This window comes from Oncorhynchus kisutch, linkage group LG17 (genome assembly GCF_002021735.2).
Source record: "Oncorhynchus kisutch isolate 150728-3 linkage group LG17, Okis_V2, whole genome shotgun sequence".
Lineage (NCBI taxonomy): Eukaryota > Metazoa > Chordata > Actinopteri > Salmoniformes > Salmonidae > Oncorhynchus > Oncorhynchus kisutch.
Window position 1 is genome coordinate 439,821 of NC_034190.2, and position 57,669 is coordinate 497,489.

A 57,669-nucleotide genomic window follows, 5' to 3' on the forward strand; every position below is an offset into this window, starting at 1 on the left:
AAAGAGAGAGAGAAGAGTCAGAGAGAGAATGGAGAGTCCAGAAGAGAGAGAGAGTCAGAGAGGACTGGAGAGTCCAGAAAGAGAGAGAGAGTCAGAGAGAGACTGGAGAGTCCAGAGAGAGTCAGAGAGAGAGTACCAGAGAAAGAGAGAGAGAGTCAGAGAGAGAGACTGGAGAGTCCAGAAAGAGAGAGAGAGTCAGAGAGAGACTGGAGAGTCAAGAAAGAGAGAGAGTCAGAGAGAGAATGGAGAGTCCAGAAAGAGAGAGTGAGAGAGGCAGAGAGAGCCTGAAGAGTCCAGAGAGAGACAGTCAGAGAGAGACTGGAGAGTCCAGAAAGAGAGAGAGTTAGACAGAGGACTGGAGAGTCCAGAGAGAAAGAGAAAGGCAGGGAGAGAGTACCAGAGAAAGAGAGTCACAGAGAGACTGGAGAGTCCAGAAAGAGAGAGAGAGGCAGAAAGAGACTGGAGAGTCCAGAAAGAGAGAGTGAGAGAGGCAGAGAGAGCCTGAAGAGTCCAAAGAGAGACAGTCAGAGAGAGACTGGAGAGTCCAGAAAGAGAGAGAGTTAGAGAGAGACTGGAGAGTCCAGAGAGAAAGAGAGAGGCAGGGAGAGAGTACCAGAGAAAGAGAGAGAGTCACAGAGAGACTGGAGAGTCCAGAAAGAGAGAGAGAGAGGCAGAGAGAGACTGGAGAGTCCAGAAAGAGAGAGAGAGTCAGAGAGAGACTGGAGAGTCCAGAAAGAGAGAGAAGAGTCACAGAGAGACTGGAGAGTCAAGAAAGAGAGAGAGTCAGAGAGAGACTGGAGAGTCCAGAAAGAGAGAGTGAGAGAGGCAGAGAGAGCCTGAAGAGTCCAGAGAGAGACAGTCAGAGAGAGACTGGAGAGTCCAGAAAGAGAGAGTTAGAGAGAGACTGGAGAGTCCAGAAAGAGAGAGAGAGTAAGAGAGAGACTGGAGAGTCCCAGAAAGAGAGAAGAGTCAGAGAGAGACTGGAGAGTCAAGAAAGAGAGAGAGTCAGAGAGAGAATGGAGAGTCCAGAAAGAGAGAGTGAGAGAGGCAGAGAGAGCCTGAAGAGTCCAGAGAGAGACAGTCAGAGAGAGACTGGAGAGTCCAGAAAGAGAGAGAGTTAGAGAGAGACTGGAGAGTCCAGAGAGAAAGAGAAAGGCAGGGAGAGAGTACCAGAGAAAGAGAGTCACAGAGAGACTGGAGAGTCCAGAAAGAGAGAGAGAGAGTCAGAGAGAGACTGGAGAGTCCAGAAAGAGAGAGAGAGGCAGAAAGAGACTGGAGAGTCCAGAAAGAGAGAGTGAGAGAGGCAGAGAGAGCCTGAAGAGTCCAAAGAGAGACAGTCAGAGAGAGACTGGAGAGTCCAGAAAGAGAGAGAGTTAGAGAGAGACTGGAGAGTCCAGAGAGAAAGAGAGAGGCAGGGAGAGAGTACCAGAGAAAGAGAGAGAGTCACAGAGAGAGAATGGAGAGTCCAGAAAGAGAGAGGCAGAGAGTCAGAGAGAGACTGGAGAGTCCAGAAAGAGAGAGAGAGTCAGAGAGAGACTGGAGAGTCCAGAAAGAGAGAGAGAGAGTCAGAGAGAGACTGGAGAGTCCAGAAAGAGAGAGAGAGTACCAGAGAAAGAGAGAGAGAGTCAGAGAGAGAGAATGGAGAGTCCATAAAGAGAGAGAGAAAGAGAGAGAGTGGAGAGTCCAGAAAGAGAGAGAGTCAGAGAGAGACTGGAGAGTCCAGAAAGAGAGAGAGAGTAAGAGAGAGACTGGAGAGTCCAGAAAGAGAGAAGAGTCAGAGAGAGACTGGAGAGTCAAGAAAGAGAGAGAGAGTCAGAGAGAGACTGGAGAGTCCAGAAAGAGAGAGTGAGAGAGGCAGAGAGAGCCTGAAGAGTCCAGAGAGAGACAGTCAGAGAGAGACTGGAGAGTCCAGAAAGAGAGAGAGTTAGAGAGAGACTGGAGAGTCCAGAGAGAAAGAGAGAGGCAGGGAGAGAGTACCAGAGAAAGAGAGTCACAGAGAGACTGGAGAGTCCAGAAAGAGAGAGAGAGAGAGTCAGAGAGAGAATGGAGAGTCCAGAAAGAGAGAGAGAGGCAGAGAGACTGGAGAGTCCAGAAAGAGAGAGAGAGTCAGAGAGAGACTGGAGAGTCCAGAGAGAGTCAGAGAGAGAGTACCAGAGAAAGAGAGAGAGAGTCAGAGAGAGAGACTGGAGAGTCCAGAAAGAGAGAGAGAGTCAGAGAGAGACTGGAGAGTCCAGAAAGAGAGAGAGTTAGAGAGAGACTGGAGAGTCCAGAGAGAAAGAGAGAGGCAGGGAGAGAGTACCAGAGAAAGAGAGAGAGTCACAGAGAGACTGGAGAGTCCAGAAAGAGAGAGAGAGTCAGAGAGAGACTGGAGAGTCCAGAAAGAGAGAGAGAGAGGCAGAGAGAGACTGGAGAGTCCAGAAAGAGAGAGAGAGTCAGAGAGAGACTGGAGAGTCCAGAGAGAGAGTACCAGAGAAAGAGAGAGAGAGTCAGAGAGAGACTGGAGAGTCCAGAAAGAGAGAGAGTCAGAGAGAGACTGGAGAGTCCAGAAAGAGAGAGAGAGAGTAAGAAAGAGACTGGAGAATCCAGAAAGAGAGAGAGAGAGTCAGAGAGAGTCTGGAGAGTCCAGAAAGAGAGAGAGTATCAGAGAGAGACTGGAGAGTCCATAAAGAATGAGAGAGTCAGAGAGAGACTGGAGAGTCCATAAAGAGAGAGAGTCAGAGAGAGACTGGAGAGTCCAGAGAGAAAGAGAGAGTCAGAAAGAGAGTATCAGAGAAAGAGAGTCAGAGAGAGAGAATGGAGAGTCCAGAAAGAGAGAGAGAGTAAGAAAGAGACTGGAGAGTCCAGAAAGAGAGAGAGAGAGTCAGAGAGACTGGAGAGTTCAGAAAAAAGAGAGAGAGTGTCAGAGAGAGACTGGAGAGTCCAGAAAGAGAGAGAGAGAGAATCAGAGAGAGACTGGAGAGTCCATAAAGAGAGAGAGAGTCAGAGAGAGACTGGAGAGTCCATAAACAGAGAGTACCAGAGAGAGACTGGAGAGTCCAGAAAGAAAGAGAGAGAGAATCAGAGAGAGACTGGAGAGTCCAGAAAGAAAGAGAGAGTCAGAGAAAGAGTCAGAGAGAGACTGGAGAGTCCAGAGAGAGTACCAGAGGAAGAGAGAGAGAGAGTCAGAGAGAGAGACTGGAGAGCCCAGAAAGAGAGAGAGAGTCAGAAAGAGAGTACCAGAGAAAGAGAGAGAGAGTCAGAGAGAGAGAATGGAGAGTCCAGAAAGAGAGAGAGTCAGAGAGAGACTAGAGAGTACAGAAAGAGAGAGAGAGAAACAGAGAGACTGGAGAGTCCAGAAAGAGAGAGAGAGTCAGAGAGAGACTGGAGAGTCCAGAAAGAGAGAGGCAGAGAGTCAGAGAGAGACTGGAGAGTCCAGAAAAAGAGAGAGAGTCAGAGAGAGACTGGAGAGTCCAGAAAGAGAGAGAGATAGTCAGAGAGAGACTGGAGAGTCCAGAAAGAGAGAGAGAGAGAATCAGAGAGACTGGAGAGTCCATAAAGAAAGAGAGAGTCAGAGAGAGACTGGAGAGTCCATAAACAGAGAGAGTCAGAGAGAGACTGGAGAATCCAGAGAGAAAGAGAGAGTCAGAGAGAGAGTACCAGAGAAAGAGAGAGAGAGTCAGAGAGAATGGAGAGTCCAGAAAGAGAGAGTCCGAGAGAGACTGGAGAGTCCAGAAAGAGAGAGAGAGTCAGAGAGAGAGCACCAGAGAAAGAGAGAGTCAGAGAGAGAGACTGGAGAGTCCAGAAAGACAGAGAGAGTCAGAGAGAGATTGGAGAGTCCAGAAAGAGAGAGAGAGTCAGAGAGAGACAGGAGAGTCCATAAAGAGAGAGAGTACGAGAGAGACTGGAGAGTCCAGAAAGAGAGAGAGAGTAAGAGAGAGACTGGAGAGTCCAGAAAGAGAGAGAGAGTCAGAGAGAGACTGGAGAGTCCAGAAAGAGAGAGGCAGAGGGTCAGAGAGGGACTGGAGAGTACCAGAGAAAGAGAGAGAGTCAGAGAGAGAGAATGGAGAGTCCAGAAAGAGAGAGGCAGAGAGTCAGAGAGAGACTGGAGAGTCCAGAAAGAGAGAGAGAGTCAGAGAGAGACTGGAGAGTCCAGAAAGAGAGAGAGAGAGTCAGAGAGAGACTGGAGAGTCCAGAAAGAGAGAGGGTCAGAGTGAGACTGGAGAGTCCAGAGAGAAAGAGAGAGTACCAGAGAAAGAGAGAGAGAGTCAGAGAGAGAGAATGGAGAGTCCATAAAGAGAGAGAGAAAGAGAGACTGGAGAGTCCAGAAAGAGAGAGAGAGTCAGAGAGAGACTGGAGAGTCCAGAAAGAGAGAGAGAGTAAGAGAGAGACTGGAGAGTCCAGAAAGAGAGAGAGTCAGAGAGAGACTGGAGAGTCCAGAAAGAGAGAGTGAGAGAGGCAGAGAGAGCCTGAAGAGTCCAGAGAGAGACAGTCAGAGAGAGACTGGAGAGTCCAGAAAGAGAGAGAAGAGTCAGAGAGAGACTGGAGAGTCCAGAAAGAGAGAGAGTTAGAGAGAGACTGGAGAGTCCAGAAAGAGAGAGAGAGTAAGAGAGAGACTGGAGAGTCCAGAAAGAGAGAAGAGTCAGAGAGAGACTGGAGAGTCAAGAAAGAGAGAGAGTCAGAGAGAGAATGGAGAGTCCAGAAAGAGAGAGTGAGAGAGGCAGAGAGAGCCTGAAGAGTCCAGAGAGAGACAGTCAGAGAGAGACTGGAGAGTCCAGAAAGAGAGAGAGTTAGAGAGAGACTGGAGAGTCCAGAGAGAAAGAGAAAGGCAGGGAGAGAGTACCAGAGAAAGAGAGTCACAGAGAGACTGGAGAGTCCAGAAAGAGAGAGAGAGAGTCAGAGAGAGACTGGAGAGTCCAGAAAGAGAGAGAGAGGCAGAAAGAGACTGGAGAGTCCAGAAAGAGAGAGTGAGAGAGGCAGAGAGAGCCTGAAGAGTCCAAAGAGAGACAGTCAGAGAGAGACTGGAGAGTCCAGAAAGAGAGAGAGTTAGAGAGAGACTGGAGAGTCCAGAGAGAAAGAGAGAGGCAGGGAGAGAGTACCAGAGAAAGAGAGAGAGTCACAGAGAGACTGGAGAGTCCAGAAAGAGAGAGAGGCAGAGAGAGACTGGAGAGTCCAGAAAGAGAGAGAGAGCCAGAGAGAGACTGGAGAGTCCAGAGAGAGAGTACCAGAGAAAGAGAGAGAGAGTCAGAGAGAGAGACTGGAGAGTCCAGAAAGAGAGAGAGAGTCAGAGAGAGACTGGAGAGTCCAGAAAGAGAGAGGCAGAGAGGCAGAGAGAGACTGGAGAGTCCAGAAAGAGAGAGAGAGAGAGTCAGAGAGAGACTGGAGAGTCCAGAAAGAGAGAGAGAGTCAGAGAGAGACTGGAGAGTCCAGAAAGAGAGAGAGAGTCAGAGAGAGAGACTGGAGAGTCCAGAAAGAAAGAGAGAGAGTCAGAGAGAGACTGGAGAGTCCAGAAAGAGAGAGAGTCAGAGAGAGACTGGAGAGTCCAGAGAGAGTACCAGAGGAAGAGAGAGAGAGAGAGTCAGAGAGAGAGACTGGAGAGCCCAGAAAGAGAGAGAGAGTCAGAGAGAGAGTACCAGAGAAAGAGAGAGAGAGAGTCAGAGAGAGAGAATGGAGAGTCCAGAAAGAGAGAGAGTCAGAGAGAGACTAGAGAGTCCAGAAAGAGAGAGAGAGAAACAGAGAGACTGGAGAGTCCAGAAAGAGAGAGAGAGAGTCAGAGAGAGACGGGAGAGTCCAGAAAGAGAGAGGCAGAGAGTCAGAGAGAGACTGGAGAGTCCAGAAAGAGAGAGAGAGTCAGAGAGAGACTGGAGAGTCCAGAAAGAGAGAGAGATAGTCAGAGAGAGACTGGAGAGTCCATAAAGAAAGAGAGAGTCAGAGAGAGACTGGAGAGTCCATAAACAGAGAGAGTCAGAGAGAGACTGGAGAGTCCAGAGAGAAAGAGAGAGTCAGAGAGAGAGTACCAGAGAAAGAGAGAGAGAGTCAGAGAGAGAGAATGGAGAGTCCAGAAAGAGAGAGTCAGAGAGAGACTGGAGAGTCCAGAAAGAGAGAGAGAGTCAGAGAGAGAGCACCAGAGAAAGAGAGAGTCCGAGAGAGAGACTGGAGAGTCCAGAAAGAGAGAGAGAGTCAGAGAGAGATTGGAGAGTCCAGAAAGAGAGAGAGTCAGAGAGAGACAGGAGAGTCCATAAAGAGAGAGAGTACGAGAGAGACTGGAGTGTCCAGAAAGAGAGAGAGAGTCAGAGAGAGACTGGAGAGTCCAGAAAGAGAGAGGCAGAGGGTCAGAGAGGGACTGGAGAGTACCAGAGAAAGAGAGAGAGTCAGAGAGAGAGAATGGAGAGTCCAGAAAGAGAGAGGAAGAGAGTCAGAGAGAGACTGGAGAGTCCAGAAAGAGAGAGAGAGTCAGAGAGAGACTGGAGAGTCCAGAAAGAGAGAGAGAGAGTCAGAGAGAGACTGGAGAGTCCAGAAAGAGAGAGGGTCAGAGTGAGACTGGAGAGTCCAGAGAGAAAGAGAGAGTACCAGAGAAAGAGAGAGAGAGTCAGAGAGAGAGAATGGAGAGTCCATAAAGAGAGAGAGAGTCAGAGAGAGACTGGAGAGTCCAGAATGAGAGAGAGTAAGAGAGAGACTGGAGAGTCCAGAAAGAGAGAAGAGTCAGAGAGAGACTGGAGAGTCAAGAAAGAGAGAGAGAGTCAGAGAGAGACTGGAGAGTCCAGAAAGAGAGAGTGAGAGAGGCAGAGAGAGCCTGAAGAGTCCAGAGAGAGACAGTCAGAGAGAGACTGGAGAGTCCAGAAAGAGAGAGAGTTAGAGAGAGACTGGAGAGTCCAGAGAGAAAGAGAGAGGCAGGGAGAGAGTACCAGAGAAAGAGAGTCACAGAGAGACTGGAGAGTCCAGAAAGAGAGAGAGAGTCAGAGAGAGAATGGAGAGTCCAGAAAGAGAGAGAGAGGCAGAGAGAGACTGGAGAGTCCAGAAAGAGAGAGAGAGTCAGAGAGAGACTGGAGAGTCCAGAGAGAGTCAGAGAGAGAGTACCAGAGAAAGAGAGAGAGTCAGAGAGAGAGACTGGAGAGTCCAGAAAGAGAGAGTGAGAGAGGCAGAGAGAGCCTGAAGAGTCCAGAGAGAGACAGTCAGAGAGAGACTGGAGAGTCCAGAAAGAGAGAGAGTTAGAGAGAGACTGGAGAGTCCAGAGAGAAAGAGAGAGGCAGGGAGAGAGTACCAGAGAAAGAGAGTCACAGAGAGACTGGAGAGTCCAGAAAGAGAGAGAGAGTCAGAGAGAGACTGGAGAGTCCAGAAAAAGAGAGGCAGAGAGTCAGAGAGAGACTGGAGAGTCCAGAAAGAGAGAGAGAGTCAGAGAGAGACTGGAGAGTCCAGAAAGAGAGAGAGAGTCGGAGAGAGACTGGAGAGTCCAGAAAGAGAGAGAGAGAGAATCAGAGAGAGAATGGAGAGTCCAGAAAGAGAGAGAGAGAGAGTAAGAAAGAGACTGGAGAGTCCAGAAAGAGAGAGAGAGAGTCAGAGAGACTGGATAGTTCAGAAAAAGAGAGAGAGTGTCAGAGAGAGACTGGAGAGTCCAGAAAGAGAGAGAGAGAGTATCAGAGAGAGACTGGAGAGTCCATAAAGAATGAGAGAGTCAGAGAGAGACTGGAGAGTCCATAAAGAGAGAGAGTTCGAGAGAGACTGGAGAGTCCAGAGAGAAAGAGAGAGTCAGAAAGAGAGTACCAGAGAAAGAGAGAGAGAGTCAGAGAGAGAGAATGGAGAGTCCAGAAAGAGAGAGAGTCAGAGAGAGACTGGAAAGTCCAGAAAGAGAGAGAGAGAGTCAGAGAGACTGGATAGTTCAGAAAAAGAGAGAGTGTCAGAGAGAGACTGGAGAGTCCAGAAAGAGAGAGAGAGAGAATCAGAGAGAGACTGGAGAGTCCATAAAGAGAGAGAGAGTCAGAGAGAGACTGGAGAGTCCATAAAGAGAGAGAGTCAGAGAGAGACTGGAGAGTCCAGAGAGAAAGAGAGAGTCAGAAAGAGAGTACCAGAGAAAGAGAGAGAGAGTCAGAGAGAGAGAATGGAGAGTCCAGAAAGAGAGAGAGAGTCAGAGAGAGACTGGAAAGTCCAGAAAGAGAGAGAGAGTCAGAGAGAGACTGGAGAGTCCAGAAAGAGAGAGAGAGAGAGAATCAGAGAGAGAATGGAGAGTCCAGAAAGAGAGAGAGAGAGTAAGAAAGAGACTGGAGAGTCCAGAAAGAGAGAGAGAGAGTCAGAGAGACTGGAGAGTTCAGAAAAAGAGAGAGAGAGATAATCAGAGAGAGACTGGAGAGTCCATAAAGAGAGAGAGTCAGAGAGAGACTGGAGAGTCCAGAGAGAAAGAGAGAGTCAGAAAGAGAGAATGGAGAGTCCAGAAAGAGAGAGAGTCAGAGAGACTGGAGAGTCCAGAAAGAGAGAGAGAGTCAGAGAGAGACTGGAGAGTCCATAAAGAGAGAAGAGAGTCAGAGAGAGACTGGAGAGTCCAGAAAGAGAAACTACCTGCCCTCCAGGACACCTACACCACCCAATGTCACAGGAAGGCCATAAAGATCATCAAGGACAACAACCACCCGAGCCACTGCCTGTTCACCCCGCTATCATCCAGAAGGCGAGGTCAGTACAGGTGCATCAAAGCTGGGACCGAGAGACTGAAAAACAGCTTCTATCTCAAGGCCATGAGACTGTTAAACAGCCACCACTAACATTGAGTGGCTGCTGCCAACACACTGACTCAACTCCAGCCACTTTAATAATGGGTTATTGATGTAAAATATATCACTAGCCACTTTAAACAATGCTACTTAATATAATGTTTACATACCCTACATTATTCATCTCATATGTATACGTATATACTGTACTCTATATCATCTACTGCATCCTTATGTAATACATGTATCACTAGCCACTTTAACTATGCCACTTTGTTTACATACTCATCTCATATGTATATACTGTACTCAATACCATCTACTGTATCTTGCCTATGCCGCTCTGTACCATCACTCACTCATATATCTTTATGCACATATTCTTTATCCCCTTACACTTGTGTGTATAAGGTAGTAGTTTTGTAATTGTTAGTTAGATTACTCGTTGGTTATTACTGCATTGTCGGAACTAGAAGCACAAGCATTTTGCTACACTCGCATTAACATCTGCTAACCATGTGTATGTGACAAATAAAATTTGATTTGATTTGATTTGATGTAGGTCAGTCCAGAGCTGTATAATGATGTTTTGAAACAGACTGGCATACTGTAGGATACAGTATCACAATGTTTTGTAATTGAATCAGACATAAAAACGACATTATGTTAGTAATAAGTAGTCTGTTTGAAATATCCTTCCCAGGAGAGACAGACAATGAGCATAATTACAAATTCAAACAAATGTATGGCAAATGTTTACACTGTAGCATTCCTTATACTGTATACTCTATTCAGTGTCCACATCACTAAGGACTTAATATGCTCCACCCATGTTAGTGTCCACATAACTAAGGACTTAACATGGTCCACACACCAACACAGTTGTGAAGAGGACACAGCAGCACCTCTTCCCCCTCAGGAGGCTGAAAGGTTCAAACGGGCCCTCAGATTCTCAAAAAGTTCTACAGTTGCACCATTGAGAGCATCTTGACTGGCTGCATCACCGCAAGGCACTACAGATGGTAATGCGTACAGCCCAGTACATCACTGGGGCCGAGCTCCCTGCCATCCAGAACCAACCTCTACGTCTTGTGGTGTCAGAGGAAGGCCCTAAATATTGTGAAAGACTCCAGCCACCTAAGCCATAGACTATTCTCCCTGCTACCGCACGAAATGCAGTACCAACACTGGTACTGGAACCAACACGATCCTGAACAGCTTCTACCCCCAAGCCATAAGATCACCAAATAGTGGACTATCTGCATTGGCCCTTTTTGCATCAACTCTTTTGACTCATAACATACACTGCTGCTACTGTTTATTATCTATCTACTGGTACTCCCTGTATATGGCCAAGTTATTACCTCGTACCCCTGCACATCGACTCAGCACTGGTACTCCTTGTATTAGAGGTCGACCGATTATGATTTTTCAACGCCGATACCGATACTGATTATTGGAGGACCAAAAAAGCTGATACCGATTAATAGGCCGATTTAAAAAAATGTATTTGTAATGGTGACAATTACAACAATACTGAATTAACACTTATTTTAACTTAAGTTAAGGATAGGGGGCAGTATTTCCCCTTTGGATGAATTGCGTGCCCATAGTGAACTGCATCAAAATCTGTCCTAAATTGCTAATATATGCATATTATAATTAATATTGGATAGAAAACACTCTGAAGTTTCTAAACCCGTTTGAATTATGTCTGTGAGTATAACAGAACTCACAGGGCAGGCAATCTTGCAAACTAGTTTTGAAATCCTGAAAGTTGGGGCAACTTTGACGTCATCGCCCCCTCCCTTCCCAACAAGTTATGGATCTGGAAACACTTCCTATGTCTTCCACTAGATGTCCTCATTCAGTAGAAAGTGTAATGGAGCATTTGCTGTGAACTTTGACCTAATGGGAAGGAAAGTGCTAAAGTGTCGCAAAAGATTCATGTGATTGAAAGCGCATATGCGTTGGAGTGCTTCGTCTGTTCCAATCAGCCCCAGATGAACTAGGATGTCCCGGTTGGAATGCCATTCGATGTGTATGATTATAACATCCTGAAGATTGATTCTGCACTTAGTTTGACCAGTTTCGTCGACCTGTAATATGTAATTTGGAAGTTTTGATGCAAAATTATCCTGGACCAGAAGTAATTTTTTGGGCATTTGAGCTGAAAGTGGTAGCAGATGCTGCTACATGGACACTAGAATTGAACATTATGAAACAAAATGATTTATTGTTGAACTAGGACTACTTGCACTACATTCTGATCGAAGATGATCAAAGGTAAGGGAATATTTATGTTGTAATTCTGTATTTCTGTTGACTCCAACATAGCGGAGAAATATTGTTACGTCTGAGCGCTGTCTCAGATTATTGCAATGTTAGGCTTTTTCTGTAATGTAAAAAAAAATGTGACACAGCGGTTGCATTAAGAACCAGTGTATCTTTTTAATTATATGTAGAACATGTATCTTTAGTCAAAGTTTATGATGAGTATTTCTGTTATCTGGCGTAGCTTTCTATAATTCCTCCGGACATTTTGGATAATTTTCTGAACATGGCGTCAATGTAAACCGAGATTTATGGATATAAAATGCATATTATCGAACAAAACATAAATGTACTGTGTAACATGTCATATGACTGTCATCTGATGAACATTTTCAAGAGGTTAGTGAATTATTTATTTTTTCATCCTGCTTTTGTCATTTAATATTTTGTGGTTACAAAATGGCTACGTTTTCTCTTTGTTTTGGTGGTGGTCTAACATCAATATATGCTGTGTTTTCGCCGTAAAACATTTTTAAAATCTGACACGCTGGGTAGATGAACAAGGTGTTTATCTTTCATTTGAGGTATTGGAGGTATTGGACTTAATGTGTGGAGGTTAAATATTTCTAAGAATATGTTTGCATTCCCTGCGCCACCGTTTCAGCTGAACGGGGGGGTGTAGTTCCTGTAGAGGAACCCATAGCCTTAACCAGTTTAATATAATACATCAATAAAATCAATTTAGCCTCAAGTAGATAATGAAACATGTTCAATTTGGTTTAAATAATGCAAAAACAAAGTGTTGGAGAAGAACGTAAAAGTGCAATATGTGCTATGTAAGAAAGCTAACGTTTCAGTTCCTTGCTCAGAACATGAGAACATATGAAATCTGGTGGTCCCTTTTAACATGAGTCTTCAATATTCCCAGGTAAGAAGTTTTAGGTTGTAGTTATTATAGGACTATTTCCCTCTATACCATTTGTATTTCATTAACCGTTGACTATTGGATGTTCTTATAGGCACTTTAGTATTGCCAGTGTAACAGTATAGCTTCCGTCCCTCTCCTCGCTCCTCCCTGGGCTCGAACCAGCAACACAACGACAACAGCCACCACATCGAAGCAACGTTACCCATGCAGAGCAAGGGGAACAACTACTAGAAGGCTCAGAGCGAGTGAAGTTTGAAACACTATTAGCGCGCGCTAACTAGCCAGCCATTTCACTTCGGACACACCAGCGTCATCTCGGGAGTTGATAGGTTTGAAGTAATAAACAGCGCAATGCTTGACGCACAACGAAGAGCTGCTGGCAAAATGCACTAAAGTGCTGTTTGAATGAATGTTTACGCGCCTGCTTCTGCCTACCACCGCTCAGTCAGATGCTTAGATACTTGTATGCTTGTATGCTCAGTCAGATTATATGCAACACAGGACACGCTAGATAATATCTAGTAATATCATCAACCATGTGTAGTTAACTAGTGATTATGATTGATTGTTTTTTATAAGATAAGTTTAATGCTAGCTAGCAACTTACCTTGGCTTACTGCATTCGCGTAACAGGCAGTCTCCTTGTGGAGTGCAACGAGAGAGAGGCAGGTCGTTATTGCGTTGGACTAGCTAACTGTAAGGTTGCAAGATTGGATCCCCCGAGCTGAGTCTTTCTGCCCCTGAACGAGGCTGTTCACCCACCGTTCCTAGGCCGTCCTAGGCCGTCAGTTAAGAATGTGTTTTTAACTGACTTGCCTAGTTAAATAAAGATGGTTATGGTACTTCCTGTATATACCCATGTTATTACATCGTACCCCCGCACATTGACTCAGTACTGGTACTTCCTGTATATACCCATGTTATTACATCGTACCCCCGCACATAGACTCAGTACTGGTACTTCCTGTATATAGCCATGTTATTACATCGTACCCCCGCACATTGACTCAGTACTGGTACTTCCTGTATATAGCCATGTTATTACATCGTACCCCCGCACATTGACTCAGTACTGGTACTTCCTGTATATAGCCATGTTATTACATCGTACCCCCGCACATTGACTCAGTACTGGTACTTCCTGTATATACCCATGTTATTACATCGTACCCCCGCACATTGACTCAGTACTGGTACCCGGTGTATAGTGCTTTCGGAAAGTATTCAGAACCCTGACTTTTTCAACAACAAGACATACATTACAGGCTTATTCTAGAATGGATGATATATTTTGTTCATCAATCTACACACAGTACCCTTATAATGACATCACAATACACGGCAGGGTAGCCTAGTGGTTAGAGCGTTGGACTAGTAACCGGAAGGTTTCTAGTTCAAACCCCTGAGCTGACAAGGTACAAATCTGTCCAAGCAGGCTGTCATGTGCCTTTTACTGAGGAGTGGTTTCCGTCTGGACACTCTACCATAAAGGCCTGACTGGTGGAGGGCTGCAGAGATGGTTGTACTTCTGGAAGGTTCTCCCATCTCCACAGATGATCTCTTGAGCTCTGTCAAAGTGACCATTGAGTCCTTGGTCACCTCCCTGACCAAGGCCCTTCTCTCCCGATTGCTCAGTTTGGTCAGGCAGCCAGCTCTAGGAAGAGTCTTGGTGGTTCCAAACTTCTTCCATTTAAGAATGATGGAGGCCACTGTGTTCTTGGACCTTCAATGCTGCAGACATTTTTTAGTACCCTTCCCCAGATCTGTGCCTCGATGCACCTGAGCTCAATTTTGAGTCTCATAGTAAAGCGTCTGAATACTTATGTAAATAAGATATTTCTGTTATTTATTTTTAATACATTTGTCTACATTTCTAAAATCCTGTTTTTGTTTTGTCATTATGGGGTATTGTGATGTCATTATGGGGTATTGTGATGTCATTATGGGGTATTGTGTGTAGTTTGATGAGGAAAAAATAAATGTCATACAGTTTTGAATAAGGCTGTAACGTAACAAAATGTGGAAAAGGGGAAGGGGGTCTGAATACTTTGTGAATGCACAAGTTAACATTCATTTGTGTATTTATTCTTGGTGTTATTATTTTCTATTATTTTTCTATCTTTCTCTCTGCTTTTTGGGAAGCCCTCATTATTAAGCATTGCACTTTTAGTCCACAACTACAAAGCATGTGACAAATAACATTTTAGTTATTTGTAAGACATATTGGAGTAAACATTTTCCCTACATAAGGTTGATCTATAATCAATCTAAGGACATGTCACAGTCTTCCTCTAGCTCCACTAGACAGCTGGGACAAGAGTCTCTTCTACACCTCATTTACATGTTAGAATATATTTGGGCCATGTGTTACAACCATGGGCTGCACTAACACACACCAGGCAGAGTCCCGGTGAGAGCCTTAGTTCCCATGCTCATTATTGCAAGGCCTTTGTCCACTGTGTGTTTCAGACAGCCCTAACCCACAGCCCTGTCTGGATGTTTAGGCAAGACGGTCTGCTCTACACTGCACGGGGGAAGGTGGGGGTAGGGTGAACCCACCGCCTGCCTGTCTGCCTGCCTGCCAACCAGTCTGCCTGCCTGTCTGCTGTGAATTACTGTCTCTGTCTGACAATATCACATATTCCACCACTATAACGGGATGTAGGCTAGGCCACAGATGACAAAGAAATAGCTATTTCCAGTCTGAGCCGTTAGCTGTAGCGTGCCTATCCCCTACTGTAGTCTACTGTATGTAGGCCTACGTCTACCAAACTATGAGACATGTTTGAATGTGGGAGTAGGCCAAGTTAGCCGAGACTGCAGGAGTTTTGGGGAATGTCTGCGCAGCCCCTCTGGAGCTGAAGACGTAATGTGACATGGACGCATAGTTTCGAGTTAGGTTTCACTGAGAAACAGGCATACATGTGGAAATGTGCACCCAACATAACCATCGACAATATCATTATTAACTTAATTATTATTGCTTTTTAAATACAATCGAAGTCCAGAGTCATTGTGACCTCAATTAAATAATATCCTAATGCAATGCACCACACATCACATCTGCGTTTTCTAAAACTCTGATGGACAGAATGATCGAAAATAGCCTGCCACCAACCATCCAGTGAATAAATACAACACCGTTTATCTAAAACACACACGAAATTCAGCAAAAACCTATATTGCGGTTACGCTCGGTCGAGAGACTGCTGTCACAATTTAACGGTTACAGGTTAAACCAACTGTCCTGTCGCTTTTTCGGTCGGTTTATTGTAACAATAAATGCGCAAATCGGTTTCATTTTAAAACAGCAACGTAGTGTCATAAATGCGTAGTTACTTACATATATCCATCCCCTGTGACTGGGATCCAGTGCAGTTGCAGGAGCAAATGACATTGGAGTTAGAGTTGATGGAGCTGCCCGGTACCGTTGTGTTTTGCATGGGGCTCGGGAGTAGCGGGACGCCGGGGAAGAGCCGCCGACAGTGGCCCTACACAGGGCTGACAACTTGTACAGCAGCTCCCGCTGTCAGAGTCGGCCTCTATGGTTCCACATTTCTCACGTCATTCCAACCTAGTCACGATATAGCGATGTTACCTATGGTGAATAGACACCCCACATCTTGAAATGTTTTCCAGCGTCCCTCTCGCATTCATTCAAAAGAATGGCTGTGTTCCGTGCTCCTGGTGTGGGCAGGCTTACACCCCACCCCTCCTCCCTCCGCTTTCCAAAAGGGGAGCGGTTCCAGACAGGCTGCCAGACATGGGGGGGGGGGGGGGGGGGGGGGAGCTAGACTCGGGAGCAGTGGGGTGGTGGAGGAGGGAGACTGCTGCTGGTGACAATGACAGTGAGAGAAAGAGGGGGAGAGGGGCTGGCCTAGCCATTGGGAGCTGTGAGAGAGAGAGACAACCTCCCTGACCTGCTAGTCCGACTCCCGAAGGACCTACACAGAGCGAACCCAGGCCAAGAAGACCACCGCATCACCAGCCACACCCCAACCAGCTGAGACCCCCCCCCCCAAAAAAAACTAGACACACCCCATACAGTGCTTTCGGAAAGTATTCAGACCCCTTGACTTTTACCACATTAGGTTACAGACTAAAATTATTCTTTTTTTAAATAATTCTCATCAATCTACACACAATATCCCATAATGACAAAGTCAGTGTCACGCCCTGGTCGAAGTATTTTGTGTTTATCTTCATTTATTTGGTCAGGCCAGGGTGTGGCATGGGTTTTTGTATGTGGTGTGTATGTATTGGGATTGTAGCTTAGTGGGGTGTTCTAGTTAAGTCTATGGCTGTCTGAAGTGGTTCTCAATCAGAGGCAGGTGTTGTCAATCGTTGTCTCTGATTGGGAACCATATTTAGGCAGCCATATTCTTTGAGTGTTTCGTGGGTGATTGTCCTTAGTGTCCTTGTTCCTGTCTCTGTGTTAGTTTACACTAATATAGGCTGTTTCGGTTTTCGTTACGTTCTTTGTTTTGTAGTGTTTAATATTGATTTGTGTTTTACGTTTGTTTATTAAACATGGATCGCAATCTACACGCTGCATTTTGGTCCGACTCTCCTTCACCACAAGAGAACCGTTACAGAATCACTCACCACAACAGGACCAAGCAGCGTGTCAACAGGCAGGAGCGGCAGGAGAAGCAACAAAGGCAGCAACAGCGGCGCAACGAGGATTGGACATGGGACGATATATTGGATGGCAAGGGTTGCTACACATGGGAGGAGATCCTGGCGGGAAGGGATCGCCTTCCATGGGAACAGGTGGAGGCACTTAGGAGAGCAGAGGCAGCCGGAGAGAGGAGCCGGCGATATGAGGGAACACGGTTGGCAAGGAAGCCCGGGAGTCAGCCCCAAAAATGTCTTGGGGGGGGGGGGGCTCACAGGGAGTATGGCTACGCCAGGTAGGAGACCTGCGCAAACTCCCTGTGCTTACCGGGGGGCTAGAATAAATGAGACCGGGCAGGCACCGTGTTATGCAGTGGTGCGCACGGTGTCCCCAGTGCGGGTGCATAGCCCGGTGCGGTATATTCCAGCTCCTCGTATCAGCCGGGCTAGAGTGGGCATCGAGCCAGGTAAGGTTGGGCAGGCTCGGTGCTCAAGAGATCCAGTGCGCCTGCACGGTCCGGTCTATCCAGTACCACCTCCACACCCCAGCCCTCCGGTAGCAGCTCCCCGCACCAGGCTTCCTGTGCGTGTCCTCGGTCCAGTACCACCAGTGCCAGCACCACGCATCAGGCCTACAGTGCGCCTCGCCTCTCCAGCGCTGCCGGAGTCTCCCGCCTATCTAGCGCTGTCAGAGCTTTCCTCATCTCCAGCGCAGCCGGAGTCTCCCGCCTATCTAGCGCTGTCAGAGCATTCTTCCTCTACAGCGCTGCTGGAGTCTCCTGCCTGTTCAGCGCAGCCAGAGCTGCCAGCCTGCATGGAGCAGCCAGAGCTGCCAGCCTGCATGGAGCAGCCAGAGCTGTCAGTCTGCATGAAGCAGCCAGAGCTGTCAGTCTGCAAGGAGCTGCCAGTCTGTAAGGAGCTGCCAGTCTGCACGGAGCTGCCAGTCTGCAAGGAGCTGTCAGTCTGCAAGGAGCTGCCAGTCTGCAAGGAGCTGCCAGTCTGCACAGAGCCGCCAGAGCTGCCAGTCTGTAAGAAGCCGCCAGAACTGTCAGCCTATATGGAGCAGCCAGATACGCCAGTTAGCGTGGAGCAGCCAGAGCCGCCAAGTCAGCATGGAGCAGCCAGATCCGTCAGTCTGCCAGGATCCGCCAGTCAGCCAGACTCTTCCAGATCTGCCAATCAGCCAGACTCTTCCAGATCTGCCAATCAGCCAGACTCTTCCAGATCTGCCAGTCAACCAGACTCTTCCAGATCTGCTAGTCAACCAGACTCTTCCAGAAATGCCAGTCAACCAGACTCTTCCAGATCTGCCAGTCAACCAGACTCTTCCAGATCTGCCAGTCAACCAGACTCTTCCAGATCTGCCAGTCAACCAGACTCTTCCAGATCTGCCAGTCAACCAGACTCTTCCAGATCCGCCAGTCAACCAGACTCTTCCAGATCCGCCTCTCACTCCTGAGCTTCCTCTCACTCCCGAGCTTCCCCTCAGTCCCGAGCTTCCCCTCAGTCCCGAGCTTCCCCTCAGTCCCGAGCTTCCCCTCAGTCCCGAGCTGCCTCAGTCCCGAGCTGCCCCTCAGTCCCGATCTGCTCCTCAGTCTAGTGGGGTTCTGGGTGAGGACTACTAGGCCATGGTCGGCGGCGAGGGTGGACTATCCAGGGACGCGAGGAGGAGGGACTAAGACATTGATTGAGTGGGGTCCACGTCCCGCGCCGGAACCGCCACCATGGACAGACGCCTACCCGGACCCTCCCTATTGTTTTGAGGTGCGTCCGGGAGTCCGTACCTTAGGGGGGGGGGGGGTTCTGTCACGCCCTGGTCGAAGTATTTTGTGTTTATCTTCATTTATTTGGTCAGGCCAGGGTGTGGCATGGGTTTTTGTATGTGGTGTGTATGTATTGGGATTATAGCTTAGTGGGGTGTTCTAGTTAAGTCTATGGCTGTCTGAAGTGGTTCTCAATCAGAGGCAGGTGTTTATCGTTGTCTCTGATTGGGAACCATATTTAGGCAGCCATATTCTTTGAGTGTTTCGTGGGTGATTGTTCTTAGTGTCCTTGTTCCTGTCTCTGTGTTAGAGGCTGTTTCGGTTTTCGTTACATTCTTTGTTTTGTAGTGTTTAATATTGATTTGTGTTTTACGTTTGTTTATTAAACATGGATCGCAATCTACACGCTGCATTTTGGTCCGACTCTCCTTCACCACAAGAGAACCGTTACAGTCAGGATATTTTTGGAATTTTTGATCATTTATAAAAATTTAAAATAAACTGAAATAAACATTTACATATGTTTTCAGACTCTTTACTCAGTACTTTGTTGAAGCACCTTTGGCAGCGATTACAGACTCTTGTATTCTTGGGTATGATGCTACAAGCTTGGCACAATTGTACTTGGGGAGTTTCTCCCATTCTCTGCAGATCCTCTCAAGCTCTGTCAGGTTTGATGGGGAGCATTGCTGCAGTCTCTCCAGAGATGTTCGAACAGGTTTAAGTCGGGGCTCTGGCTAGGCCCCTCAAAGACATTCAGGGACTTGTCCCGAAGCCACTCCTGCGTTTTCATGGCTGTGTGCTTAGGGTGGTTGTCCTGTTGGAAGGTGAATCTTCGCCCCCAGTCTGAGGTCCTGAGAGCTCTGGAGCAGGTTTTCATCAAGGATCTCTCTGTACTTTGCTCCATTCATCGTTGTCTTGATCCTGACTAGTCTATCAGTCCCTGCTCCTGAAAAACATCCCCACAGCATGATGCTGCCATGCTTCACCGTAGGGATGGTGCCAAGTTTCCTCCAGACTTGATGCTTGGCATTCAGGCCAAATAGTTTAATCTTGGTTTCATCAGAGCAGAGAATCTTATTTCTCATGGTCTGAGAGTCCTTTAGGTGCCTTTTGACAAACTCCAAGGGGGCTGTCATGTGCCTTTTACTGAGGAGTGGCTTCTGTCTGGCCAATCTACCATAAAGGCCTGATTGGTGGAGTGCTGAAGACATGGTTGTCCTTCTGGCAGGTTCTCCCATCTCTACAGAGGAACTCTAGAGCTCTGTCAGAGTCCTTGGTCACCTCCCTGACCAAGGCCCTTCTCCCCCGATTGCTCAGTTTGGCCGGGCGGCCAGGATCAATCGTTACCGTTGTAGTCTACGTGAGGACGTCCTTCGGGAGCTGGCCTTTAGAGATACCACCCTCTCCTTCGACCAGCTGGTGGACATGTCCATCAGGCTGGACAAGATGCTGGCTACTCGTGGACGTCTAGATCGGGGTCTGGTTGTTCCATCCTCCCGCACCCTCTCTCCCAAACCTATGGAATTGGGAGGGATGGTGCGCAGGGAGACCGGAGGGGGTTCCCGCTCGAGCACCATCTATGGTCGCAGAGAGCACACTGCTACTCGGTGCAGGGTTGGTTCATCTGGGAATAGAGAAGGCAGGTAGGGCACTCTGGCATCACCCCAGGTGAGTAGGCACCATTCTCATCCAGTGCCATCTGTTGCACTAATGTTTGTCTCTGTCACTTTTCCGGATTTTTCCCTGCATTCCCAGTATAAGGCGCTAGTAGATTCAAGCGCGGCTGGAATTTCATTAATAACAATTTAGCTCATAGTTTAGGGATCCCTATTGTTTCTGTGGATATGCCTTTCCCTGTTCATGCCTTAGATAGTCGACCATTAGGGTCAGGGTTTATCAGGGAGATCATCGCACCTTTGTGTATGATAACGCAGGAGGGTCACAAGGAGAAGACTAGTCTTTTCCTTATTGATTCTCCTACGTATGTGGTGCTAGGCCTACCCTGGTTAGCTTGTCATAACCCCACTGTTTCTTGGCCACAGAGGGCTCTCACGGGGGGGTCGCGAGAGTCCTCAGGTAGGTGTTTAGGGGTTTCCGTACTGTGGAAAGTCCAGACCAGGTCGCAAGCGGAGACGGTGGTTATGGAGACATATGTCTCTGAATCCCTGCATTAGGGGTACATTCAGCCATCCATTTCACCCGTCTCTTTGAGTTTCTTTTTTTGTGAAAAAGAAGGATGGTGGTTTACACCCGTGCATTGATTATCGAGGTCTACATAAAATCACGGTGAAATATAGTTACCCACTACCTCTGATAAATAAGGTGATTGAGTCAATGCATGGGGCATCCTTCTTCACAAAATTGGATCTCAGGAGTGTGTACAATCTGGTGCGTATTCGGAAAGGGTGATGAGTGGAAGACGGCATTTAGCACCACCTCAGGTCATTATGAGTACCTTGTCATGCCATATGGGTTGATGAATGCTCCATCAGTCTTCAAATCATTTGTAGATGAGATCTTCAGGGACCTGCACGGGCAGGGTGTAGTGGTGTATGATGATATTCTGATATACTCCACTACACGCGCCGAGCATGTGTCTCTGGTGCGCAGGGTGCTTGGTCGCCTGTTGGAGCATGATCTATATGTCAAGGGTGAGAAATGCTTGTTCTTCCATCTCCTTCATAGGGCATTGGATTTCCACTTCAGGAGTGGAAATGGAGAGTGAGCGCATTGCAGCCGTGCGTAATTGGCCGACTACAACCACTGTAAAGGAGGTGCAGCATTTTTTAGGGTTTGCCAATTACTACCGGAGGTTTATCCGGGGTTTTGGTCAGGTTGAGGCTCCCATTACCTCACTGCTAAAGGGGGGCCCGGTGCGCTTGCAATGGTCGGCTGAGGCGAACAGGGCTTTTCGACACCTGAAGACTCTGTTTACCTCGGTGCCTGTGCTGGCTCATCTGGATCCCTCTTTGCCATTCATAGTGGAGTTGGACGCATCCGAAGCTGGGATAGGAGCAGTGCTCTCTCAGCGTTCTTGCACGACACTGAAGCTTCGCCCCTGTGCTTTCTTTTCGAAGGAGCTCAGCCCGGCAGAGCGAAACTATGATGTGGGGGACCCGGAGCTGTTAGCTGTCATAAAAGCCTTGAAGGCGTGGAGGCATTGGCTTGATGGGGGTAAACACCCTTTTCTCATCTGGACTGACCACCGCAATCTGGAGTACATCCGGCAGGCGAAGAGACTGAATCCTCGCCAGGCAAGGTGGGCCATGTTTTTCACTCGTTTTGTGTTTTCTCTTTCTTACAGACCAGGCTCCCAGAACGTCAAGGCAGACGCATTGTCTCGGCTGTATGACACAGAGGAGCGGTCCATGGATCCCACTCCCATACTCCCAGCTTCGTGTTTGGTAGAACCAGTAGTGTGGGAGCTGGACGCGGACATTGAGCGGGCGTCACATGCAGAGCCCTCTCCCCCTGAGTGTCCAGCTGGTCGGCTGTACGTTCCATCTGCTGTCAGCGACCGATTGATCTATTGGGCTCACACGTCACCCTCCTCTGGTCATCCGGGGATAGGTGGGACGATGTGCTGTCTTGATGGGAGGTACTGGTGGCCCACTTTAGCTAAGGACGTGAGGATTTATGTTTCCTCCTGCTCGGTGTGCGCCCAGTGCAAGGCTCCTAGACACCTGCCCAGAGGTAAGCTATAACCTTTAACCCGTTCCTCAACGGCCGTGGTCGCACCTGTCGGTGGATTTTTTGACTGAACTTCCACCTTCACATGGTTACACCACAATCCTAGTCGTTGTGGATCGGTTTTCGAAGTCCTGTTGTCTCCTCCCTTTGCCCGGTCTCCCTATGGCCTTACAAACTGCAGAGGCCCTGTTTACACACGTTTTCCGGCACTATGGGGTGCCTGAGGATATAGTGTCTGATCGGGGTCCCCAGTTCACATCAAGGGTCTGTAAGGCGTTCATGGAACGTCTGGGGATCTCGGTTAGTCTTACCTCAGGTTTTCAACCCGAAAGAAATGGGTAGGTGGAGAGAGTTAACCAGGATGTGGGGTAGGTTTCTGAGGTCTTATTGCCAGGACCGGCCGGGGGAGTGGGTGAAGTTCGTGCCCTGGGCAGAGATGGCCCAGAACTCGCTACGTCACTCCTCCACTAACCTTACTCCTTTTCAATGTGTATTAGTGTATCAGCCGGTCCTGGCTCCTTGGCATCAGAGTCAGACTGAGGCTCCTGCGGTGGACAATTGGTTTCGGCGCGCTGAGGAAACGTGGGAGGCCACCCACGTCCACCTTCAGCGCACCATAAGTCGCCAGAAAATTGGCGCAGACCGTCGCCGCAGTGAGGCCCCGGTATTCGCACCAGGGGACAGGGTCTGGCTCTCGACCCGAAACCTGCGTCTACGCATGCTCTGCCGGAAGCTGGGTCCATGGTTTGTGGGGCCGTTTAAAGTCCTGAGGAGAGTGAACGAGGTATGTTATAGGTTACAACTGCCCACTAATTACCGTATTAACCCCTCATTCCATGTGTCTCTCCTCAAGCCGGTGGTGGCTGGCCCGCTCCAGGAGTCTGAAGTGCGTGATGTTCCTCCGCCTCCTCTAGACATCAACGGGGTCCCGGCGTACTCTGTTCGATCCATTTTGGATTCGAGACGTCGGGCGAGGGGCCTTCAGTACCTCATGGACTGGGAGGGGTACGGGCCGGAGGAGAGATGCTGGGTTCCGGTGGAGGACGTGTTAGATCCTTCCATGTTAAAAGAATTCCACCGTCTCCATCCGGATCGCCCTGTACCTCACCCTCCGGGTCGTCCCCGAGGCCGGTGTCAACGTGCAGCTGGGGGGGTACTGTCACGACTTCTGCCAAAGTCGTTGCCTCTCCTTGTTCGGGTGGTGCTCGGCGGTCGAAGTCACCGGTCTTCTAGCCATCATTGATCCATTTTTCATTTTCCATTTGTTTTGTCTTGTCTTCCCACACACCTATTTTCAATCCCATTCATTACCTGTTGTGTATTTAACCCTCTGTTTCCCCTCATGTCTTTGTCAGAGATTGTTTATTGTCAGTGTTGTGTTTATTGTATAGGTGCGCAACGGGTCCTCGTACCCATGTTTGTTTATATTCTATTCTTATTAGTGTTATGGAGCATATTACGTGGACATTCATTAAAAGACTCAATTTTAACTCTCCTGTGCCTGACTTCCCTGCCACCTATACACACGAATCTGACAGTCTCCGCGCTCAAGGACAATTTCTTCAACCTCATGGCTTGGTTTTTGCTTTGACATGCACTGCCAACTGTGGGACCAAATCAAATTGTATTCGTTACATACACATGTTTAGCAGATTGCGGTTGTAGTGTAATGCAGCGCTAGCAGTGCAGTAATATCTGACAGTAATATCTAACAATTTCACAGCAATACACAAATCTAAAGTAAAGGAATGGAATTAAGAATATATAAATAATTAGCGAGCAACGTCAGAGCGGCATAGACTAAGATACAGTAGAATAGGGCAGAATACAGTATATACATATGAGATGAGTAATGCAAAATATGTAAACATTATTAAAGTGACTAGTGTTCCGTTATTAAAGTGGCCAGTGATTCCAAGTGTATATATAGGGCAGCAGCCTCTAACGTGCAAGTGATGGCTATTTAACAGAATTGAACAGATAGAATCTCTTTTTCAGTCTCTTGGTCACAGCTTTGATGCACCTGCATTGACCTTCAGGATGATTGCAGCGTTAACGGGCCTTGGATGGTTGATGTGTTGGATGATCTTCTTGGCCTTCCTGTGACATCTGGTGCTCTAAGTGTCCTGGAGGGAAGGCAGTATAGCCCCGGCGATGCGTTGGGCAGACTGCACCACTCTCTGGAGAACCTTGTGGTTGAGAGCGGTGCAGGTGCCGTACCAGGAGGTGATACAGCCCAATTGTGCATCTGTTAAAGTTTGTGAGGGTTTTAGGTGAAAAGCCTCATTTCTTCAGCCTCCTGGAGGTTGAAGAGGCGTTTTTGTGCCTTCTTCAACACACTGTCTGTATGGGTGGACCATTTCAGTTTGTCTGTGATGTGTACGCAGAGGAACTTAAAACATTCCACTTTCTCCACTGCTGTCCCGTTGATGTGGATGAGGGGGGTGCTCCCTCTGCTGTTTCCTGAAGTCCACGATCATCTCCTTTGTTTTGTTGACGTTGAGTTAGAGGTTGTTTTCCTGACACCACACTCTGAGTGCCCTCACCTCCTCCCTATAGGCTGCCTCGTTGTTGTTAGTAATCAAGCCCACTACCATTGTGTCATCTGCAATCTTGATGATTGAGTTGGAGGCGTGCATGGCCACGCAGTCATGGGTGAACAGGGAGTACAAGAGAGGGCTGAGAACGCACTCTTATGGGGCCCAAGTGTTGAGGATCGGTGAAGTGGGGGTGTTGTGTCCTACCTTCACCACCTGGAGGCAGCCCGTCAGGAATTCCAGGACCAAGTTGCACAGGGCGGGGTTGAGACCCAGGGCCTCCAGCTTAATGATGAGATTGGAGGGTACTATGGTTTTGAACGGTGAGCTATAGTCAATTAACAGCATTCTAACATTAGGTATTCATCTTGTCCAGATGGGATAGGGCAGTGTGCAGTGTGATTGCGATTGCATCGTCTGGGGATCTATTGGGGCGGTAAGCAAATTGAAGTGGGTCTAGGGTGGCAGGTAAGGTAGAGGTGATATGATCCTTGACTAGTCTCTCAAAGCACTTCATGATGACAGAGGTGAGTGCTACGATAGTCATTAAGTTCAGTTACCTTTGCCTTCTTGGGTACAGGAACAATGGTGGCCATCTTGAGGCTTGTGTGGACAGCAGACTGGGATAGGGAGAGATCAGGTAATTTGGTGTCTAACCTTTAGTCTTCTTTTGGTTCTGTGTCTTTTCCTCATCTCTTATCTTTCTCTCAGCCCCCTTGAACATCCAGACACATGGATGAAGGAATGGATGGATGGATGGATACATTATTGAGTAGATGGATGGATGGATGGATGGATGGATTAAATAATAGATGGATGCATTGATGGATGGATGTATTAATAAATAAATTAATGGATGGATGGATGGATGGATGGTTGGTTGGTTGGTTGGATGGATGGATTAATAAATGAATGAGCGGATGGATGAAGGGATGGATTCATAAATTAATGAGTGGGTGGATGGATTAATGAATGAATGAGTGGATGGATGGATGGATTCATAAATTAATGAGTAGGTGGATGGATGGATGGATTAATAAATGAATGAGTGGATGGATGGATGGATTCATAAATTAATGAGTAGGTGGATGGATGGATTAATACATGAATGGATGATGGATGGATAGATGAATCAGCTTCAAACCCAACAGCACTGATGGGAATGATTAAAAACAGTTTAACTAGTCTCTCTCACAGACTCATGTCGCCCTGTAAAAATAAAAGAAAAAGGAACTGTATCCACTCACTACTGTAAGTCTCTCTGGATAAGAGAGTCTGCTAAATGACTCAAATGTAAATGTAAAGAGACTATATAAATCACTAAATATGGTGATTTTTTTTTTACATGCAGAAGCCACCAGGGGAAAGCAGAGAGTCAGAAACGCTTGAGTCGAGTCAGATTCTAATAGTACAGGGGAGGATGAATCATAGGGCAAGGAGGAGATCTGAAGATCTAAAGTAGCTCTTCAGGGCTGAAAGTTCATGAATGAAGTGGGTCATAAAGGAGAGGTTAGAGGTCAGAGAGAGACTCACCTTGTCACAGAAGACCTTGATCTGAGAGAAGGCTCTGTGGAGGGGCTTGTTGTTGTGGTTCTTGTAGCTATAGGTGTAAATCTGGATCATCAAAGGAAGACCCTTCACCCCCTTCTGAGATGAGAAGTCTGTACTCAGACAGTTAATAAAACCTATATCTCAGTTGGGAGACCTTCCAAATACAACATCATATTCATATTGACTAAATATCAAACTTTACAAAGCGTGGGAACCAAATTACTTAATGTTGTTACGTAAGAATAGGGCCAGCTCCCACTGTTCTATGCCTGTGGTGTCTCATACCAGGTAGTCAGGCTGCGTTAGTAAGAAATTTCTCCCATAAAGAGAGAACAGAGTGTCTCATACCGTGTAGTCAACCTTTGTTAGTAAGGCATTTCTCCAATAAGGAAGAGAGCAGGACAGAACAGAGCAGAACAGAAAAGAGAGCTGGGATGTGCTGAGACAAGCCATGGTCTCAACAGTCTGTCTGCCTCAGGGCCACAGCATATCAAAGAGACAACAGAGAAAATAGAATCAACTCAAAGATGTCTTTTTTTTTACATTTTAGACTACTAAAACGGACCTGTTTTCTTTTCTCTCACAACAGTATTTCCTGAACCACCATGTTTCAACATGTGGGTAAACACATCATTGTGTGTTTGCCAAAATAAAAATATATATGTGTTCTCAGACAGTATTTTGAGATTATTTCAATAAAATCTGCCACAGTGGTAAAGGTCTAGTCCACTGAAAGCCAGAGTGGGGGTATAGGGTCTATAATCACTGTATTAACAGGTCTTGGGAGCCAGAGTGGGGCTATATCATCACCAAGCCTATCTCCAACCTTTTTAACTTGTCTCTTCTGTCCCGGCAGGTTTTCATTGCTTGGAAGGCAGCCACGGTTCGTCCTTTATTTAAAGGGGGAGATCAAGCTGATCCTAACTGTTATAGGCCGATTTTTATTTTGCCCTGTTTATCAAAAGTGTTGGAAAAACTTGGCAATTATCAACTGACTGGCTTTCTTGATGTCTAAAGAATTCTCTCAGGTATGCAATCTGGTTTACTTCAGGTTATGGATGTGTCACTGCAACCTTAAAGGTCCTCAATGATGTCACCATTGCCCTTGATTCTAAGCAATATTGTGCTGCTATTTTTATTGACTTGACACGTACGCTAAGGTCACAAGACGCAGGCCTCCTAATTGTCCCTAGAATTTCTAAGCAAACAGCTGGAGGCAGGGCATTCTCCTATAGAGCTCCATTTTTATGGAATGGTCTGCCTACCCATGTGAGATGCAAACTCGGTCTCAACCTTTAAGTCTTTACTGAAGACTCAACTCTTCAGTGGGTCATATGATTGAGTGTAGTCTGGTCCAGGAGTGTGAAGGTGAACGGAAAGGCTCTGGAGCAACGAACCGCCCTTGCTGTCTCTGCCTGGTCGGTTCCCCTCTCTCCACTGGGATTCTCTGCCTCTAACCCTATTACAGGGGCTGAGTCACTGGCTTACTGGTGCTCATTCATGCCGTCCCTAGGAGGGTTGCATCACTTGAGTGGGTTGAGTCACTGATGTGATCTTCCTGTCTGGGTTGGCGCCCCCCCTTGGGTTGTGCCGTGGCGGAGATCTTTGTGGGCTATACTCGGCCTTGTCTCAGGATGGTAAATTGGTGGTTGAAGATATCCCTCTAGTGGTGTGGGGGTTGTGCTTTGGCAAAGTGGGTGGGGTTATATCCTTCCTGTTTGGCCCTGTCCGGGGGTATCATCGGATGGGGCCACAGTGTCTCCTGACCCCTCCTGTCTCAGCCTCCAGTATTTATGCTGCAGTAGTTTATGTGTCGGGGGGCTAGGGTCAGTTTGTTATATCTGGAGTACTTCTCCTGTCTTATGTGTATCTTGTGTGAATTTAAGTATGCTCTCTCTAATTCTCTCTTTCTCTCTTTCTTTCTCTCTCTCGGAGGACCTGAGCCCTAGGACCATGCCTCAGGACTACCTGGCATGATGACTCCTTGCTGTCCCCAGTCCACCTGGCTGTGCTGCTGCTCCAGTTTCAACTGTTCTGCCTGCGGCTATGGAATCCTGACCTGTTCACTGGACGTGCTACCTGTCCCAGACCTATTATTTGACCATGCTGGTAATATATGAACATTGGAACATCTTGGCCATGTTCTGTTATAATCTCCACCCGGCACAGCCAGAAGAGGACTGGCCACCCCACATAGCCTGGTTCCTCTCTAGGTTTCTTCCTAGGTTTTGGCCTTTCTAGGGAGTTTTTCCTAGCCAATGTGCTTCAACACCTGCATTGCTTGCTGTTTGGGGTTTGAGGCTGGGTTTCTGTACAGCACTTTGAGATATCAGCTGATGTACGAAGGGCTATATAAATACATTTGATTTGATACCGTAGACCATTCCATTCTTGTTGGTCACAGTCATCATAATGAGGAGACCAAGGCGCAGCGTGATAAGCGTACATAACTCTTTTAATGAAAAGAACGAACACTGAACAAAACTAACCGTGAAGCTATATGACTAGTGCAAACAGGCAACTAAACATAGAATAACAACCCACAAACTATCCAAGGAATATGGCTACCTTAATATGGTCCCCAATCAGAGACAATGATAAACAGCTGCCTCTGATTGAGAACCAATCTTGGCAACTATAGACATATAAATCACCTAGACTATAAAAACCCCATAAACATACAAAAAGCCCTAGACAATACAAAAACTACACAAACCACCCTTGTCACACCCTGACCTAACCTAATTATAAAGAAAACAAAGATAACTACGGTCAGGGATTGCCACACATCCCTGGGTCGCTCCTCTTTTCAGTTCGCTGCAGCTAGCGACTGGAACAAGCTGCAACAGACACTCAAACTGGACAGTTTTATCTCAATCTCTTCATTCAAAGACTCGATCTTGGGCACTGACAGTTGTGGCTGCCTTGCGTGATGTATTGTTGTCTCTACCTTCTTGTCCTTTGTGCTGTTGTCTGTGCCCTTTAATGTTTGTACCATGTTTTGTGCTGTTACCATGTTGTGTTTCTACCATGTTGTTGTCATGTTGTGTTGTTACCATGCTGTGTTGTCATGTGTTGCTGCAGTGCTATGTTGTCTCATGTCTCTCATTATGTAGTGTTGTGTTGTCTCTCTTGTCGTGATGTGTTTTGTCCTATATTTATATATATGTTTCATTTTTAATCCCAGAACGTCCCCGCAGGAGGCCCCGCAGGAGGCCCCGCAGGAGGCCCCGCAGGAGGCCTTTTGCCTTCTGGTAGGCCATCATTGTAACTAAGAATTTGTTCTTAACTGACTTGCCTAGTTTTAAAAAGGTTAAATAAATAAAAAATATATAGAGGCTATAACCTCCGTAATAACAGGCCTTGGGTTCCAGAGTGGGGCTATGGAGGCTGTAACCTCTGTAATAACAGGCCTTGGGTTCCAGAGTGGGGCTATGGAGGCTATAACCTCTGTAATAACAGGCCTTGGGTTCCAGAGTGGGGCTATGGAGGCTATAACCTCTGTAATAACAGGCCTTGGGTTCCAGAGTGGGGCTATGGAGGCTGTAACCTCTGTAATAACAGGCGAGTACAAACGGTCCAGCTCTGTAAGGCAATAAAACAGGCAAAATTACAATACAGAGCCAAAGTGTAGTCGCAATTCAACAGCTCAGACACAAGACATATGAGGACTGTGAGCGCTGGTTCGTTGTGGTCAACACGAGTAAGACATTTAAGTTAACCTTGCAAGGCTGCCAGCCCAGATGGAGTCCACAGATGATCGCCATCACACTGTAGACTGCCCTATCCCATCTGGACAAGAGGAATACCTAATGTAAGAATGCTGTTTATCGACTGCAGCTCAGCCTTCAACAGCATAGTGCCCTCCAAGATCATCACTAAGCTCGGGGCCCTGGATCTGAACCCAACTCTGTGCAACTGGGTCCTGGACTTCCTGACGGGTCGACCCCAGGTGGTGAAGGTAGACAACAACACCTCCACTACACTGATCGTCAACACTGGAGCCCCACAAGGGTGCGTTCTGAGCCCTCTCCTGTACTCCCTGTTCACCCACGCCTCCTACTCAATCATCAAGTTTGCTGACGACACCAAAGTGGTAGGCCTGATTACCAACAATGACAAGACATAAAAAAGGTATAATCTTTGTAAATGATTTCATAAAGAGGACTGTTGGAGTTATGTTTCACATGTAGCTAAAAAAGATATATGGAAATGTCTGCTCTACCCAAAATTACAACCAACTAATTGCATTACCATGGAAATGGAAGAAAGTGGAAGGGTGAAAAAGGAAGGAACTTGTCTGTCGGCCCTGAATTAAAGACCATAATTGGTTAAAGAAAGTTGTGATAAATAAAAAGTATATCAGTTTCATTTAAGGGATTTTTCACGTACTGATTCCATGACACATGTTTTTTGAACTGATGTGCAAAACGAAGCTAGATTCAAAACGTATAGTTTCCCAATTAAAATTATTATACAAAATTATTGCAACCATTAGAATGTCATATATATCCCAGCTCTGGAGATTCTTCTGCGAAGAGACAGAATCATTAGATCATTTTTTGGGGTACTGTCAAAATGTAGTTTGTTTTTGGTCGCAGATCCAGGAATGGCTGAAGAATTGCAACATTTACTTGGAGCTACCTCTGCAAATAGCACTGCTGGGTGGTTTGAAAAGTCATAGTCAATCAATCGATCAATAATGTAATAATACATTTAGCAAAAATGTTTATCTTTAATTTATAATCTGTAGAAACTATGAGAATAGAAAGGCTCAGAACCTTTGTGAAACATCACAACACAGTTGAAAAATATATGTCAATTAGAAATCAAAACTGGATGGTTTTCAGCGATAGATGGGAGGGGTTGAGGGTATCTGAAGGATGGGATTCAAAACAAATAAAATATAAATATTGTAAAATACATTGTGTCTGTAAAATGTATAAGCTGGAAGTAGAAGCCTAAGTGTCCATTAGTCTATGTCAATTAGGGGTGGTAGGGTTGGGGTTAGGGAAACATAATCAAGGGAAATACATTTACAAAAGCATGTATACACACTACCGTTCAAAGGGTTGGTGTCATTTAGAAATTTCCTTGTTTGTCCATTAAAATAACATCAAATTGATCAGAAATACTACTTGTGACATGGGACCAGTGCTGATTGGAATATTCTTCTTGCTGTTCTCTGCCTACTTCACGACAAGATGGAGGAGGAGGAGCAGATGGAGAAGACTTCCTTTCCAGAAGTTCCAGGTAGCACAGGCCATTCGGATAGGGACAGATGACAATGCCGGAGCAGCGTCCTGCCATAGGAGTTGTGAACGAGAAAGTTCCAATCTGCGTTTTCCCCATAAGTTCACGTAGAATTGAGATTTGTTTGATAACTATAGCCACCTCATTCCTGTAGTCCTCTGCTAGCAAACAATTGCAGTAGAGGAAGTGACTGACTGACAGCGAAGAGTTACTTGCTGTTCCTTCAGCATCCTTCACCAGGGGGAGGGAGATTTGAAAAAAGGAAATGTAAAAGTATAACTTTTTAACTTCTGCCAATAAAACTGTGTTTAAATAAAAACATTAATCATCTGGATACTGCAACATATCACAACTTTCTTCTCAGCTTTCACTAGTCTCTAGTCTCTGGGTTGAAAGTATTGTTGTGGGACAACTTCTGACAATTGGCATAGATAATTGTCCTTTCGAATTAATGAATAGAACGACTTGATTAAAGACCTCTAGAAAACACATTAAAAGCTGTTGGATGCTCTTGGCACTTCATCTGACCTTTTCATTTTATTTTTTAAATGATGGGATTAATCCGATTTCGATACTCGAAAGAAAAACAGTTGGTGGGTTAGCTAACCGAAAGTTGCTCTGCTACCTAAAAGCCTCTGGAAGATAAAGGAGCCAGAATGGAGAACTCTTAGGCGGTCTGAATTAAATCCTTTTCACAGGGACAATAGACAGCCTGATCAAATTCTCCAGCACCACTATTAAATGACTGACACCTGGGAGATTTCCTTTTACACACTCCACCCAGCCAGGTAGATGGTGGTTTGTCTGTCTGTGTGTGTGTGTGTGTGTGTGTGTGTGTGTGTGTGTGTGTGTGTGTGTGTGTGTGTGTGTGTGTGTGTGTGTGTGTGTGTGTGTGTGTGTGTGTGTGTGTGTGTGTGTGTGTGTGTGTGTGTGTGTGTGTGTGTGTGTGTGTGTGTGTGTGTGTGTGTGTGTGTGTGTGTGTGTGTGTGTGTGTGTGTGTGTGTGTGTGTGTGTGTGTGTGCATGATCTGGGCTACCATGTTACCTACATGTTTCAAGCAGACCGTCATAGTCCCTGTGCCAAAGGAAGTGAAGTTAACCTGCCTAAATTACTACCGCCCTGTAGCACTCACGTCGGTAGCCATGAAGTGCTTTGAAAGGCTGGTCATGACTCACATCAACACCATCATCCCAGATACCCTAGACCCATTCCAATTCGCATACCGTCCCAACAGATCCACAGATGACGCAATCTCAATCGCACTCCACACTGCCCTTTCCCATCTGGACAAAAGGAACACCTATGTGAGCTTTTCATTGACTACAGCTCAGTGTTCAACACCATAGTGCCCACGAAGCTGATCACTAAGCTAAGGACCCTGGGACTAAACACCTCCCTCCTCAACGGGATCCTGGACTTCCTGACGTGCCGCCACCAGGTGGTAAGGGTAGGCAACAACACATTTGCCACGCTGATCCTCAACACTGGGGCCCCTCAGGGGTGTGTACATAGTCCCCTCCTGTACTCCCTGTTCACCCACGACTGCGTGGCCAAACATAACTCCAACACCATCATTAAGTTTGCTGACGACACAACAGTGGTAGGACTGATCACCAACAACAATGAGACAGTCTAGAGGTCAGAGAACTGGCAGTGTGGTGCCAGGACAACAACCACTCCCTCAATGTGAGCAAGACAAAGGAGCTGATCGTGGACTACAGGAAAAGGCGGGCCGAACAGGCTCCCATTAACATCAACGGGACTGAAGTGAAGCGGGTTGAGAGTTTCAAGTTCGTTGGTGTACACATCACCAATGATCTATCATGGTCCAAACACACCAGACAGTCGTGAAGAGGGCACGACAAAACCTTTTCCCCCTCAGGAGACTGAAAAGATTTGGCATGGGTCCCCAAAAATGTCTACAGCTGCACCATCGAGAGCATCCTGACCGGTTGAATCACCGCCTGGTATGGAAACTGCTCGGCATCTGACCGTAAAGGCGCTACAGAGGGTAGTGTGTACAGCCCAGTACATCACTGGGGCAAAGCTTCCTGCAATCCAGGACCTATATAATAGGCAGTGTCAGAGGACAGCCCATAAAATTGGCAGACTCCAGTCCCCCAAGTCATAGACTGTTTTCTCTGCTACCGCACAGCAAGCGCTACCGGAGTGCCAAGTCTAGGACCAAAAGGCTCCTTAACAGCTTCTACCCCCAAACCATAAGACTGCTGAACAATTAATCAAATGGCCAACGGACTATTACATTGACCCCCCCCCCCCCCCCTCCATTTACTTTGTACACTCTGCTACTCTGTTTATTATCTATGCATAGTCACTTCACCCTTACCTACATGTACAAATTACCTCCACCTGACTCGGTACCGGTGCCCCCTGTATATAGCCCCGTTATTGTTATGTTATTGTGTTACTTTTTATTAGTTTTTTCTTTCGTTTATTTGGTAAATATTTTCTTAACTCTTCTTGAACTGTACTGTTGGTTAAGGGCTTGTCAGTAAGCGTTTCACAGTAAAGTCTACTCTTGTTGTATTCATCGCATGTGACGAATCAATTTTTGATTTGATGTGTGGCCTTTGTCATGAGAGGACATCCTCACTGAAAGCAGGGAGGGTTTCATCCTTCTAAAAATAATCGTAAGAGGAAGTCCTCACTGAAAGCAGGGAGGGTTTTGTACTTCGAAGCAAAATAGTGAGAGGACATCCTCACTGAAAACAGGGAGGGTTTTGTCCTTCGAAGCATAATTGTGTCCTTCTCTCTTGAGAGGGATTTCCCCCTTTCACAAAAGGTCTGTAAGGATTCTCTTTATTATAAAAAAGGCAGAACATAATAATTTTACGTTTATTTAACTAGGCATGTCAGTTAAGAACAAATTCTTAACTTTGTTCTTAACTATTGGTCACATACACATGGTTAGCAGATGTTAATGTGAGAGTTGCGAAATGCTTGTGCTTCTAGTTCCGACAGTGCACTAATATCTAACAAGTAATCGAACGATTCCACAAGAACTACCTTATACACACAAAGTAAAGGGATGGAATGAGAATATGTACAGTCGTGGCAAAAGGTTTTGAGAATGACACAAATATATATTTTTACAGTCTGCTGCAACAGTGTCTTTAGATATGTTTGTCAGATGTTACTATGGAATACTGAAGCATAATTACAAGCATTTCATAAGTGTCAAAGGCTTTTATTGACAATTATATGAAGTTGATGCAAAGAGTCAATATTTGCAGTGTTGACCCTTCTTATTCAAGACCTCTGCAATCCGCCCTGGCATGCTGTCAATTCACTTCTGGGCCAAACCCTGTTTGATGGCAGCACATTCTTGCATAATCAATGCTTGGAGTTTGTCAGAATTTGTGGGTTTTTGTTTGTCCACCAGCCTCTTGAGGATTGACCACAAGTTCTCAATGGGATTAAGGTCTGGGGAGTTTCCTTGCCATGGACCCATAATATCGATGGTTTGTTCCCCGAGCCACTTAGTTATCACTTTCACCATATGGCAAGGTGCTCCACATCATGCTGGAAAAGGCATTGTTCATCACCAAACTGTTCCTGGATGGTTGGGAGAAGTTGCTCTCGGAGGATGTGTTGGTACCATTCTTTATTCATGGCTGTGTTCTTAGGCAAAATTGTGAGTGAGCCCACTCCCCTGGCTGAGAAGCAACCCCACACATGAACGGTCTCAGGATGCTTTACTGTTGGCATGACACAGGACTGATGGTAGCGCTCACCTTGTCTTCTCCGGACAAGCTTTTTTCCGGATGCCCCAATCAATCGGAAAGGGGATTCATCAGAGAAAATTACTTTACCCCAGTCCTCAGCAGTCTAATCCCTGTACCTTTTGCAGAATATCAGTCTGTCCCTGATGTTTTTCCTGAAGAGAAGTGGCTTCTTTGCTGCCATTCTTGACACCAGGCCATCCTCCAAAAGTCTACGCCTCACTGTGCATGCAGATGCACTCACACCTGCCAGCTGCCATTCCTGAGCAAGCTCTGTACTGGTGGTGCCCCGATCCTGCAGCTGAATAAACTTTAGGAGACGGTTCTGGCTCTTGCTGGACTCTCTTGGGCGCCCTGAAACCTTCTTCACAACAATTGAACCGCTCTCCTTGAAGTTCTTGATGATCCGATAAATGTTTGGTTTAGGTGCAATCTTACTGGCAGCAATATCCAGCAATATCCCTTTTTGTGCAAAGCAATGATGACGGCACGTGTGTCCTTGCAGGTAACCATGTTTGACAGAGGATGAGCAATGATTCCAATCACCACCCTCCTTTTGAAGCTTCTAGTCTGTTAATCGAACTCAATCAACATGACAGAGTGATCTCCAGCCTTGTCCTCGTCAACACTCACACCTGTGTTAACGAGAGAATCACTGACATGATGTCAGCTGGTCCTATTGCTGCAGGGCTGAAATGCAGTGGAAATGTTTTTGGGGGATTCTGTTCATTTGCATGGCAAAAATGGACTTTGCAATTAATTGCAATTCATCTGACCACTCTTCATAAGATTCTGGAGTATATGCAAAATGCCATCATACAAACTCAAACTGAGGCAGCAGACTTTGTGAAAATTAATATTTGTGTCATTCTCAAAACTTTTGGCCACAACTGCACATATAAATACATGGATGACCAATGGCTTAGCGGCATAGGCAAGATGCAATAGATGGCATAAAATACAGTATATGCATATGAGATGAGTAATGTAAGATATGTAAACGTTATTCAAACTTGTTATGGCTGCAATCCCAATACCGTGATCGATATGACAACTACCAGTGAAAATAGAGGGTGCCAAATTCAAACCACAGATATCTCATAATTACAATTCCTAAAACATACATGTGTTTAATATCATTTTAAAGGTAATCTTGTTATTAATCCCACCAAAGTGTCCGATTTCAAATAGGCTTTTCAGCGAAAGCACTACAAATGATTATGTTAGGTCTCCACCAAACCACAATAAGCACATCCATTTTCCCAGTGAAATATAGCATTCACAAAAAGCAGAAATACAGATCAAATGAATCACTAACCTTGAATTATCATCAGATGACACTCATAGGACATCATGTTACACAATACATGCATGTTTTGTTTTATAAAGTTCATATTTATATAAAAAAATCTGAGTTTACATTGGTTATTTAGATTCACTAGTTCCAAAAACATCAAGTGATTTTGCATAGCCACATCGTTTCAACAGAAATACTCATCATAAATGTAGATGATAATACAAGTTATACACATGGAATTATAGATATACCCACTCCTAAATGCAACTGCTGTGTCAGATTTCAAAAAAGGTTTACGGAAAAAGCAACACATGCAATAATCTGAGACGGCGCTCAGAACAGAAGCCAAATAAGCCTCCATGTTGGAGTCAACAGAAACCAGAAAATACATGATAAATGTTTCCTTACCTTTGATGAACTACATCAGAATGCAGTCCTAGGAATCCCAGGTCCACAATAAATGCTTGATTTGTTAGAAAATGTCTGTTATTTATGTCCAATTAGCTACTTTGGTTAGCGCGTTTGGTAAACAATTCCAAAGTCACAAAGCGCGTCCACTATAATGTGACGAAATGTCCAAGATTTCCGTAACAGTCAGTAGAAACATGTCAAACAATGTACTGAATCAATCTTTAGAATGTTGTTTACATATGTCTTGAATAACGTTCCAACCGGAGAATTAGAATGACTTCAGATGACCGGTGGAACGCAGGTCCTTCCCCTGTGAACACGCATAGTGAATGCATGGTCAACTCGTGGCAGTGGTGACTATTTCCTGTGTCAATCGACCCCCCATTACATTAGAGTCATCAGACAAAGTTCTATTGACTGTTGACATCTAGTGGAAGGCGTAGGAAGTGACATCTCATCCATATCGCGCTGTAATTTCAATGAGAGCTATGTTGAAGATCTGCCACCCACAGAAAAAAAGAAAAAAAGAAGTGGTATTTCTCAGGTTTTTGCCTGCTATATGAGTTAGTGACTAGTGATCCATTTCTTAAAGTGGCCAATGATTGGTTCTGTATGTAGGCGGCAGCCTCTCTGTGTTAGTGATGGCTATTTAGCAGTCTGATGGCCTTGAGATAGAAGCTTTTTTTCAGTCTCTCTGTCCCAGCTTTGATGCACCTGTACCGACCTCGCCTTCTGGATGATAGTGGAGTGAACTGGCAGTCGCTCGGGTGGTTAATGTCCTAGATGATCTTTTTGGCCTTTCTGTGACATCGGGTGCTGTTGGTGTCCTGAAGGGCAGGTAGTTTTCCCCGGGTGATGCGTTGTGCAGACCGCACCACCCTCTGGAGATCCTTGCGGTTGATGGCGGTGCAGTTGCTGTACCAGGCGGTGATACAGCCCAACAGGATGCTCTCGATTGTGCATCTGTAAAAGCTTGAGGGTTTTAGGTGACAAGCCACATTTCTTCAGCCTCCTGAGGTTGAAGAGGCACTGTTGCACCTTCTTCACCACACTGTCTGTGTGGAAGGACCATTTCAGTTTGTCTGTGATGTGTACGCAGAGGAACTTAAAACTTTCCACCTTCTCTACTACTGTCCTGTTGATGTGGATAGGGGGGTGCTCCCTCTGCTGTTTCCTGAAGTCCACGATCATCTCCTTTGTTTTGTTGACGTTGAGTTAGAGGATGTTTTCCTGACACCACACTCCCAGTGCCCTCACCTCCTCCCTGTAGTCTGTCTTGTCGTTGTTGGTAATCAAGCCCACTACTGTTGTGTCATCTGCAAATTTGATGATTGAGTTGGAGGCGTGCTTTGCCACGCAGTCATGGGTGAACAGGGAGTACATGAGGGGGCTGAGCACGCACCCTTGTGGGGTGCCAGTGTTGAGGATCATCGAAGTTGAGATTTTGATTCCTACCTTCACCACCTGGTGGCGGTCTGTCAGAAAGTCCAGGACCCAATTTCCCAGGGCAGGGTTGAGACCCAGGGCCTTAAAACTTCTTCGGGATCAGTGTCCCTTCCACGGGACGGTTGAGCTAACGTAGGCTAATGCGATTAGCATTAGGTTCTAAGTAACAAGAACATTTCCCAGGACATAGACATATCTGATATTGGCAGAAATCTTAAATTCTTGTTAATCTAACTGCACAGTCCAATTTACAGTAGCTATTACAGTGAAAGAATACCATGCAATTGTTTGAGGAGAGTGCACAATTTTGAACACGAAAAGTTATTCATAAACAAATTAGGCACATTTCGGCAGTCTTGATACAAACAGAAATGCAATGGTTCATTGGATCAGTCTAAAAATGTTGCACATACACTGCTGCCATCTAGTGGCCAAAATCTAAATAGCACATGGGCTGGAATAATACATTATGGCCTTTCTCTTGCATTTTAAAGATGATAGTAAAAAATATATATATATATACTAAACAATGGTTGTTTTTTTCTTGGTATTATCTTTTTCCAAATCTAATGTGTTATACTCTCCTACTTCACCACCCACCGCTTCTGAGCATTTTACTCGCCAATCTCCAGTCTCTAGACAACAAGGTGGACGAAATCAGGGTAAGTAATGCCTTCCAGAGAGACATCAGAGATTGTAACATTCTCTCTCGGGATGCCCCTGGCTGATAATTTGTGGAATGAGCTGCTTGCTTTAACCTTATACCACATCATACACAACTAATAGCAACTACTGTGTAGGTACAAAACACATCAAAGTATATCTGACCAAATTATGAAAGACAAGCTTTGTAATTTTGAATTCCGTAAAGTGAGTGTGGAAGAGGTGAACAAATTATTGTTGTCTATTACTCTAATAATAGCGGATGATATTGCCACTCCTATTTGCCATATTTTCAATTTAAGCCTACGAGAAATTGTGCCCCCAGGCTTGGAGGGAATCAAAAGTCATTCCGCTACCCATGAATAGTAAAGCCGAACAATCAGTGGAAGTGTAGCGTCAGTGATTTTAATGTCAATTCATCACACTTCCTTTTCGCTTTGGACTCTTTCTCCGGCTGAAACCTTCAGTGCAGCATTTGAATGGGGTCTTATACCTTCCCTCGGTTTGACCCGTTTGTTTTGTTGTTACCAACCCTTCGTAAACTTTTGGAAAAAATAGTGTTCAAATCAAATTTCATTTGTCACATACACATGGTTAGCAGATGTTAATGCGAGTGTAGCGAAATGCTTGTGCTTCTAGTTCCGACAATGCAGTAATAACCAACAAGTAATCTAGCTAACAATTCCAAAACTACTACCTTATAGACACAAGTGTAAGGGGATAAAGAATATGTACATAAAGATATATGAATGAGTGATGGTACAGAGCGGCATAGGCAAGATACAGTAGATGGTATTGAGTACAGTATATACATATGAGATGAGTATGTAAACAAAGTGGCATAGTTAAAGTGGCTAGTGATACATGTATTACATAAAGATGCAGTAGATGATATAGAGTGCAGTATATACGTATACATATGAGATGAATAATGTAGGGTATGTAAACATTATATTAGGTAGCATTGTTTAAAGTGGCTAGTGAAATATTTTACATCATTTCCCATCAATTCCCATTATTAAAAGTGGCTGGAGTTGAGTCAGTGTGTTGGCAGCAGCCACTCAATGTTAGTGGTGGCTGTTTAACAGTCTGATGGCCTTTGACCAGATACAATGCTCTTTCACAGTAAACAAATTGACAACAGACTTTCAGCACCCTTATATGGAAGGACATTCAACAAGCACAGAACTTGACTGATGATTGGCTGAGAGGAATTGATGATAAAAAAGATTGTGGAGGCTGTTTTGTTAGACTTCAGTGCAGCTTTTGACATGATCAATCATAGCCTGGAGCTGGAAAAACGTAGGTGTTATGGCTTTACACCCCCTGCTATAATGTGGATAGAGAGTTACCTGTAACAGAACACAGAAGGTGTTCTTTAATGGGAGCCTCTCCAACATTATCCAGGTAAAATCAGGAATTTCCCAGGGCAGCTAATTTTTTGAATCTTTACTAATGACATGCCACCGGCTATGAAGAAAGCCAGTGTGTCTATGTATGTGGGTGACTAAACACTGTACATGTCAGCTACTACAGTGACTGAAATGACTGCAACACTTAACAAAGAGCTGCTGTTAGTTTCAGATGAGTGACAAGGAATAAATGAGTCCTAAATATTTCAAAAACGAAAAACATTGTGTTTGGGACAAATCATTCACTAAACCCTAAACCTCAACTAAATCTTGTAATAAATAATGTGGAAATTGAGCAAGTTGAGGTGACTAAACTGCTTGGAGTAACCCTGGATTGTAAACTGTCATGGTCAAAACATATTGATTCAACAGTGGCTAAGATGGGATAAGTCTGTCCATTATAAAGCGCTGCTCTGCCTTTTTAACACTACAAGCAACAAGGCAGGTCCTACAGGCTCTAGTTTTGTCGCACCTGGACACCTGAATTACTGTTCAGTCATGTGGTCAGGTGCCACAAAAAGGGACTTAGGAAAATTGCAATTGGCTTAGAACAGGGCAGCATGGCTGGCCCTTGGATGTCGACAGCCGTCTCTGCTCTCTGTCATACACCGACCTCTGCACATAGTGCTTTGGAGTAGGCCTCAAAAACACTAAAGATCAACACTAGTATTGACACAATAATCATGTTAGGCCACTTATGCTTATTCTAATGTTAGATGGAAAAACATTTAAAAAATACAACTATTAATCGAGATTTCTTCAAATGCCATGTGCATTTTCCTAACAAGATGAGATGGTCGCCTCGCTTCAGATCCTTAGGAAATGATGCAGTTATTTGATTTTTCATGTAATATTTTGTGTATTATTTCTTACATTGTTAGCCCAGGTAATCTCAAGCGTTATTACATACAGCTGGGAAGAACTATTGGATATAAAAGCGATGACCGGGAATACGACATTCCCGAAGTGGATCCTTTGTTCGGACCTCCACGCTGGACATGGGATCTTATCCCAGAGGGCAACCCAAAGCAACGCGGTCGCCGCAGGAGAGGCAGACGGAGCGGCCTACTGATCAGAATTAGAAGGCGAGCCCACCGTCTACCACTTCCGAGCATATTACTCGCCAATGTCCAATCTCTAGATAACAAGGTGGACGAAATGAGGCACGAGTTGCCTTCCAGAGAGACATCAGAGATTGTAACAATCTCTGTTTCACGGAAACATGGCTCACTCGGGATATGTTGTCAGAGTCGGCACAGCCACCCGGTTTCTTCACGCATCACGCCGACAGAAACAACTTCTGGTAAGAAGGAGGGTGGGGATGTATGCCTTATGATTAACGACTCACGGTGTAATCACAACAACATACAGGAACTCAATACCTTTTTTTCACCTGACCTAGAATTCCTTACAATCAAATGCCGACCGCATTATCTTCCAAGAGAACTCTCTTCGATTATAGTCACAGCCGTGTATTTCCCCCTCAAGCAGATACCTCGACGGCCCTGAAAGAACTTCACTGGACTATATGTAAACTGGAAACCACACATCCTGAGGCTGCATATATTGTAGCCATGGATTTTAACAAAGCTAACCTGAGAACGAGTGCGCCACACGGCTAGTAGCATTCTGGATCATTGCTACTCTAACTTCTGCGATGCATACAAGGCTCTCCCACGCCCTCCCTTCAGCAAATCTGACCATGACTCCATTTTGTTGCTCCCAGCCCATAGACAGAAACTAAAACAGGAAACGCCAGCGCTCCGGTAGGTACAACGCTGGTCTGACCAATCAGATTCCACGCTTCAGGATTGCTTCGATTACGTGGACTGGGATATGTTCTGGATAGCCTCAGACAACAACATTGATGTATACGCTGACTCGGTGGGTGAGTTTATTAGCAAGTGCATCGGCGATGTCGTACCCACTGTGACTATTAAAACATTTTATAACCAGAAACCGTGGCTTGATGCCAGCATTCGCGCAAAACTGAAAGCGCGAACCACAGCTTTTAATCATGGCAAGAAGACCAAAAACATGACCAAATACAAACAATGCAGCTATTCCCTCTGCAAGGCAATGGAACAAGCAGAGCGTCAGTATAGAGAGAAAATAGAGTAACAATTCAACGGCTCAAACACAAGATGTATGTGGCAGGTCTACAGTCAATCACGGATTATAAAGGGAAAACCAGCCCCGTCGTGAACATCGACGTCTCGCTCCCAGCCAAATTAAACAACTTCTTTGCTCGCTTTGAGGACAATACAGTGCTACTGACACGGGTCGCTACCAAAGCCTGTGGGCTCTCCTTCTCCGTGGCCAATGTGAGTAAAACATTTAAACGTGTTAACCCTCGCAAGGCTGCCGGCCCAGACGGCATCCCAAGCCGCGTCCTCAGAGCATGTGCAGACCAGCTGGCTGGTGTGTTTACGGACATATTCAAACAATCCCTATCCCAGTCTGTTGTCTCCACATGCTTCAAGATGGCCACCATTGTTCCTGTTCCTAAGAAAGCAAAGGTAACTGAACTAAATGACTGTCTGTTGACTGTTGCACTCACTTCTGTCATCATGAAGTGCTTTGAGAGACTAGTCAAGGATCATATCACCTCCACCCTACCTGACGCCCTAGACACACTCAAATTGCTTACCGCCCCAATAGGTCCCCTGACGATGCAATCGCCATCACACTACACACTGCCCTATCCCATCTGGATAAGAGGAATACCATTGTGAGAATGCTGTTCATTGACTACAGCTCTGCATTTAATACCATGGTACCCTCCAAACTCGTCATTAAGCTCGAGACCCTGTGTCTCAACACCACCCTGTGCAACTGGGTCCTGGACTTTCTGACGGGCAGCCCCCAGGAGGAAACAACATCTCCACCTCCCAGATCCTCAACATTGGGGCCCCACAAGGGTGCATGCTCAGCCCTCTCCTTTACTCCCTGTTCACCCATGACTGCGTGGCCATGCACGCTTCCAACTCAAACATCAAGTTTGCAGACGACACTACAGTGGTAGGCTTGATTACCAACAACGACGAGACGGCCTACAGGGAGGAGGTGAGGGCCCTCGGAGTGTTGTGTCAGGAAAATAACCTCTCACTCAACGTCAACAAAGCAAAGGAGATGATCATGGACTTCAGGAAACAGCAGAGGGAGCAAACTGAAATGGTCCACCCACACAGACAGCGTGGTGAAAAAGGCGCAACAGAGCCTCTTCAACCTCAGGAGGCTAAGGAAATTTGGCTTGTCACCTAAAACACTCACAAACATTTACAGATGTACAACTGAGAGCATCCTGTCGGGCTGGGCTGTAGCCTTGCCCTCAACCGTAAGGCTCTCCAGAGGGTAGTGCGGTCTGCACAACGCATCACCAGGGGCAAACTACCTACCCTCCAAGACACCTACAACACCCGATGTCACAGGAATGCCAAAAAGATCATCAAGGCCAACAATCACCCGAGCCACTGCCTGTTCACCCCGCTATCATCCAGAAGGCGAGGTCAGTACATTTGCATCAAAGCTGAGACCGAGAGACTGAAAAACAGCTTCGATCTCAAGGCCATCACTGTTAAACAGACTGTTAAACAGCCATCACTAACATAGAGAGGCTGCTGTCAACATACAGACTCACATCTCTCTGTCTCCAAGCCATCAGACTGTTAAACAGCCATCACTAACATAGAGAGGCTGCTGTCAACATACAGACTCAAATCTCTCTGTCTCCAAGCCATCAGACTGTTAAACAGCCATCACTAACATAGAGAGGCTGCTGTCAACATACAGACTCACATCTCTCTGTCTCCAAGCCATCAGACTGTTAAACAGCCATCACTAACATAGAGAGGCTGCTGTCAACATACAGACTCACATCTCTCTGTCTCCAAGCCATCAGACTGTTAAACAGCCATCACTAACATAGAGAGGCTGCTGTCAACATACAGACTCACATCTCTCTGTCTCCAAGCCATCAGACTGTTAAACAGCCATCACTAACATAGAGAGGCTGCTGTCAACATACAGACTCACATCTCTCTGTCTCCAAGCCATCAGACTGTTAAACAGCCATCACTAACATAGAGAGGCTGCTGTCAACATACAGACTCAACTCTCTCTGTCTCCAAGCCATCAGACTGTTAAACAGCCATCACTAACATAGAGAGGCTGCTGTCAACATACAGACTCAAATCTCTCTGTCTCCAAGCCATCAGACTGTTAAACAGCCATCACTAACATAGAGAGGCTGCTGTCAACATACAGACTCACATCTCTCTGTCTCCAAGCCATCAGACTGTTAAACAGCCATCACTAACATAGAGAGGCTGCTGTCAACATACAGACTCACATCTCTCTGTCTCCAAGCCATCAGACTGTTAAACAGCCATCACTAACATAGAGAGGCTGCTGTCAACATACAGACTCAACTCTCTCTGTCTCCAAGCCATCAGACTGTTAAACAGCCATCACTAACATAGAGAGGCTGCTGTCAACATACAGACTCAACTCTCTCTGTCTCCAAGCCATCAGACTGTTAAACAGCCATCACTAACATAGAGAGGCTGCTGTCAACATACAGACTCAACTCTCTCTGTCTCCAAGCCATCAGACTGTTAAACAGCCATCACTAACATAGAGAGGCTGCTGTCAACATACAGACTCAACTCTCTCTGTCTCCAAGCCATCAGACTGTTAAACAGCCATCACTAACATAGAGAGGCTGCTGTCAACATACAGACTCAACTCTCTCTGTCTCCAAGCCATCAGACTGTTAAACAGCCATCACTAACATAGAGAGGCTGCTGTCAACATACAGACTCAACTCTCTCTGTCTCCAAGCCATCAGACTGTTAAACAGCCATCACTAACATAGAGAGGCTGCTGTCAACATACAGACTCAACTCTCTCTGTCTCCAAGCCATCAGACTGTTAAACAGCCATCACTAACATAGAGAGGCTGCTGTCAACATACAGACTCAACTCTCTCTGTCTCCAAGCCATCAGACTGTTAAACAGCCATCACTAACATAGAGAGGCTGCTGTCAACATACAGACTCACATCTCTCTGTCTCCAAGCCATCAGACTGTTAAACAGCCATCACTAACATAGAGAGGCTGCTGTCAACATACAGACTCAACTCTCTCTGTCTCCAAGCCATCAGACTGTTAAACAGCCATCACTAACATAGAGAGGCTGCTGTCAACATACAGACTCAACTCTCTCTGTCTCCAAGCCATCAGACTGTTAAACAGCCATCACTAACATAGAGAGGCTGCTGTCAACATACAGACTCAACTCTCTCTGTCTCCAAGCCATCAGACTGTTAAACAGCCATCACTAACATAGAGAGGCTGCTGTCAACATACAGACTCAAATCTCTCTGTCTCCAAGCCAACAGACTGTTAAACAGCCATCACTAACATAGAGAGGCTGCTGTCAACATACAGACTCAACTCTCTCTGTCTCCAAGCCATCAGACTGTTAAACAGCCATCACTAACATAGAGAGGCTGCTGTCAACATACAGACTCAACTCTCTCTGTCTCCAAGCCATCAGACTGTTAAACAGCCATCACTAACATAGAGAGGCTGCTGTCAACATACAGACTCAACTCTCTCTGTCTCCAAGCCATCAGACTGTTAAACAGCCATCACTAACATAGAGAGGCTGCTGTCAACATACAGACTCAAATCTCTCTGTCTCCAAGCCATCAGACTGTTAAACAGCCATCACTAACATAGAGAGGCTGCTGTCAACATACAGACTCAAATCTCTCTGTCTCCAAGCCATCAGACTGTTAAACAGCCATCACTAACATAGAGAGGCTGCTGTCAACATACAGACTCAAATCTCTCTGTCTCCAAGCCATCAGACTGTTAAACAGCCATCACTAACATAGAGAGGCTGCTGTCAACATACAGACTCAAATCTCTCTGTCTCCAAGCCATCAGACTGTTAAACAGCCATCACTAACATAGAGAGGCTGCTGTCAACATACAGACTCAACTCTCTCTGTCTCCAAGCCATCAGACTGTTAAACAGCCATCACTAACATAGAGAGGCTGCTGTCAACATACAGACTCAACTCTCTCTGTCTCCAAGCCATCAGACTGTTAAACAGCCATCACTAACATAGAGAGGCTGCTGTCAACATACAGACTCAAATCTCTCTGTCTCCAAGCCATCAGACTGTTAAACAGCCATCACTAACATAGAGAGGCTGCTGTCAACATACAGACTCAACTCTCTCTGTCTCCAAGCCATCAGACTGTTAAACAGCCATCACTAATATAGAGAGGCTGCTGTCAACATACAGACTCAACTCTCTCTGTCTCCAAGCCATCAGACTGTTAAACAGCCATCACTAACATAGAGAGGCTGCTGTCAACATACAGACTCAACTCTCTCTGTCTCCAAGCCATCAGACTGTTAAACAGCCATCACTAACATAGAGAGGCTGCTGTCAACATACAGACTCAAATCTCTGGCCACTTTAATAAATAGACTTAATAAAGGTTTCACTAGTCACTGTAAATAACACCACTTTAATAATGTTTACATATGCTACATCACTCATCTCATATGTATATACTGTTCTATACTATCTACTGCATCTTGCCTATGCCGTTCAGCCATCACTCATCCATATATTTATATGTACATATTCTTATTCATCCCTTACATTTGTGTGTATTAGGTAGTTGTTGTGAATTTGTTAGATTACTTGTTAGATATTACTGCATTGTTGGAACTAGAAGCACAAGCTTTTCGCTACACTCGCACTAACATCTGTTAACCATGTGTACCTGATCAATAAAATTTGATTTGATTTGAAACCTCAAAAGAGAGAGGCAGTGTTGATTCAGTCAGCAAGCTGGTCCTGGGTCTCTGTTCACAAACACAAACAGACCCCACAGAGCCCCAGGACAGCAACACAATTAGACCCAACCAAATCATGAGAAAATAAAAAGCTCATTACTTGACACATTCGAAAAAAATTACAAAAAAACTGAGCAAACTGGAATGCTATTTGGGCCTAAACAGAATGCCTTACCACTGTGACTGACCCAATCTTAAGAAAAGCTTTGACTATGTACAGACTCAGAGAGCATAGCCTTGCTATTAAGAAAGAGAAGAGAGAAGGCAGTTTGTGCACACTGCCCACAAAATGAGGTGGAAACTGAGCTGCACGTCCTAACCTCCTGACAAATGTATGGCCATATTAGAGACACATATTTCCCTCAGATTACACAGACCCACAAAGAATTCGAAAACAAACCCAATATTGATAAACTCCCATATCTATTGGGTGAAATACCACAGTGTGCCATCACAGCAGCAAGATGTGTGATCTGTTGCCACAAGAAAATGTCAACCAATGAAGAACAAACACCATTGTAAATAAAAAACATATTTAAGTTTATTTATTTTCCCTTTTGTACTTTAACTATTTGTACATCGTTACAACACTGTATATAGACATAATGACATTTGACATGTCTTTATTCTTTTGGAACTTCTTTGAGTGGAATGTTTACTGTATATTTTTATTGTTTATTTAACTTTTGTTTATTATCTACCTCACTTGCTTTGGCAATGTTAACTTATGTTTCCCATGCCAATAAAACCCTTAAATTGAATTGATTCATTTGCCACAAAGAGTCATGTGACAAATATGTTGGTCAGCCAGCTAGCTAGCTTGGAATGACAAGATGACAAGATGGCGGGTTCGCCCAAATGATTGTCGGACTTGGAGATGGAGTCAGGGAAACCCATGGAGGTTGGAAGAAAGTGGATCACATTAAGAGTAAATATGGACTGCTGCAGAAGAAAATGTAACATGATGAGAGTGAGTATGAATTAACAGGGGTGGCAGTTGCAGTGAAGACCACCGAGTTTGAGCCTTGTTCTGATGGTGATGAATATATATTTTTTAGTTTTTCAGAGAATGGATCCTTGCCTTCTGACTGATCCATATGTGGTGTCAGGTTAGGTGGACAAGAGGTTGGGGAAGGTTGGGTCGGTGAAAGTGACTCGAAGTGGAATTGTGTTGTTTTTTTGCGTTGTCGAGAGGGAGCGTGCATTCCGCATCATGCGACTGGGGACTACGACTGTGACTTGCTTTCCTCTCTGGAGCAGAGAGCCATTGAAAAGAGTTATCACTGGTATTAAGTGTTGAGGGCCAACTGAAGTTGAAGATTCCCAGTGTCTGTGACACACGCTGTTTGGTGCGGCGCAGACCTGGTGGTGAGCGTGGTGAAACAGAGACGACACTGTATGTACTACTGAGTTTTGATGCAGAGTTTTAACCAGATAAAGTCGAGTTAGTATGTGTTAGTTACGCCGTGAGAGCTTTTGTCCCACACCCATTACAGTGTTTCAGGTGTCAAGCTTATGGTCATGTGGCAGCAGTGTGTAGGAGGAAGATTACTATATGTGAGAAGTTTGCAGGAGGACATGAGACAAAGGAATGTGTAGTATCGTTAGACAAAGATGTGTGTAGGGGTACCAATGGTGCTGGAGATCAAAGGGGTCCAGTGATAGAAAGTCAGGTTGAGGATGCCAGGATCAAAGTAGTACAGAAGATGTTGTATGCTGAGGCAGTAAAAAGAGTAGTAGAGGAAGATGGGTCCAGGGTGAGATCCCTGTGAGTAGGCTGAGGTCAATAGAGAGTGATAGGAGTAACATGTGCTTTAGTAAGGTTTGTTTTTTGGCGTTGGTGGCCATGGTTGTTAACTGTACCGCAGGAATGGAAGGTCAATTACAGAGGATAGATGTTGTGGTGGCAGCTACAAAGAAGTACATGGGTGTACGAAATTTTACTGCAGAAGAATTGCATGGTGTTTTGAACGATAGTGTCCCGTCCTCCCAGGCTGCTGGCCTGGTGTAGGATCAGCCAGGGCCAAGTAGTGGACTAGTGATGAGGAGACCATTTTTTCATAAAGTGTAATGAATGCATACAGAATAGCAGGCTGATGCACAGCCAATACAGTAGGTGGCGGCATGCACCTATAAGATTTGTTTGCGGACCGCCATAATACCAAAGAAGAGGAAGTAGCTAGCTTGGCTAACCACATCAGCTGTGTGCCACATTTTTGTGAAGCTTTTGAACAGCGTTGCCATCCAGACCTTTTTTTGTTGTTGCCAAGACTGAGGTAATGTATAGTATCTTGCTAGCCAGCTACATTTATTCGACAATTCTTATTTTATTTAATCTAGCATTAGCGCACCTTATCGTATGTAACAGTATGCCTTTATCAACTACAAACCGGGACCTTGCTAGCTAGCCAGTCTGCCATATGGTCAGCTGGAAGCTTAGCATGTTTGCTAACAACAGAGCTAGCGCTAATTATTTAGCTAGCCAGCTAGCACACGACCAACCGACGTTCAGTCAAAGATAACGTTACTGATAACTAACGTTCTTCTCACTCGTTTTGTGAGTCATCACAGTGCGGTGTATTTGGGGTTATCACCCATATCTAGCTAGATAACTAGGTAGCTATATGTTTAGCTAGCTAACCTAGCCAGCTAACCAACGGTAACTAGCCAAGTTGTCTGGTTATGTCCGTACTAGCTCTGATCCATCGCGCGACGACAATGAGTTGCCTCTGCCCTTTCCGAATTTTTATTTCTTAAATTTAGTTTAATGACTGGATATTAAATATACTTTCGTGACTGCCTAAAGTACAGATGTTACTTGGGAAGGTTGTTTTCACTGTGCGAAGGGTTTCGCCCCCCAAAAATGCGAAATTGACGGATTAGCGTTGATCCACACGCATGCGTCATATCGTCCCAACGAGCAGTTGTCTTCGGCCAATGGACCAGAGCTATGTGAGTAGTATTTAGCTAGCGAACCACGTAGCTACCTAGCGTTAGCCGATATCCTCGTGGATCAGACCGTAACCGAGCTAGCTATTCATACTTTTTTTTGTAGCAACTGTGGATGAGTTTACAATCTTCACCTTGAGCTAACGTTATTAACAGATCAAGCTCAGGCATATGGTTATATTAATACATAATTTATATTGCCCTGGCCATGTTATGAAATGCTGTAGGATGCAAATTAGGAATTTACTTTGCAAATGAGGCAGTACAGAATACATACTTAAGGTAATTTCAGCCCATTTTACATTGGTTGGTCATATTATTTATACCAATAATAATGTAAGGTAGGGTGATCATGCTTGATACAGACGTTTGAAACAATTTATGAATTTAGAAAACAGCTTTTTATACTACACACTCACACAGCACCAACACCGACTGCGAATTGATTGCAAGAAGCCCAAACAGATAATAGTACTCCAAAAACAATACTTTCAAACCTTGCTTACATTTGTATACAATCACGTGTTTCTCTGTGTGGGAATACTTCAGAACAGCTTCTTATGTCCAACAATGAAAATTAGAAATCTTTTCTTTTTTTTTCAAATATCAAAGAAATTGCTCAGAAAACTTGGGGGGCCAAATACAACCACCTACGGGCCAAATTCGCCTCGCAGGCCGCCAGTTTGGGAACACTACTACTTTATGCAAATTAGATACTTGTAGTGGTGGAAAAAGTATCCAATTGTCATACTTGAGTAAAAGTAAAGATACCTTAATAGAAAATGACTCCAGGTAAAGTAAGTCACCCAGTAAAATACAACTTGAGTAAAAGTCTAAAAGTATTTGTTTTAAAATATACTGAAGTATCAAAAGTAAAAGTATTTCAAATTCCTTATATTAAGTAAACCAGGGGCACACTCCAACACTCAGACAAAATTTTACAAACAAAGCATATGTGTTTAGTGAGTCTGCCAGATTAGAGGCAAGCAGGGATGTTCTCTGTCTAGTGAGTCTGCCAGATCAGAGGCAGTAGGGATGACCAGGGATGTTCTCTGTCTAGTGAGTCTGCCAGATCAGAGGCAGTAGGGATGACCAGGGATGTTCTCTTGATAAGTGTGTGAATTGGACTATTTTCCTGTCCTGCTGAGCATTCAAAATGTTTTGAGTACCTTTGGGTCAGGGGAAAAATGTATTAAGTAAAAAGTACATTATTTTCTTTAGGAATGTAGTGAAGTCAAAGTTGTCAAAAATATAAATGGTAAAGTACAGATACCACAATAAACTACTTAAGTAGTACTTTAAAGTATTTTTACTGAAGTACTTTACACCTCTGGATACTTAATACTCACACACCCCACAAACATGCCACCACCAATGTACACGGCGCCCCCCTGACCAACGCACACAGCGCCCGCGCTCACATAGTACCCCACCCGACCAACGCACACACACACACACACACACATACACACACACAGCCCCGACCAACACACACTCTGCAGCGTAGTGTGAGGTTTTATTGATAACAACCTATTCAGTAACACTCACCCAGCCTGTTGGCTTGTACCTCCAGCTCTAGGACCAGACATGGCACGTGGTCATCAAAAAGTCCAGTCTCAGCAGAAGAATGCCAAGAAACAAGCAGAGGCCAAGAAGGCCAAGGGACATGATCAGAAGACGGCCGCAAAGGCAGCTTTAGTGCACACCTGCGGTGTCTGCCTGGTGAGTTCCTTAAAGACAAGTGGTTGCTCTTCAATCAGGGACTTCGAACCATTTTGAAGTTGGGTTGCAAGATCAACGGGTCATATTCATTAGTGTAAAACGTAGTACTGTTTTCCAATGAAAAACAAATATTTCTTTTTGGAAAGAAGAAAGGTTGTTCCTCCCTTTTTTCAGTCTGTTTTCTTCTGTTTGTCTAGTGAATATGACCATGGTGATCCACATTAGTCCAGGCGTAGCTGCCGATCCGCTGTAGTCCAGGCGTAGCTGCCGATCCGCTGTAGTCCAGGCGTAGCTGCCGATCCACTGTAGCTCTGTTCATGCAGTTTCCCAAATACAGCAGCTCTTGTTTTCCAACCAGATTTCTCAATCATGCATTATTTGTTATGGTTTGTTACTTAACACAATTGTTGTTGTGGTATTTGACTCTTTCAATTGAAATAGCAACATAATCCTATGAAATAAGTTGAATGCAAATGATTAAGGCCCCTGTCCCTTGTATTGCCTCTACAGTCACAGATGCCGGATCCCAAAACCTTCAAGCAGCATTTTGAGAGTAAACACCCCAAATCACCAATGCCCCCAGAGCTGGTCGATGTTGACTCTGGCATCTGAACCGGACTCCCACTGAAGACCCCAGCTATGTTCCTTGTTTAAGGCAAACTGTCAATGCTGAAAACAAACCCATCTCTCTCTTATCCACACCCTCAAACAGAAAACAACCCCCCCCCCTCTCTCTCTGATCCACACCCTCATGCAGGAAACAAACCCCCCCCTCTCTCTCTGATCCACACCCTCATGCAGGAAACAAACCCCCCTCTCTCCCTTATCCACACCCTCAAACAGCAAACAAACCCCTCTTGTTAAATGCCTAATGTCTCTTTTGTTGATCTTTCATCCTAGTTTCCAGTTTCTCCCTGTGGATTACCTAGAAATAGACACAATCTCTTTCATTGTTTCCTTTTAGTTTATAATTGAATGTTGGGTAGAATGGAGCAGATGTCCATTCCCAGCTGTGAGAGGTTGAAGATGATCCCTGATCTGGTGTTAGGTCTGTAGCATTCTTCTCTTCTAGCTCTAATCAATGCTTTGTTTTTGGCTGATCAAACCCATCATTTTTGACAGCGATGATCCAAGCTGAAACATGTTGTGACTTGTTTTCTAATTCACATCAAACTCCTCAGCATAATTTGTACACTTGGAAAATGCATTCATGCCCCAATGATGTAATATAACATTCAATAAAGTTGGCCTTGTTTAGTATCTGCTTCATCTGGTGGCGGAGCTCTGTAATGGAAACTGTTCTGGAACTTTCTCTTTCCAACAACACTTGGTCAAACACATCCTGGGTTTTTGTTTTCTCCACTAGGTGGCGTCATGTTCAGTTTCACATGCAGTGTACCAGTACAGGAGTGTTGGCTCTTTTGATGATGAAAAAGAAGCAGAGTTAATTTACGGTCCATGTAGACATTTTACAGGAAAGAGAGGCGAAGGAAATAATACTGACCCATACATCCATGACCGTACTGGGCCTTAATTCCGTTCTCTGTCCGACACTACCAGTCAAATGTTTGGACACCTTTTTCTTTATTTTGACTATTTTCTACATTGTAGAATAATAGTGTAGGTATCAAAACTATGAAATAACACATATGGAATCATGTAGTAACCATAAAATTGTTTGAGATTCTTCAAAGTAGCCACTCTTTGCCTTTATGACATACTCTTGGCATTCTCACAACCAGCTTCACCTGGAATGCTTTTCCAAAAGTTTTAAAGTTCCCACATATGCTGAGCACCTTTTGGCTGCTTTTCCTTCACTCTGCGGTCCAACTCATCCCAAACCATCTGAATTGGGTTGAGGTCAGGTGATTGTGGAGGCCAGGTCATCTGATGCAGCACTCCATCACTCTCCTTGGTCAAATAGCCCTTACACAGCCTGGAGGTGTGTTGGGTCATTGTCCTGTTGAAAAACAAATGATAGTCCCACGAAGCAGAATGCTGTGGTAGCCATGCTGGTTATGTGCCTTGAATTATAAATAACTCAGACAGTGGCACCATCACACCTCCACGCTTCATGGTGGGAACCACACATACAGAGTTTATCCTTTCACCTACTATCCGTCTCACAAAGACACGGCGGTTGGAACCCAACATTTCTAATTTGGACTCAGACCAAAGGACAGATTTCCACCGGTCTAAAGTTCATTGCTTGTGTTTCTTGGCCCAAGCAAGTCTCTTCTTCTTATTGGTGCCTTTTAGTAGTGATTTCTTTGCAGCAATTCAATCCATGAAGGCCTGATTCATGCAGTCTCCTGAACAATTGATGTTGAGATGTGTCTGTTACTTGAACTCTGTGAAGCATTTATTTGGGATGCAATTTCTGAGGCTGGTAACTCTAATGAACTTATCCTCTGCAGGTAACTCTGGGTCTTCCTTTCCTGTGGCATTCCTAGTGAGAGCCAGTTGCGTCATAGCGTTTGATGGTTTTTGTGACTCCACTTGAAACTTTCAGGGTTCTTGAAATGGTTTGGATTGACTGACATTCATGTCTTAAAATAATAATGGACTTGTTTCTCTTTGCTTATTTGAGCTGTTCTTGACATAATATGGACTTGGTCTTTTACCAACTAGTTATATCTTCTGTATACCTACACTACCTTGTCAAAACACAACTGATTGGCTCAAATGCATTGAGGAAAGAAATTCACAGCCTCCCGAATGGCGCAAGGCACTGCATTGCAGTTGCTAGCTGTGCCACTACAGATCCTGGTTCGAGTCCAGGCTTTGTTGCAGCCGGCCACGACCGGGAGACCCATGAGGCGGCGCACTATTGGCCCAGCGTCGTCCGGGATAGAGGAGGGTTTGGCCGGCAGAGATGTTCTTGTTCCATCGCACTAGCGAATCCTGTGGCGGGTCGGGCACAGTGCATGCTGACACGGTCGCCAGCTGTACAGTGTTTCCTCCGACATTGGTGTGGATGGCATCCGGGTTAAACAGGCATTGTGTCCCTGAAGCAGTGAGGTTGTGTTTCGGAGGACTCTCGACCTTCGCCTCTCCCAAGTCCGTACGGGAGTTGCAGCAAGACTGTAACTATCAATTGGATATCACGAAATTGGGGAGAAAAAGGGTTAAAAAAATATATATATAATAATTACAATAATTACTGGTTGAGAGAACGCCAAGAATGTCGTCATTTATTATTATATATTTTTTTTTAAAGGTTCGATTTGTAAAAATCCGGATTCTAGTACATGATTCATTTAATTTTGTAAAATTAAATAATGTAATGTCTTCCTTCAGCTGGTCTTGCTGGATTCTAGTATATGATTTCAGTTAGAGTGCAGATAATCAGTTTCTCACCATTTATTTGACATTAATCTGTTATTTCTGTTTCGTATATAAACTATCTACTTATGAAATAGAGATAGAGCCATATCTTTCTGAAGAGTCTTTTAGAATATCACTGTCGGAAACGGAGAGAATGTTACTGGAATATAGACCACTATTCCCTGTGGATGGAGAAAGATAATAGAGACGGGGGCTTTTATTAGAGTAGAAGGATACTAGACAGGGCTTTTATTAGAGTAGAAGGATACTAGACAGGGCTTTTATTAGAGTAGAAGGATACTCGACAGGGCTTTTATTAGAGTAGAAGGATACTAGACAGGGCTTTTATTAGAGTAGAAGGATACTAGACAGGGCTTTTATTAGAGTAGAGGTTTACTAGACAGGGCTTTTATTAGAGTAGAGGTTTACTAGACAGGGCTTTTATTAGAGTAGAAGTATACTAGACAGGGCTTTTATTAGAGTAGAAGTATACTAGACAGGGCTTTTATTAGAGTAGAAGGATACCAGACAGGGCTTTTATTAGAGTAGAAGGATACTAGACAGGGCTTTTATTAGAGTAGAAGGATACTAGACAGGGCTTTTATTAGAGTAGAAGGATACTAGACAGGGCTTTTATTAAAGTAGAAGGATACTAGACAGGGCTTTTATTAGAGAATAATGTTTTAAAAAAAAACATTCAACAATTTCAAAGATACAGATTTACAGTTCATATGAGGAAATCAGTCAATTGAAATAAATTCATTAGGCCCTAATCTATGGATTTCACATGACTGGGAATACAGATATGCATCTGTTGGTCACAGATACCTTTAAAAAACAGTGGGCCTCAGGATCTCGTCACGGTATTTCTGTGCATTCAAATTGCACCTACTAGACAGAACATCAGATGTGTCCATTGTTAATTTATACAATAGTATGTTTTCCTCTTGTATCCTCTCCAGGTAACAAGCTGACTGGTCTGGTCCTCAGGTGCTGACTCGGACCAGTGGAATTGTTGAGTTTCTGTCTTGTCTCCTCTGTCACAGTCCGTCCTACTCCCTCCTTCCTTTCTGACAGCCATTCGCTTAACGCTCGCTTCCTCCTTTAAACCTTGTACATTAATAAGGAAATAAGCTCATTACCGGAAAATGAGACAACGTGAGACTACACAAGCACAGTGCCTTCAGAAAGAACTCACACCCTTGACTTTTTCCATGTTTTGTTGTGTTAGAGCCTGAATTTTAAATGGATTCAATTGAGATTGTGTCACAGATCTATACACAATACCCCATCATTTCATAGTGGAATTATGTTTTTAGACATTTTTATAAATTCATTCAAAATAAAAAGCTGAATTGTCTTGAGTCAAGTATACATATTCAACCCTTTTGTTATGGAAAGCCAAAATAAATTCAGGAGTAAACATTTGCATAATAAGTTGCATGGACTCACTCTGTGTGCAAGAATAGGGTTTAATATTAAAAATAATTATGACTACCTCATCTCTGTACCCCACACATACAGTCAAATTATACTGTCGATAAGGTCCCTCAGTCGAGCAGTGAATTTCAACCACAAGACCAGGGAGATTTTCCAATGCCTCGAAAAGAAGGGCACCTATTGGTAGATGGGTAAAAATCCAAAATAAAACAGACATTGAATATCCCTTTGAGCAGGGCCGATCCTGGACGTTCTGAAACCCTAGGCAAGACACAAACAAATACTGCCCCTACAAGATTAGTCCCAGAAAGCAAAATTACGTTGAAAAAACATGTAAAATATGTATTTTTCCGGCGTTGAAGGTATTCAAATTAAGTCCTGAAGGAAAGGTGAAATTATGTATTTTCCGGACGTTGAAATCAGGTTACTTTACGGTTCTGAATGTTGAAAATATGTCATTTATATTAGTCTATGTTTAGGCCAAATCAAGGCTGGTCCAGACAGGACAGAATCTGAACCAAACATAAACGTCTATGATTGGTTCAGATTTGGTCCAGACTGGGCCAAAAAATTATGTCCGCGAATGTGGAAATCAAGGCCGATCCAGACAGGGCCAAAAAAAGATGTCCAAAAGGCATCAGCGTCGGTCCGTGCTTACTGAGGTATAGCCTACAGAAGGGATGGGCAACTCCAGTCCTCGTCAGTCCGTGCTTACTGAGGTATAGCCTACAGAAGGGATGGGCAACTCCAGTCCTCGTCGGTCCGTGCTTACTGAGGTATAGCCTACAGAAGGGATGGGCAACTCCAGTCCTCGTCGGTCTGTGCTTACTGAGATATAGCCTACAGAAGGAATGGGAAACTCCAGTCCTCGGGGGCCAGAGTGGTGTCACACTTTGTCCCCATCCCAGCCATTAAACTGTCAACACAGCTGATAAAACGTATTGCATTCTAAACTGAAGGATCATGATTAGAATTTTTATGAATTCCCATCCATGTGCTTTGCCCAGCGTTTGTAAAACAGGCCGTTGCATTGGCTTTATTAGTCCTGATTTCTGTGACTAATCAATTTGGCTATTTAAGCT

At 45.0% G+C, this 57,669-nt stretch overlaps 2 protein-coding genes across 4 annotated transcripts in view; one reads left to right on the forward strand and one right to left on the reverse strand.

Annotated features, from left to right (window-relative positions):
• The window catches only part of ldlrad4a (low density lipoprotein receptor class A domain containing 4a), a 50,430-nt gene extending 34,814 nt beyond the window's left edge, over nt 1-15,616 (reverse strand). The window contains exon 1 of one of the 2 annotated variants that reach the window (XM_031794982.1): nt 15,224-15,616. In XM_031794982.1, the coding sequence (XP_031650842.1) occupies nt 15,224-15,323 (100 nt within the window). In that variant the 5' untranslated portion in view covers nt 15,324-15,616. The remainder of the gene's footprint in view (nt 1-15,223) is intronic. The other variant, XM_031794981.1, reaches the window with a different exon arrangement.
• Nucleotides 15,617-49,292: 33,676 nt separating this feature from the next.
• LOC109880492 (zinc finger protein 706-like) lies at nt 49,293-53,116 on the forward strand. 2 transcript variants are annotated; one of them, XM_020472700.2, is made up of 3 exons: nt 49,293-49,425; nt 51,672-51,820; nt 52,331-53,116. In XM_020472700.2, exons 2-3 carry the CDS (start codon nt 51,686-51,688, stop codon nt 52,430-52,432), a joined length of 237 nt encoding a protein of 78 aa, XP_020328289.1. In that variant the 5' UTR covers nt 49,293-49,425; nt 51,672-51,685; the 3' UTR covers nt 52,433-53,116. The 2 variants fall into 2 exon arrangements, with proteins under 2 accessions (XP_020328289.1, XP_031650843.1); XM_031794983.1 differs by having other exon boundaries at nt 49,306-49,425; nt 51,651-51,820.
• The last annotated feature ends 4,553 nt before the right edge of the window (nt 53,117-57,669 follow it).

What these genes read in the sequence shown, in the direction of transcription:
- LOC109880492 (XM_020472700.2), top strand. Translation starts at nt 51,686, where the DNA reads ATGGCACGTGGTCATCAAAAAGTCCAGTCTCAGCAGAAGAATGCCAAG. An exon ending in ACACCTGCGGTGTCTGCCTG is followed by an intron (nt 51,821 to 52,330) that starts GTGAGTTCCTTA and finishes TTGCCTCTACAG; the next exon opens with TCACAGATGCCGGATCCCAA.